Source organism: Plodia interpunctella, chromosome 6 (assembly GCF_027563975.2).
Source record: "Plodia interpunctella isolate USDA-ARS_2022_Savannah chromosome 6, ilPloInte3.2, whole genome shotgun sequence".
Classification (NCBI taxonomy): domain Eukaryota; kingdom Metazoa; phylum Arthropoda; class Insecta; order Lepidoptera; family Pyralidae; genus Plodia; species Plodia interpunctella.
The window spans coordinates 421810-482757 of NC_071299.1; the positions used below are offsets into that span (position 1 = coordinate 421810).

General features: G+C 33.7%; 1 protein-coding gene across 1 annotated transcript; it reads right to left on the reverse strand.

The window, feature by feature from the left end:
- Positions 1–12801: 12801 nt before the first annotated feature.
- On the reverse strand, positions 12802–59794 carry LOC128670933 (neuropeptide FF receptor 2-like). Its single transcript, XM_053746961.1, has 9 exons — positions 59209–59794; positions 38472–38614; positions 36792–37018; positions 32722–32824; positions 24002–24099; positions 19330–19498; positions 17837–17952; positions 15912–15992; positions 12802–14627 (listed from the first exon to the last, which is right to left on the reverse strand). Exons 1-9 carry the CDS (start codon positions 59466–59468, stop codon positions 14454–14456), a joined length of 1371 nt encoding a protein of 456 aa, XP_053602936.1. The 5' UTR covers positions 59469–59794; the 3' UTR covers positions 12802–14453.
- Between the last annotated feature and the right edge of the window lie 1154 nt (positions 59795–60948).

The window sequence follows — 60948 nt, forward strand, 5'->3', positions numbered from 1 at the left end:
CGTTTTTTGAGTAGCTCTCCCTGAGCTCAGGGAATTTCGGCTGTGTAACTTATTTTCTTTGCCGAGGTAGGTATTATTTTACGGCGGGAGATGCGGTTCTATTTTTATAGCGTTACATAAAATTTCCTACAATATTCTATTGGGTTTCATATTTATATGAAAACCGTCGATAGTTTCAGTAATTGGTGAATCCTTCTCAGCGTTTTCATCAAATAGTTGAATGATTCATTATTATTTGAAAATTTTATGTGAATGAAAATTATATCCTTATTTGAAGACAATCAACGCCCCATACTAAGCTTGTATCGTGGCTTCGATGGACACAAACACAGAAATAAGCATAAGATACCTAGAACATTGATAAGTTCTACACTGATGTGTAAACTAGTAAAAATATCTGCTTATGCTGGAAATCGACTGAACACTGAACAGGCGTGGTGTTATATTGACGTTGCAGGTTGCGCATATTAGCCGGCTCCTTCAAATCATATCACTGTTCCAAAAGCATAAACACATATAAAAACAGACAATAATATGATAAACTGGTTATATATTTTTTTAATTTTCAAGATATAGTACCAAAAGTTAATACTTTTGTAGTATGTTGTAAGATTGCAATTAGATTTTAAATGTAATTTTCAAGATACAGTGTTAGTTTTGTAGAAGATTCTAGAATAGTTTTGGAAATACTTCGCCAGTTGAATAGCTCGATTATATGTAAATTAGGTACTTATTTACAAGAATAGTTGATCATTAATAGTGAACAACTGAACAACAACAAACAAGTCCTGCGGTGACGGCCTACGTATGCATATTTTAAGAGTTTGATCAAAGTTAGCGCCTGCGAGCCTCGCGGCCTGGACTTTGACCCCACGATTTACATTGTAAACGTATGGGGTGTTAGTTTTACTATGCAACTGCATAAAAACTGTATGTTAGGGACCGTGTAAGTACGTATAAAACTTTACAATAACTAGCGGTTCACCGCGAACTAAAACCTCGCGATTAGTTTGTCGACATAATTTACATACGAAATACCCCAGTCTTAAGTCGTATTAAATGGGGTGTTGTTACTAATGTGGTGTTTAAAATTCAGAAATGTTTATAGTATATGATTGTTTAAAATTCTTCTTGTCAACTCGGCGAATTATCAATTATTGGGGACCAATACCAGACATTACAATTTTTATACTACTGATCAGGAAATAAGCATGCGGCCCACATGATGGCAAGTGGTTACCGCGATCTATGAACGACTACAATACCAGGTCTGTCACACGAGCGTTGTCGAAACCTTTTTACGCCTTTTGAAGAACTTCATGTCTCTAGAGAAGACCACGTCAGACAGCTTAATTTTAATAAAATTAAAATCAAAATTTTATTGACAAAACATATTTCCACGTCAAATTTCCAACTGCATAAGTAAAAGTCATGATAAAAAGTACAAATGACCATAGATTAAAAGACTTGAATGTGTAAACATTGTACGTAAAACTTTGGAGTTAGCAAGTGACGTTTCGGTGTCTATAGACACAATAGCACGATGTCCCGTGTCGTAATGAGAGCCGGGGGATTCTATATGCAGCCTCTACTCACAGATATACAAGGATTCGGACATGGTAATTTATCATTTTCTTTAATTTTTTTTTGTATGCAAAGCTGATGTGGATCACAATTTATATAAATAAATATAAATATATAAATAAATATATTAGGACAAATTACACAGGTTGAGCTAGGCCCAAAGTAAGTTCGAAACTTGTGTTATGGAAAACTAACTCAACGATAATATATTTTATAACAAATACATATATAGATAAACATTCAAGACCCGGGCCAATAAGAAAAATATAATTTTCCATCATGACTCGACCGGGGATCGAACCCGGGACCTCTCGGTCAGGGGCAAGCACTTTACCACTGCGCCACCAAGGTCGTCAATTTACATAGTCGTATTTACTTATATTTACTGATAATGATACTGGGACAATGGATCGAAAAGCCTGGAACCAAGTAAATATTCATTCCAACCGTTGCGTTTTGAACACCATGCAAGAAATTCGTGAGAAGGTCTGAGATGTCAAATTACACGAGACAACAAGATTTTTACAAAAATGACATTATTGCCTGACAAAAACGCCTAACGCCTGACAAAAAACTTATGTCCGTGCTGTGAATCGTTGAGTTCTCTTGTTTGGAGCCGACCCTTTGGCTTCACCTGTGGCTGCCATCAGGTCAGCCTGAGGTACCTAAATAAAATTAAAATGCCGCATCCAAACGTGAAAAGTTATATCTTCAGGGTAAAATTGCCGGCACTTCGTTACAATGTTTACACGGCCCCTCGACTCGCTCACTTCTTAATTTGTAACTGCCACTTAATTGGGTAAATGGGTGATGTTTGGGGAAAAAATCTAGCGAGCATTCGGAGTACAGTAAAAGGCATTGGTTTTATTTTTTTAGAGACTGCAGTAGTTTGCGAGGGGTAATTGAAGGTTTTGGCTTCGGTTATTTGTTTTTATTTAATTATACCAGCAGAGTTTAATAAATTATATTTATAAATGACTTTGCATTAGTCAGTTGATGTTTAGAACAACCTGTAAATTAAAAAGAAATATATTGTGTATTTACATTTATTCGTTATTGTATTGTTTTGGGATTCGTTCAGTTCTTTTATTTTTAATACTAAATTCAAATAAAAATATGTTTCGAACGCCATACAATTAGTTCGATAAGTAAAATAATACTGGCCATTTAAAAAACAAGCAGTAGACATAATTTTTCCAAGCACATCGATACAATCGTGTATCGGTAACATATCGACAAAAAACACACCCGTATTTTATATTTCTGATCACGACTTAATCGTAAATATGAAGGGTTGGCCCGCACCTTCTGGCGTCTATTGCAAAAAGAGAGCGCACTCTCCATAAAATATATCGGGGGTTCAAAACGGCCTCTCGGACCCATACCACCATACAAAAACCATTTACAAACTTCAGGCCATCCTTATCACTATTCTTACAAAAGAATAAGACGACGAACGATACGCTTTTGATTCGAAATGTATAATACGCATCGTGGTACAGGGAAGTCGGTACCATATTACATATTTATATATGTGAAAGCCAGTTACCCGCATATGTTTCTAGCTGTTTTATTCGCGTGAATAAAGTGCGTCTCCATGCCTGCTTTTTTCTTAAGGCTTCCCAGGATTAATAATTACGAATGCTTTTTTGTATGCGAGTACGGCGGCAGTGTGGAATGAGCCTTAATATTTCAACGTCAAATTCGCATTTGGATGTAAAAATTTCCTGCGATATTCAAAATTTGATATCTCGTGGGCGTGTTTTGTTAAATCAACAAGGAAATATTTGGAATCGTCCCTTGTTAGTTATGTGGAATTATACAATCTGGATCTGGAATAATGAATAAGTTGAAAATATTTTACCATATTTTCTAGAAATTACAGAAAAAGAAAATCATAGCGACACCTAATTATTTTATTTTCATTACGTTGTAAATTATGTAAATTTTTGTCATTACATATTATATGCTAAAAAGCTATCAAAATAGCTACAATATACCCAGAGAGGGTTAGCGTAAAGTGGTGGCCATTCATAAAATCATAGAGATCCAAATTTCAAAAATTTAAGTTTATTTTTTAATGCTTAAGTTTATTTTTTAATACAGTAGATAAAGCAACCACAGTGGACACGTAAGTATTAAAGAGAGAATCGAAACGGGAAATTGTATGGAAATATAAAATACAAAAACAACAGTCACCTCAATTACTCAGTTGTTGTTGTAATCACAATGCTCACGATAAATTCCCCGCAGCTACAATGGCGACTTTCCTAACTTTTTGCCAGCGAATAACGAGTTTTTAACTTTGTGGCAAAGCGAAAAATGTCTCTATCTCCTTCACGTGCTAGTGCAAGGGATGAGCGGAGGCGTTACTTTAAAAAGTAACCAGTAGCCTGCGGCCTTTTGAGAATTTACTATAAAATATAGTATAAAATTCGATGTGAAAATGTGCCTGTGAAAAAAGTGAAAGTTCAATTTTTAAATAAATGCTTTAACTTTATAGCGTAAATTATTCCCATACTTAAGTTTACATGTGGTAACAAATCCGAAATTTAAATTCGGAATTCTCTCATTTTGGCTTGGGAAAGATATACCAACATTTTAAAACAAAAACAATATAAGTTTTTGGACATCTTCTCTTTTTAACTTTGTATCGCATGATCAAAACACAAATAACAATGGAGTACTTTACTCTGTACAAACTAATTTTCTATATCAATTTTTGATTAATACGGTCAAGTTTTCATGACGTTTATTTTTGTAATAAAATATCAAAAAATGCGATTAGTATATACGTAGTATATACTAATACATAGTAGTATATACGTAGCTTAATTAAGGAATGTTATTGTTCATGGACATACGTCTGTGAATTACACCACACAATAAGGGTATCCCGAGGAAATTACAGAAGGGAAACGGCCCTACTTTCAATAAAACTGTCGTCTTTATTTAACAGGGCAAAAGTTATCTCGCGGAGCGTTGTTCACTGGCTCCTGAAAGCCGAAAAAAGCGGTCAAGAGCGAGTTGCAAATTACCTGTTAAAGGTTCCAAACTTGAAGTAAGAAAATTGCGTGTGGTTCATAATTTTGGCAACTGACAGGTAACAACAGCGTTCTCCTTGAATAATTTTATTATATATATATATATATGTACTTCAATATTTTTAAAACCTGGTTTATATATACATATATAAACCAGGTATAAGTACATGCAAATCATCCAAAACCGGCGAGCATATAGTATACTATAGTAAAAAATATATAGGAAGCAAGTGAGAATTAACTTCAGCCGATGGGCGTCGTAGCCAAAGATTGCTTTTACCAATCAACAAATGGCTCAAAATAGAGACCTTTGGAAGACAAAAGGAGAGGCCTCTTCCCAGAAGTGAGACACATATTACAGGCTAAAATTCAAATTCAAATTAAAATCATTTATTCAGAAATTAGACCTTCACAGGCCCTTTTTTCGTCAATCTTTATATTTATAGTTATTTCTCACAAGCTACAAACTACTGGCATTTCGGAACGACCACTGCTGAGAAGAAATGCCGAAAGAAACTCATTTGAACAGTGTTGGTCCCTATCATAATATATATAAAAGTACATAATGTACATAGTCAAAAGGTATATCAAAACAGGTTATGATTGTGATCAGAGTGCGGATTATATATATATATCGATGTGAAACACAATTAACTTACATGAAAATATATGAGAAACGAGATGACCAGTTCCCTCTGGCAGCACCCGTTCACAAGTTGACGCATGGGACAGCACCATCACAGATATATGTCTATATATCTGATATAAAGAAATCCATGCCCAACTTTCGACCACAGTACCCTAAAAGCTGTCTTTGGTATCATTATCCTCTCCAGTTGTGAGCTAAACTTAGTTAAAAAGCAAGTAATATTGTGTATTTAGACCTTACTGAATGCCCGCTCGGCTTTTGTAGATGCCTCGCATTTTTTAAATATATTTTTAATGACTTGTTCGCAATTTTGATTCTTGATAATTGTATGCAATTAGTAAAAATATTTTCAATATTTGTAAAAAGATATTTAACAAAATATTCTCAAAAATAATTAATGCAACACGCATGCATCAGACAAAACGTATGGTCGTTTGCTACTATGCTTTTTTTCATAGCCTATTTGTCCCACCGCTGGACAAAGGCCTCCCCTTTTGTCTTCCATAGTTTTCTGTCTTGGGCCGTTTATTTAAAAAAATAAGAACACACAAATTGATTTCCTATTTAATTATGAATGAAAGTTTGAGTACAAAAATCTTAATTAGTAATAAAAAAATGTTATTATTTTTAAATTTTCATGAGTTTCAGTAAATCGTTCTATCGATATACAAAAACTATTATTTTCAAGTTTAAAACCCACTCTACAATGAGATTATTTCATTAAAATTTTGTATTAGAAACAGCTCAAACAAAAGTTAAAATTAATAATAAAAAACTAATCAAATATATTAGTCACATAAAGATCTTGGTTGCAAACAGATAACTGAGAAAATGAGTCCCGTTTTGGTTTAAAACAACGTTACCGTTGACCGCTGTATATTTTATAGAGGGACATACCGGGACATCCCGAGACTTGTTGAATATATCAGGACCCTTACGATGTTTATTGTTCTGTTACCACATTACACGCACTTTCGAGGCTGGTTTTATTTGTCATCTATTTTTGTCTCCCTCTTTCCTTATTTTTTCCTATTTCCAGTATTATTCGGTGACTTCGTGAATCCCTGTTTTAGCATTGAAAAGAAACCTTAAAATTTTGAAGATTCAGCTGTGACTTTATAACCCTTTACAGCCCGCCAGCCTAATGTCAACCCTTCTTAGGAACGCTATTGTTACCTATCATCTGTTAAAGCTATGTGTCTATCATTTTTCTTATTGTTTTTGTGATACATATGAATGAAATTTTAATTGAAAACACGTCGATTTGTATGTAACTTAGATAACCTCTGCTTAATAAATATGAGAAAAAATAATTATTTTTGATAACTATTTAATAAACAGTAATATTTCCTTTTTTGTCGTCAGGAGAAACGTAGGTAATGAAAATGGACTAGAGGTCGTTTTCGCGTGAAACCACCCGATCTTGAAATTTCAGTCTTCAATTCAAATGGTAACTTTCGAAATTAATTATTAAACATTACAGCACCGTAATTTCCAATGTTTTCGTAAACAAAAATAAAGATAAAGTAATGAAAAGTTAAATTTTAACCATCTGCCCGACACGGCGGGGATAAATTCGTAAATTCTTGGCCAGTAACAATAAAAACTTTCGGTCCTCTCTCACCTCCTTAATTCGGCCGAGTTATCTCGGGAAATTATTATCCTGCTGCTTTAAATTGTCTCTTGTTTAAGTATTCATGTAAACATTATTGTTTTAAGTTTGTAGCACTGTATATTTTTTAATTTTTTGGTCTAGGCATGGTTTATATCCGACTCTGGCGTTCGCGGCGTCTCAGCCTCGAATGGAACCAAGAATACGAGAAGAGAGAGAGAGGGGGGAAAATGACATTGAAATTCTGTTCAGTATTATTGTTTTTAGTGTTTAATGAACAGTAGCGGGAAAAAGTATGTATGTATGTATAAATATATGTATGTAGGTTTAACTTACATAAAAACAAGTGTGTGTAGTGTGTGTGTGTGTGTGTAAAGGATAACAAAAGTACAAACAATACACAGTTATTTACTATGAATTGCAGTTAAGTTGCGGCAGAGTATGTAACCGTAAATCTTTGTGAACAAGCTCGCACATGCAACTCGTGTTTTAACAACGAGCCGAATAAATTCGTCTGTTTGTACGTATTGTGTGCTTGTCTGGTGCTCGCTATTATTTTAGACTAGAACAAATTCGATTAAAAGTTCGTTTGAAATAACTTTTATTAGTGCACAAAATATCTTTTACAGACTTAGTACGGAAAGGGGAAAATTTAAGTTCTTTCGTTCTTTTTCACAATATTATATATTTTTGGAAGTTGTTGTACTGAATGTCGTGAATGTCAAGATAGAAGGATTTGGCATTGAGCAAGTCAGCTTAAAATCTGAAGAAATGCTATATTATATTTACAACTGAAAATCCATACTATTATAAAGAGATTATAAAGAGATATAGATTGTAAGATTTGTATTATTGTTTGGAATTAATAAACTCAAAAATTACTAGACCGATTTTGATGAAGTTTAACAGAGAGATAGACGAAACATAGAGGAGCAATATGGGCTACTTTATTATTATGATTTTAACCGAGCAAAAAAGGGGGCGGACCGCTAGTCATCTAATAAATTTAAAATAAAATTAAAACGCTCTTAAGTACTTGGTTAGTGATCAAAATGTAGTGTAACATTTTTGACCATATATAATTCCTTCTTAAACCTAGACAATACAATGTGAAAATTTAGTTTCATGTATAAATAACCCAGTAAAATGCATACCAACTGCAACTTGGTGCATATTTCCATACATTAGTTTACATTTCCGACGCATTAATACTAAATTAGTGTTGAGTCAACTTGCTAAATTAGTTGTTTGTCGTACTTATATGAATGTTAGTTATTGTTCTATTATGTAAATGTTTATTTATATTTGAAACTAACTATGTATATACATACATACCAATTTTAAACTACAGAATTTAATAAAAATAATCATACCTTCAATACCTACTAATATTACAAATAGAAAATACGGCGCCGAGACATGGACTCTTGCAAAAGAAACTATGTACAAGATTGCGGTTGCGCAAAGGGCCCTGGAACGAGCCATGCTCGGCATCAAATTACAAGATCGAGTCCGCAACCTGGAGATACGTCGCCGAACGAAAGTTCAAGACGTGGTCTCCAGAGTCGCGACATTAAAATGGAACTGGGCTGGGCACCTGGCTAGAAGGAATTATGGAAGGTTCATGTAATTTTACGGATCGTAGGACATCCGGCAGATAGATGTGTTGACGATGTAAAGGAAATGGAACATGGACAGAAACTGAATGGGGATGTCCTATGCCCAGCAGTGGATCACGGAGGGCTGCAGATGATGATGTTGATGATGAAATAGAAAATATGTAGTGAGACACATGACATTTTTAATTGTAATTTGCAATGCCATTCAACGTGACAATGCTGTCAGTCTTTTGGGCACGTTACCTCAAGGTAACGAGTTGCAGGGCCTGGCATTTTTTAAATATATAATATAAATATATATATTTTTTTTATAATTTGTTTTTATTACTTCTAATTTATTTTAATGCATTATTGTTTTTTACTGACTACAAATATTTGTATATTTAATGAAATATGGCTTAGAGACAGGCGAAACATTCAGAAGTAACAACAACAACAACGATCGCAAGTATAAAACAGCACAAAAAATATTACCTAAATAAAATGAAACCCCTATTTCATATGAACAACACGAGAGACGCGAGCTCTTGAGCCGCGCGCTCCGGGTCACGGGGTTTGTCGCTACCACTTCGCTTTTGCTAATTTTTAATTAAAAAAAGGAATATTCCATTTTTGAAATTTTTACTTTGGTTACGGTTAAATATTACTTTCCAACCCTATTAACAATCGAAGTGGTGACAGTGCGTCAGACTTTACATCAAAGAGTCAAAATTGATAGTTTGTAATAGCGACCATTAAATGTAATTTTACTTTTGAATATTTACTCGTCTCAATCTATCAAAATGCTTTTATCTTTTAGGACATTAATTTGGATGACTATTTCAGTTTACGTGAGTGGTTTATTTAGTACGATGTCGAGACTGAGCCTTTAATTAAAGTTTAAAGTACTTTTAGCAGTATTAAAACTAATCATTTACAATTTATAGTAATAATTTTGAATTGTTCAATGACGTCTGTTACAATAGACTATTATCTTAGCCGAAAGTTGGTGATACATAGTGCCCCGTATTATTTATATTTGAAACTTTATTCACCGAAGAAAACATAGTACAAATTAAAAGCATTTCTACTATAAATATAGTATTGTTCTTCGTTCTACGTTCGTGTAACTCAGTAACAAATTTCACCAATATCCATCCAGTAGGTTTGGCGTGATTGACACCCACGCGACATACATCTTCAATATTTCACATCCAAGCTTTAAGCCTTGCCCCATTGCTCGGCAAGCAACGTAGCACAACGCAGAAATTAACCTATAAAAAAAATGGAGCAAAGTTTGGATGACACAACGAACTAATTTGAATTTCGAATTCGACGTTCATGAAATTTTACTGATCAAATTTTTTTCATCATCTGTCGATTTCTCTCCGGCCAGCGTCTCATTCAGGTCACGTGCCCAATATTGGGATTGGCTCGGGATGGTCATCAATTTTTCTCGAGAACAGACTTAGATTTAATTATTCAAAAGACGTGAGTGTGTGGTGGGCCTCGGCTTCCTTACTCCGACCAATACTGATAAGTGTTCGCGGACCACTCTATATTTCAATGGTTTGTAACTAGGTCACTATAATACTACTAACTTAATTTGATTTTGCCTATTATAAACTTTTATTTCAAGCTTTAATCTACTCGTAACTTGTGTGAAATTTCATTGAATAATAAATCGTTACACACTTATTATAAAAAGAAGTCCTCCTGCCGCGTCTGTCAACTCAAAAGCTACCATAAGGATTTTTATACTGCCTTCACCAATAGATAGTATGATTCCTGAGGTAGAGGAATAGTGTATATTTTATTATGGTTTTACCTGAGTGAAGCTGGAACCGTCCTCTAGTATTGTATGTGTCGTTAAATAACACTTTACTAAATAGTATGAGCTGATAAGCTCGTATATACTAGGCTTTGCATATAGTATAAATCCTCTTTCTTCAGGTGAGAAGAAGATACCACACGAATGTATTATTATAAATAATATTAATTATTTACTTTAAATATTAGTGAAATAATAATTTCAAACAAAAACTTATCATCATTTTGTAATTAAAAGCAAATAAACAATAAAATGTCGGGAACGAAAATAATTGTGGCTTTCAACACGCCACCGCGAGCGTGACTCGAGCGTCCGAGACGTGAAATTTTAATTCGACCCACAAACACGCGGCCGCGCGTGACTGTACCACGGTGTACGTGTTTCAGGATGCTGACTGTACTTGGGATATTTTCAAACTTCCATTTTTGAACAAAATCTTTTTGAAAACAGTCATTTCAAAAAGCTGAAATTTAAATAGGTTTCGCTTGGCTGTTAATGCTCTTTTTTGGGATATTTAATATGAAGTTATTTGGAATTAGGATTAAGTTTTATTTACATATGCAATCGTGATATTGTTATAAAATATTTTATATTTGTAACACATCAATGCAGAGATGTTGATGTAAAAATAACCAAAGAAAAAGATACATTTCTTTGGTTCACAAAAGTAGGATATCTACTTACCTCAGAACTAGTATAAGACGTACAAATAGAGAGCTGTGACGTACACACCTGAGATGTTATCTGAATAGTGGCTGTCTGGGTTACCGAGCCACTCTCTATGAACTTCAGGTACTAGAAGTACTTGTATATTAGCCTTATAGAAGCTTCTATTTAGTTTTACTTACCCCTATGTTCTATAGAGATGGTAATGTAATGGTTAAGATGTGGATCTAAAGGTCCCAGGTTCAAGTACTAGGTTTCATTGACCACCACTTGCTTTCGGTGGATGAAAACATTGTGAGCAAATCTGCACACTGGTTGATTATTAATTTGTGTGTGAAATGGAGATGGCAATGGCAAACCAAAATAAAGTAGTTGTGTGTGTTTCATTCCACGGTTCTGATGGTTCAGAAATGAGGAATACGACTATGAAGAAGATCCCTATGTTTGTTTGTAATCAAATCTTGCAAGTTAAATTCTTCCTACATACTCACTGTACTAACAAGTCATGCTTATAAAAATAAAGCGAAAGGCTTTATTTTTATAAGCATGACTTGTTAGTGCACCCAGTATCGGCTCCTAACGATTGCAATAAGATCGCTCTGATGACAATAAAAGATACAGATACATTTTAATTTTCCCAGGAAATATAGGTATATGAGACGCGAATATTTGTATGTAAAAGAGAGGCAACAGCTGTACAATAACTAAGGTCAATCACAAATCGTATTACTATAAATCGTTTGTATTAAGTAAATGTGTTTTTTTTTATTAAAATTATGAGAATATACTTAATATTTTGTTTTTATTGTATGTAAACTATAAATTATGACATTCTATTTTCATTAACTGCTGCCGTATCATCTAGTAAACTAACATCCATGACACTGCAGCAACTGCGCTGATAAGACTAGAATTTACGGAGAACAGTATGTATGCAACGCTTTGTAGGTTTACGGAGATGTAATCTAACGCGAGGGTATGATAATTTGGAATTAATCAACAAATAGGAGCCATGCTTAATCGTGCTCCGTTGTTTTCTCTATAGGTTTTGACACTGACGTGCGTTGACGTACGTCGAATTTTCATACAATTTCTACGTTGTTGTGCATGTCAGCGGATGTCAAAATGACGAAGTGCGACGGAGCCAATGAAATAAAAGAGAAAGCTCTTGAAAATTTTTGACAATAAGAGAAAAATATAATAACTATTGTACTAAATTCATTTCAATATATATTCACAATCAGCGCCATCTGATATTTGTGTATTGAACTATTCTGCTCTATTCGCAGATTTTTCGTCTGTACTCATTATATCGCCATCTAACGTGTGTTAGTGAAACTAAAATTTTCCTTTTTGAGCTTTTCCTTATTATCGGTGTTGGGACAAACTGTTGAACCGGTTGTTGTGGAAATACGAAAGATGGCGCTACACGAATCCTCACGTTGAGATTCGTCGACGGACAACACAGAAAGGCTCGTGTCCAATTGCTCAGTGTCGTGCGCGTTTCGTTGTAGCTAGCTATTTTGTGCTTCGTTGGTTTTGACACTGATATGCTCCGTTGTTTTCTATAGGTATTATTGATTTGAGTCGACGTACGTCTAAACTTCATACAATATTTGCATTGTTCAGCATTATCTATCGATAAACGTCAAAACGACGAAGAGCGACTGAGCAATGGATCTTACGTAACATCTGTTAAAAGCCAAGAACTGTTAAAAGACAAAATCATTAATATATACATAAGCATACAGAATTATAAATAATAAATTAAAACAAAAAACTTAAAAAAAAAGGTTTTATTTAAATGCTCCAAAAACAAGACATTACAATTTTCCTTTAAAATTTTTACTGTCAAATTATAACGTCATTATAAACAATTTATATGACCATAAAAGCTTGTCGCGAAGTACATGATTTTCGAAAATTTTGGAATTAACCCTCTCTCGTTCTCATGTTCGTATATTTTATATTTGACAGGACGACTATAATGACGTTAACCCTCCGTGTGAATATAGTTACCTATTGGTTATCAAGGCTTTTTATACCATACTAGCTGCGCCCTGTGGCTTTGCTCCCATGAAGGATTCGACATACATTGTACTCCTATACATGTTATAATTTACCCGTGTACCAAATTTAGTATATTAATTTAATCATCTTGCAATCTAAAAATGTACCTAGTTAATTAAAATATTTGGAGGTTTCACCTATACTTTCACGGCCGGCCATTTGCCTGATGTCAACCCAATTTGGAAATGCTGTTGTTGCCTTAATAAGTAACAACAGCATTCCCAAATTGCTATTAGGCTTTACTTCCTTTCGGCATGAATATGAAGATATGAATTGTCTAGAGCAGGGACAAGACTATATCCATATTTTTTAAATTCAATGGACAAAATTAAACAAGAGACAATACATGTATCACATTTTAATCAAGATTTTCGAAGAATTCAGATTAAGAATATTATTAGTACACCAATATAAAAACATACATATTTACATTTATTTTACAGAAACAAGTATACACGTTTTGGTCCAAAGAGTTTTTTAAACATTAAACTTCTGTCGTAAAATTTCATTTTTGATATGATAAAATGCAGTAAGTAGTAGGTAATTTAGATTACCCACTAACAAAAGTGTTCTACAGAGCTAAAAATAAAAAGCTTAGCTCAAAGAGAAATTACTTCTGCTAGCGATTGTACCAAACTTTATTACATCAGACTTAATCTTGGACCATTTTACATTTTGAATTACAGACCTTTTTAGAATTTTCTTGACTTCATTTCAAAAAAAGAAGTAAATACCTAAAATAAGTATACGCCTCTTCAAAATCATTTTCTATTTATGCGTTAATGAAATATCCCAGTAATGCCGGCTACACACTATCGTCGAACTTAGATGCCGACGCGAATGCACGAACATTGCGTAATTCACAGCAGTACTTTTATTTACCGCAATGAAAAACCAGCAATGTATAAAGTCCCCCAAAAGTTAGGCGAACTATTTCGCGATAATATAAATATAACTTTTCATTGGTGGAATTGTTCCTCTATCTCACTTTAATACCATTCAGAGCGTTAAACTACATACATAATCCCCATATCCAGGCATCTGCGTAGCCGCATCAAAAATACGGGACTCCCGGTGTATATAGAATATCATCCACAATGTCACTTAATCTCGTGCTTCCCGGGAAAATAATATAATAAAAAAACTACATCGCTGTCTACAGATTTTTCATTTCAGAAATAACAAAAGATAAATCAATATCTTTTTCCCGGGTTCAGCGTCTCTTGTGAGAAATCTTTACCCTTAATTAGGGCTTCCAACTAATGTTGGTACAGGGCATCAAAGGCGCCGCTGTATCCAAGTCTTAAGCATGACTCATCTTCAAACCAATCCAATACCTACACATTTTCAGTCTATAACACTTCACAGATACCTAATCGTATCTATGCGCGAGGTAGCATCAGCGTTTGAAGTCTATATGACCGTGCCTCTGCAGCATTTCTGCTGATAGAGCATGCGCAGGCGCAGTTCTCCTGGAAGACCTGGTCACGTGGCTGAGCTGTGTGGTCTGTCGAGTCTCATGTCGAGGCATGGTTGCGCCGTGGGTGTGGCCGTTGTGGCGTAGATTGTTCATCTAGTAATATAATAGAATATAAATATAATATAAGTAAATTATACTACGAGCCCGGCCCCAATACTCATTTGTGCTCCGTTGTTTTGAAATCCGTCGATAGACAACGTAGAAAATGAATAAAGATTCGACATACGCACGTACATCACGTATCGTACCTACGTCAATGTCAAAATCTAAGTGTAACGGATTACAACGGAGCAGCAAGACAAAACGTATCAATGAGGCCTGGCCAAAGAACAGTTTATTTGTCTATTTATAGATACTTCATTATTCATATCAAGGTTTTCTCAATACCGAGACTTAATAAACTACATTAAGTATGATTGGTTTCGCGGTACCTTTATTTGAAGAGACTCTCAATTGAAAAGTCTTCTAATGGGCGAATTTTAGAGTCACTATTACATAAGTTTTCCATTTATCTCTCTCATCTGAGCGTTTTCCTAGTCTTCCTTACCTGTTGAGCGTCGGAGCCCAGGGTCTGCTTTCCTACACTTTCTCCACTTCGCACTGTCGTCGGCATTTGTTTTCCAACCCATAATTACGAAATTTAGCCAAACGTAGCTGAGTTTTTCTACCTTTGGTTGGAATAAAGACATGACAATATATCTGTATATCGGACCCTGGGCTCCGACGCTCAACCGCTGAAGAAGAAACCGGGAATACGCTCATATGAAAGAGAGAGAGAGCGTTTGCCTATGTATAATTAGCGCCCATTTCTAAAAAAAAACTATGATTCCCTGTCAGTGACAGACTTAACACGAAAATGTTAATCTCCAAGAAATAGGTAAAGCAATAAGATGAAAAAAATAAAAGTAAAACAAAGATAACCAGGCAAACAGAAGTCTTAAAAAATCATCGCTTTTGATATGAAGGTCACGGCTCACGGCCGCTTCGAGGATTTACGACAATATTCTTTTGTATTTGTTAGGATTTCCCTTTAAATAGCTACCGTGAAAATAATAAGTGGCCCTTTGCGAAAATGATCGCTTCTTTTATGTAACTTCTGTTTGTTTTTACGGGGGAAATCGGGGGGGATCTTGTCAAAGTTTGTATATTATTATTATCATCTTTAGCCCTCCGTGACCCACAGCCTGAGTCTCAGTTGACAAATTGAAATACAAATTATTTAAAATTTTGCCTTAGTTTGTAAATTAGTTATATATAGAAACAATTAAGGACTCTTTATAAACACTGCAATGAAAATTAGCTACGTATTTTATTAACTTTTGTCTTCTATTATATTCATATGACAGAACTATTCATTGGAATTAAAACTTTATTCACCTGCAAATAGCACCTTTTGTGTGGTTCGTGGTAGAGGTCGTAATCACTAGAGGACCCGTCTGGCTTTTGTGTGCAGCGCCACTGAAAACATAGTCATTAATTAATAAGGGTTTGATCGTGACAGACTTAAATGGGCTAAAATTAATTATTGCGCGCGAAAACTTCAGTAAACAACGATAGTTATAACAAGTTTCTCTTTAAACTTCTGGCGCTGGTTCAATTAATTTACTACTTTTTATTTTTGATGAAAGAGTTCTAAAGCGTAGTTTGAACGCTCGAAGTCATGAGTACGAAAATGGGGTACAGACTTTCTGTCACAGAGAAGATTTTCTATTTTATTGTATTATTTATTATATTGTTTCACATTTGTATGTATGTAAACGCTGAGATGGAAATGGGACCATGTCTGTAATCGTTGTGCAATAACAGAGACTTATGGATCTCGTGCCAAAATGTGCAAAAGAAAGATAATCTTATATTAATATATTTTTCATAAAATCCAAAACACAATGGAACAAATCTTCTTTATATGATGGCTTAGAATCGTATGAATATTGTAACCATGCAAAAAGTGAAAACTTTTAATAAATATATTTTCCTTATAAAAACTCGATTCTCCATATTCATTCTTCGAGATGTATCTCTCATGATAAATTATTCAGTAGCTTTTACTTTTTCGCCTGGTTTCTATGCAATATGATAGGTATATTCATACTAATATAAAGAGAAAAGATATGTATTTCGTTTTTTTTTTATGTTTGTAATGAATAATTTCAAAATCTATTAGAGGGTTTTGTTGGAATCTGGCGTAAGATAGCCGATACTTATTGTTTTATGCTTTTAGCGATGCTAGGACGGGCGGATCGCTAGTTTTTATCAGTCATTAAAAATACATTTCTGTTGTCACTTTTACGGTTTCGAACCTCAAAGAAAAATTCGTTGTGTACATTTTTTTCAAGAATCCAAAGAGGTATCAAGTTAAAAGAATGAAAGTCCCCGAGTATTCGATATTTTCAACTTGAACTTGACTATGGTTTTTTAGCTTGAAAAAAGAAACTTGTAAATCGATGCGATCAAAATATATTACCAACATTTATTTAGCTTAATAATGTATAAATACTATACACATACCATTTATTTAGCTTAATAATGTATAAATACTATACACATACCATTTATTTAGCTTAATAATGTATAAATACTATAAATAAATATTTCCCGTTCATCTAGAATGATGAAATTTGGCAAAAATTGCTTACATTACGGATAAGGAAAACAAATCGGAAAACCGTAAATGTGTAGGCAATAAAAAGGAGCAAATTTTACGAAACCACTTGACCGGCGGCTTTTAGAGCATGTACTTATGTGCATAAAATATGATTTACCTCGCTAAATGTACAGTTAACTTCTGTTCGCTAAGTGAGTCAAGTTCGTTAAGTAACAACAATTTGGAGGACAAAAAGCGAATATAAATGAACTTTAACTCGGTGACGTAAATTTTATTACAGAGTCTCTATGAACGGTCATCTCACGCCTGCAGTATTCTTTTTCTTTGCATATGAATTTTTCCTAAAAATATAAATTTATAGTTACTTTCCAATGTTCCATTGTTATAGTTTATTTAGAAATACAAAATGTTTTTAATAGTCTACCTTATAAAAAATAATTTTGTATTTAAAACCCCTTCCACACGATACAATGTTATTGCCCAATTTGATTACCGATTGAATTGGATACAATCTGATCGTGCGTCCACATGTATACAAATAAATTGCCAATTTCAGTATTTGATTGAGCAATCCCAAATCGGGCAATACCGACCACCCAATGATCTTGAATTTCATATTCTTTGATTGTCAATCTAATCAAATTGGCCGTAAAATTGGGTCGTGTGGAAGGTGTTTTACATATAAGAAACTACTTACAGTAAATTTATTTTGTTGACACACTCCTCTCCCGCACAGGAGCTTGCGAGCTGACCTCTGGAAGTTCCTGGTCATCAGACAGTACACTATTGGATTGATTGCTGAATTGGCGTGACCTAGGAACAGACATCGTTCAGACTTCATCAAACATCATTCAGGGTCGGTAACGACAAAATGTGGTGTGTATGCACTCCGCCTCTAGAATAGGAACAATCCATATCATGTCGTGAATGTCGCGACAAAGGGACGCATAGGCAGCTTATAACAACCACAGCATAGGAGAGTTGACGGCATGGGGCCGATAGTAAATTCATAACGGATTCTTCAAAATTTTAACGTTGTTATTCACAATGAGCGGGGTTTCACGTCATCATAGCCATGAACGCCACCGGGACCATGTGGAGAGCGAGAATGTAGGGTTGATTATACACGTAAAACGTGACTTCTATACAAGTCAGATTGGTATTAAAACTCCTATGACATGTATAGTATTCGAAAATTTAACCTTTCTATCACAGCTGGACGCCACCTCCGCTATACAAACTCGAGTGCAATAAGTTAAAAAGAGCCATGCCCCATTACTCCATTACGCTCCGTAATGTCCGTCGACTGATCAACACATTATTTGTAGGTTCGACGTACGCTAATGTGTTCGCATGTCAGCGTCAGAGCGGAGTACAACGTGCTGCAAAGCACGACTGACCAATAGAAACTGGCTCATAAAGCTAGTTTTGTTAATAAAATAACACATTAAATCCCAATATTTTATATTACTCCCTTGTTTTATAGTAAATAAATGCATGATGGTATCAGTTAAGAGCCAATACTGAGCAGAAAAGTACTCTCTGTTCCATAAAACACTTTTATTACGGGTTTAAAACAGATTTTATGAACTCCTCTCATTTCCAATATAGTGCACTGAACATAATATGAAGTGGATATATAAGTGATGCATGGCAAGTGTTATTAGTTCCATCCAACTCGGTCGTCACTCATACCTATACAGACACCTTTTCACATTAGATTTTAAATTACATAGTTTTTCTCAAAAAAACAAAAACTACTGGCATTGTTGGAACGACCACTGCTGAGAAGAAATTCTGAAAGAAACTCATTTAAACAATTTTTTCACTTGCTATGTATTGCTGCGATCACCTTACATATTAGGTGATCGCAGACTTTGACGTCACGTCCGGTCTTGTCAAGCGCCATAATTGCATTCGTTTCGAAAAGTTATTGTATTGTTTTAGGATTATAGTTTTTGTACGTTTATATATTTAAAAAATAGTCATTTTAAAAAATCATCCTCCGTTGACGGCGCGCAATGTAGAACATAACAATGCAGAATCAACGTTACATAAACAACGAAACAGCAACGAGCTACGTCGTCGTAACGGAGGATGACGGAGCGGAACGGTGGGGCCGGGCTCGTCCGCAAACGAGAAAAAATTTAAGCTCCACCTTATGATAAGATGATTTTGACGAATTCTTACCAATAAATAAGGCGTAAGGCAGATAGATGCTAAGGTCCTTGGCGTTGACAGCGTTGATGTCTAACAATAACTGCATGATATTGTATGGCATCCAGCAGAGGGCGAATAGCACTGCGAGAAGTAGCAGGATCCATGCCACTCGCTTCCTCTCTTTCATCAGTCTTAGACCCTGCAACCAAACCAATCACATCAAATCTAATCAAATGTTTAAAGACTTGTATAGGAGGGAGGGAGACGGAGGCCGGGCATGCGAAGGGCGGTCCAGCGGATCAAGCGCCGGGCTTGAAACCAAAAAGTCCCAGAGTCGAATCCTACTCGTGTCACATACGAATTCGACTCATGAATACTCAGAATAATGAGTTCTCATAAGCTCATCGTTATCAGGCTATTCATTAATTTATTAATTATTATCATCAAATGTGGGGGTAGTATGTTGCGGCCTTTCAGCTTGACAATCCATCATGACCATCTACTCGTAAAAGTATTTTCTAAAAGTATTTAAATATATTTTTTATTATATATATTTCATTTGTCTCGTAGCCTCGTAGAGGGTCTACGACATCGTATACGACAAGAAATATTTATATATTCAAATTGTATATATATACAATTTGAATATAAATTTTGAATTTGTATACGATGTCGTAGACCCTCTACGAGGCTACGAGACAAATGAAATATTACTTGGTCCCGCTGCGCCGGTAAATTGTATCATATGTTATATAGCTTTTTTTTAAAATGCCTACCGCATTAAATATAATCTTTCGAAAAATACCAATATTCTATACTAGCTGTAGCCCGGGGCTCTACCCGCAGGGAAAAGTAGCCTACGTCATTCTGCAGCTCTCCAACAAATTTAATAAATAATTCACTCCATTTAGACGTGAAAAAAGGATAAACAAACACACTTTCACATTAAAATTTGTAATAGGGAAAGTATATTCGCAAATATGGAATTTTGTAAAGATATTATTTCCTTATTAATTTAATGGAAATGCAAAATTGTACACACACAAAATGTATTTGGAAACAGATGATAAGCTACTTACTATGGAATCTGATGGAACAATGGATGGATACGATGCAATATGCAAATTCCCGGAAAATCAACGGGAACAAATCTTTGTGCAGCAAAAAGTAGCTTGACAATTAAATAAATAAATAAAAATATGTTTATTTACTGCACAAAAATGGCTTCGACATATTATAATCTAATGAAAATATCAGTGGACAGAAATCGTTGTGGAGATCAGAGGGCGAAGTGCGGGTTGCATTTTCACTTCTCACCATCGAATCGATTCGTGTGACGCAGCGAACCAATGACATTGCAGTGTGGTTGTCGTTGCGTCACAATGGCGCAATGTGATTGGTTCGCTGTGTCTCATTTCGAACCGATTCGATGGTGAGAAATGACATGCTAACCCGTACTTCGCCCAAGTGTTAATATATTACGAGTATATTATATTTGTACAAGAGTCAGGTTTGGTTACCTGTAACACAGGTTCTCTGACACCTAGTTCTTGGACAAATATAATATTCCTTACATATAAAATTGACTCGGTATGAAACAATAAATGGTATAAATTGTATTTATATGTATTGATCATGTATCAAACTCTGTCAAAATGCCATATTTTTTTGGGTTTCGTACCTCATATAGACAAAACGGAATCTTATCAAATATGTCCGTTTATATATACCTCGGTGGCGCAGTGGTAAAGTTCTTGCCACTGAACCGAGAGGTCCTGGGTTCGAGCCCCGGTCGGGTCATGATGGAAAATGATCTTTTTCTAATTGATCCGGGTCTTGGATGTTTATCTATATATGTATTTGATATAAAATATAGCATCGTTGAGTCAGTATTCCATAACACAAGTCTCGAACTTAATTTGGGGCTAGCTCAATCTGTGTGATTTGTCATAATATATTTATATTTATTTATTTATTATTTATTTATATTATTATGCTAGGTAAATCTTCAATTATTTTTATTCAAAATACAAAACCATTATAGGTTGTTACCAGTATATAGGAAACGTTTTCTTTTTGTGGTTTCTAAATGACGCTATCATAATGCTGGTACCGGAGGTCCCGTGCGATCCCAATCTAGATAGTTTAGGTAAATTGTCTTTCTTAGATTAAAATCTTTTTTTTTCGAGTGTGTTATTCCTAGTGTCAAATTTTATTCAAGTCGCCTAAAGGAATCTGACATGACTTTTACGTCACCCACCGACCGGTAAAGGTCTTCCGCTTTTACCCAGCAGTAATAGATTTCATGGCTCTAAATAAAAACCAAATTTAAACCATTTAAACCCAAATTTTAATTTCTTGAATAAGACAAAACAATTATCTGATTCAAGAAATTAAAACTTGGGTACGAAACCTATTCAAAGAAAAGTACAAACACAAATATTTCTCTCGCTTCTGAATAATTTTATAATGATATCTTCAAAGCCCAAGGACTTTTAAATTGAGAATTAAAATGGAACAGGTGCCTACGCCCACGTTGGTTTTGGGTTAGACGTCATTAAAATCATAGCAGTCTAGAACTGTGCACAACACAAGCAATGAACACAATGTATCATCATTCATTTATTTATTTATTCTTCATTTGTATCAAGTATCGGCAATGAAACTGCCAACCATACAGATGATAATGAGAACAAGAAGATTTCTCATGCCACGATCCACACACTATCGGCTGACACAGACAGATGCCGACGGGAATCAACGTACATTGCGTTGTACAATGTACATTGAATATCACGAATTTCAGTAACTGTTTGCCCGACAATGTATAAGTAGCACAGAAATATTCGCAGCCATGTTTATTCTCCATTTGTGTGTGGGTGAAATAACAATCGTAATGAATTACAATATCAAGCTCTTGTTTGTTCTTTGTCCTAGAGCATCGGTGTTTAGTAAAAGTATATAGAAATTAAAGTTTTTGGTTTCTAATTTATTTGTATACTAGCTCTTGTCCGCGGCTTCGTTAAGGTAACAGTTATTTTTCCGGGATGAAAAGTATCTATGTCCTTCTCCCCCTCCCTATGACCTCCTTCACACTTCAAACTATGCAACTATGTATGCGAAATTTCAAGAAGATTAGTTGGGTGGACAGAGCGTGAAGAAGTAAACAATTAACAAAATTACTTTCGCATTTATGATATTAGGATTAAACGTAATCCACATAATCCACATAATGTAAAATAGTGGATGTTGAGACGTGTGGTTTTGGTTATAAAATAAGCCATAAAATGTATGTTATGGGCCAAAGAAAAAGCTAATCATACCTATTTGGAACCACATTACCACGAATGTTTTCATGTGGTTATCGGGCAAAGTTGTTACACCAACCGTAAACATCACAAGTCGAGAGCATGCGCACATTACTACAAGTCCGTTCGCATTTAAAATGACCCTTGTGAATTGTAGCATTCTGTACTCTGTTTAGTGTTTTAAGCTAAGAAATAAATAGATAACGTAGTATATTAATCCATGTGTACTTAATTATACTTTAGATAGGTAGTGAATAATATTATTAGCTCTTGGTTTTGTTCCTTACGCTCTACAAGCCCACCACGACGTCTTTCTTCGGAAGTGGTGATCAAATAAAACTACCAATCAATAATATACATGAGTCAGATTAACATACAAAGTCATGTTTCAAGTAGGATTTGTACTTGAGACTTTTCGATCGTAGGCGTCTTCACCACTGAACCGCTCCAAATGATAATATACCTATCACATCTTGTTGTTGCGACAAGCCACTTACAATCAAAAGTCAAAGATCTGTGAGGCAGTTGAACCTTAACGGATATAATGCTTGTAAATAACAACCTCTATTAATCTCACATTCAGTAGAAGCGGGGTTTAATAATAGGGGGTGCCGCTAATTACATATTTCGTATTTAGTCCTTATCCCGGGTAATTATTTTACACGGGTAATTTTCGTACCCGTGTAACAACGCGCGTTGAAAGTTATTGCAAAGGTCGAGCTTGTTTGGAATGTTGAATTGTTTTATTTACAAGTTTCAAGTTGCTAATTATGTAATTAATTAATTTCTATACCGTATACAAACGCATGTAAAATATACCTGCGCTCCGTTATATAATCCATGGAAATGTGTAGATTTTGCGAGATTGAGTAATAATCACAATCAAATTACTTAAAAGTTGTGTGTTTATATAAGCTTTATTGCATAACAATACAATTTGTAAAAGGACAAAAAGCAATATAAATAGTAACATTTATATTGCAACTCATTAAACGATTTTTCCTCTGACCAATAAAATACATATAAAATATAAATATATTAGGACAAATCACACAGATTGAGCTAGCCCCAAAGTAAGTTCGAGACTTGTGTTACGGGATACTAACTCAACGATAGTATGTTTTATAACAAATACATATATAGATAAACATTTAAGACCCGGGCCAATCAGAAAAAGATCATTTTCCATCATGACCCGACCGGGGTTCGAACCCGGGACCTTTCGATCCAGTGGAAAGAACTTTACCACTGCGCCACCGAGGTCGTCAATTATTAAAATATTAGACATACACATTTAAAATAATACAATATTATTATAATTAAAACTTTGAGTTCAAAAGTTTAAGAAATTACTTTGTTTTTTGCTCATTTTGTATGCTATAAAATATTGTTACCTGCTGCATACTGACGTTGCCCTCGTCAATATCGAAGGGTGGCCTGACAGAGCACAGCGTACGGCCCATGCATGCATATGATAGTATAGTTATTGACCCTGGAACAAGTTGAACGTTTTTACATTTACTGTTAACGAGCATAATAAGATTCCCAAACAGGGTTGACATACGGCAGGTGACTGGATGCCGATCACAGCCGAATCATTAAATTTTGAAGTGTGTCTTGGCCGTTTTGCTGCCGTCACGTAGATTTCATAGGCATTCGTTATTTCTAGAGTAACGAAACGGCCAAGCTACACGTTTTGACTAGAATCTAGAGTATGTGAAGTTAGGTCTGGTAAAGTTAGGGCGCATACATCAAGAATCTTGGATCTACATGAGATCTGGTCAGATCTCATGTAGAGCCAAGATTCTTGATTTCTCGTTAGTCAAAATGTATCAAAATGATACATTTAGTGTAGAGTTAGTGTAGCAAACTAAACTCGTCTTGGCAACATTTTTACATGAAAATGTTTTTGTTGGGATTATATATTCTGTTTTACATTAACGCGGTATTCACAGCAATATATCCTTTAATACGTCCAGGAACACACGAAAGTGAAAGTGTAAGGAAAGTAGTACAATATTTTAATTTCTGTAACGCCACAGTTTAGCGAATAAATAGGTATGTGGCCACAATTCAGCTTATCGGAGAAAAGTATGAGTCGCCCAGACAACACCCTGATACATCTGGAGTGATACAGTGCGCGTTTATCTACGTTGAGAGCTGTCAACTGTCAACTACTTAGAATAGAAAACTGGTGCTCGCCCGTGCGGTGGCCAATTCAATCACTTAAGAGTCAGCCCCATTAGCCACTTACGTTGCGTCGTCGTCACTTTGACATACGTAGCCGGACGACGCAGAAATCCATCGATATGTGTCAACGCATGTCAGTGTCAAAACCCATGGAAAACAACAGATCACAATATAGCCACAATTTTACCGACGTCAAAATTGAATTGAAAAAAGAACGACAAAAAACACCAAAGAGGTCTATCAGCTTTTATATATTTAAAAGGTATATTCCAGCCCTTCACGCGATACCTGGTCGAGGTATCGCGTGAAGGGCTGGAAGATTTTTTGGTCAGAGGCTCAACATTGCAGTACAAATCGGCAGTGCTGCTAGCCTTTTGGGCACTTTGTCGCAGGACAACGCGCTTGATGGGCTATATTGATTTATTTCAATTAAATTATATGAAAATAAAATAAAATAAAAACATTGGTTACATATTCTTAACTTTGTAAATTTTTAAGTTGAGAATTATTTACTTTTATTTTGATTAATGGCAATACTTTGTATTTACAGAACAGTTAATAAACAAAGTTACGTATAAAACTTTATACGTAACTTTGTTTATTAACTGTTGGACATACATGTGCAACTGTACATGTATGTCCAAACAGTCAGAGTATCAGAATAATTTTGTGATACTGTTTCAGAAACAGACCACAGACCGCTGTTATGTGAGCCACATGCAGTAAACTACGCTAGAATGTACTGTTTTATTACTGAAGCCTCATCAGGTATTTGCACTTTGATTTTAACCAAACTAAAGGTTCCTTTTCAATAATCGTCAGTTTGCCACCGACAAAATGTATGAATGTTTTAGAAAATTCTCTTTCAATGTGTGGAAATTACAAATCGCGGTGTACATTTTATTTTCTTTAAGTTAACAAATACTGAAATATTATTAAAATAATTTTGTGTAATAAAAATGAATTGTTTATTTCAAACTAAAAATAATATTTGTATACTAAATGAATTTAACAATATTTTAATTTAAAATACAAATATCGATGAATTCTAACTGAAAATATTAATGTTGCTGTGAAACGTAATGAAGAAAAGAATATTCTTGATTCGAATAAAGAACTTAGGAGCTTCCAAGACCTATGTAGCGTAAGCTAATGATAGTCGAAAGTCTCCAAAACTTGATATAAACTAAACTTTTATGAAACTGTTTTCAAATGGCGGGTGACTTCACTTTTTACAAACAAAAAATAAACTGTAGTAACAAAAAATCCCGTAAAATTAACCCTTTAAAAACATGTAAAGCGAATTTTTATCCTAATTTTCATTCAAAAGGTAGAAAATTAGTGCAAAATGCGTGAATAATAAATGGTATCTGTTTTGTGCTATGCCGGCGACGGTAGTGTTGGGAGACTCGATAATATTGGAGACAAAGAGACTAAATATTTTTATGGCAGCATTTATTTTGGCCTGTTTTCTGAATTGTTTTTTTTTTAAATAAGTGCAAGATGTGTAAGTGCCACACCGAGAGCCTAATGGTAGGATCTGGTTTAATCATAATTATATTTCTTTGATTAATTGTTCTTTTTTTATTAATAAATAGCGTAAGCGTAGTTTTTGGTAATCATTTATAATTATGAATGCAAATGAACCAAAAAATTTAATTAAACGTAGAAATTGTTATGTCTGGGCCCAGAGCGGCATAGGTCAAATGTTGAAAACTAGTAAATAAAAAAAAATACATTTTCATATTTTCATAAATGCCTCATATTATTATTTTTTGTTTCAAATAAATCAACAGCAATGAGTATTTATTAATAGTAACTACTAATTCTTGACGTATAAAATCTTTGCACTTAGTTTTCCATTTGAAACGTTAAAGTTGACAGGTGCAACTCACCTTAATATTTACTCTATTATGTTGTCTGCATAAACCAATAAATAAATAAAAAATAAATCAATAGTTCTGAGACTCTGAGAGCTCTGGATTGGAGAGACTGTACCCAACACTAGGTGTGATGCCGTCTTGCGTATTCTCAGCCAGTTAAATTATGCTACAGCGAACAAGCTTACGATTTCGACAGGATTTTTCCGATAAATTTATTATTGTGAAATTCCAGTAGGAATTCTTATTTTGAATTTATATCATTGTAATTTTGACTACCTATTCTTATATCTCACTCAAATCACGGGGCCGCTTGAAATATTTTACGACGCATCGCCTGCGTGACGGCTTCTTTTAGGCATGCTATTGTTGCTTACAAGCTTTCAAGAATTTCTATCTTTTAGTCGCTTCGTATGACATCTAGGATGGGAAATATTCAACGCTTTACGACATGGTTTAGTGTTGTAGGTTACACACTAGGTAGCGGTGATGGCGTAATGGTTAAGACGCCCGCCTGTGGACCAAAAGGTCCCAGGTTCGAATCCTACTCGTGTCACATGAGTTTGTATACCAATCTGACTCATGTATAGTAGTTTTCATCGGCCACCACTTGCTTCCGGTGAAGGAAAATATCGTGCGGAAACCTGCACACTGGTTGATTATTAACTTGTGTGTGAAATTGAGAAGGCAATGACAAACCACTCCATTACTAATGCCAAGAAAGTTGTTATCTGTGTTTCATTCCACGTAATGACCACGACCCTCAGCCATGAGGAATATGACTATGAAGATGAAGACAAGGTATAATAAACTTATATGATCTATAAGAGTGACTATACTTGGGTCCCGACTGATGGGAAAAGATCGTAAGGCAAGCGGAAGATGCGATGGTCCGACGAACTGTCGGCCTTCGATAAGGAATGGCAGTAACTGGCGAGGAATAGAATTGGTTGGAAACATATATGTTTTATGACCTGAGAACTACATAAAAATATATATGTTTTATGAATTGGATGGGATGATTCGACCAAATCATTTAATATATTATTTTTGTTTAGTCTATTCATACTCTTATGCTATAACTACTGCAAAAAAATAGTTTTTTTAAGACTTAGGAAAATTGACTAAAGAGCCCAAAATTCATCAAAATGAAAAAGTCGTTGCGACTGAAAGTTTCGAAGTGCTAATTGAAAAGCGGTTTCAACTGTCCATTCTTTGAAATCACAAATCGCTACTTCAATTCTCCTGAAATAAATCAAACACTAATTAATTCCTTGTCGCCCCTGTGTAGACCCTGTGTAACTCGCTTCATAACTTCTACAAAGGAGCTGACTCATCGCCACCTTTTCCCCGGATGATTTATTGACTTATTAGAGACCGTCAATTCTTTTATGAAGTCATAAGTCATCTACTGACGTGTTATCAGCTTGTTTTATGTAAGCGATGGAAACTACATCCATTGTTATTCGATTCATATTCTGTGTTCGTCGGAATGTTGTGCCGGTCTCGATAACTATATTATCCTCATTAATAAGTGATATTTCATAAGATACCTGGACGGTTTATATACAGACGGATGGACCCAAAAGCTGGCTGGAGATTGTTTAGCAATAAGCTAGATATTGCTCATTCCCATTTAACAATAATACATTGTGTCGGAATTAACGCACATAATTGCACATACTTAATTAAGGCTAGCACAGAGCCACAGAGCTAGATTAAATAATAAATTACAATTTAACATTTAGTGATACCATGTTTAAATTCACTTACATAATACAATTGGAATTAAAAATTTGTCATTTATCTATAAGTTATATTTAACCTTTAAGTCTAAATTGGTATTTATGAAATTTTTTGCTCTATATATTTACGTTATTATAATTTTTGTTACTGTGATTTTTTTTTCTTCATTTATTTGTAGAGAGTTTTGTCATAAACATATTTTGTATTGGATTGGTGTTTTTATGTGAGTTGATTATTGATCTGAATATTGTTTGTGTAGCAATTAATAGAATTATACGTATCTAAACATCGATTATAAATCATACATACCCGTGGAATATCATATGTAATATTATTTGTTGACAAGACAGGTTGGCTTGTTCTAAATTAAAGCTAATTTTCAAAAAATTATGTTCAAACTCTATGGTTGAAGGCGTCACAGCCGAGATTAGAAATAGAAATAAAAACGTACACAAAGTATAGTATACGCAGTATTTATTGTATCAAGATGAGAAATACCGGCCGTGTCGACCCGCCATCAATCAAAACCAGTTTGATAGAAGGGCAATTTACACCCAATTATAAGGGCAGCACCGCCGATGCCTGTAATGCCTTTATTTAGGTATTATGTTGATATACAATCTTCACATGAATAGAAATATACGCTTTAAAAATCAATACATTAGCACAATACAAACGAATTGTTTAATTTCTTTGTTGACATTTAAACAAGTGTATTTATTAAAATAAATAAATAAAGTTAAAACGAACTAAATTGAACTTATACTAAAAAACTTATAAATCAAATATTTACAAAAATGACTGTCCCTATTTAAAATACGTTTCATTTCGAGATTTTAATAAAAGCGCATGCTCGGGGCGACATACAGTGTTGTTTAGTTAGGCTTTGTGTGTTTTGTTTTCAGTGTATGCTGAAATTAATTTGTTTCATAAAGTATAGTTGTACGCGGCAATTAGTTAAAATAACGTGTCTTAACCAGCCCTATCGCGGGCCGAGCGCGATAACCACTGCACCATTGAGCTCCACCAAAAATAAATTAAACAAACTTAAACTCCAATCTATTCTATTCTTAATTATAGCGAACAAAGTAAATAAGCCCTGTCGAACCGACATCACCAAAGGCGAGTTTGATAGAAGGGTAATTTACACATAATTACTAGGAGAGATCGCTTGCAGAACCGAACAGGGCTGTCAAACTATCTCGGTTAATAACTTGTATTATTGTAATGTAGTAAATAGTTGTAAAGTAGTAAATGGTAGTTAACTTTTTACATTACATTTTCGACATGAAATTTCTTTTAGTGTTGTCCGAGAGATCTTATTAGATAATGCGCGACAAAAAACTATGTCCGTGCAATAAACAGTTCAGGAGTTCCATCGTTGGGAGCCATTCCTGGATGTTTCATATGTTCCATTGCCATCTAAACAAAACGTGTGTACAAAATTTCAGCTTAATTGGTGGAAGATATACGTTTCTAAATTGAGTTACAAAATTCCTAATAAAGGTTAATTATACTGTATTGAAATAATTTTAATAATTTTGTTAATAAACAACGAAAATTCGCAACACGTGTTGTCATTAATCTACAGAAATAAACCCTTTATATCATTAGTCAAAATCTTGTTAACAACGTCATCAATTAATATCTCTGACTAACAAGGTGAAAACACAAACCTTAGATAAGACGCTTTACAAAAATCTGTTAAAATCAAAACCAATATCCATTAAAACTCGGTTTTTTTGCACCATTTTAAAAGCAAAAGCAATTTCCGACTCTGTCAAAAAAATGCCGTACCGATTTACGTTTTACATGCGACTTTCCTTTTTGAAAAAATATGGAAATATATAAAAAATCCCATTCGTGTATCAAAGTCACCGTTCACTTGCGTCATCAATAGTCATTTAAATTTCTCCACTACTGGGGCACAGACATTCCTTACGGATGGATAAGGAGTATGAGGCCTGACCGACCACGTGGGCCTATTTTATTGTATAACGACTGCAAATATAACCGGGACCAACTGCTTATAACGCGTGCCTTTCGGAGCACTCAAAATAATACAATTTAGGTCACCTATTCAATGACCGACTGATATTGTTAGAGTGATTTAACCGTCACTATCACAGGTCAAGAATCCTAGCCATTGAATTATTAAGCTCCTTTCTCACTTTTTCACTAAATGTAATATCGTCTTGTTTTTTTTTGTGATTGAGTTAAAAACAATCATACTCGCTCCCACACTATTGCCCTCATATAATGATGTTGGTTGAATTAGCAAAAATATCGGTCAGGTAACCATTCGACCCTTAAGATTTGACGCAAAACAACAAAAGAATTATCTGTGATCTAATAAAGTAATGTTACTGTTAATGGGATTGGTCATTGCGTGTTAGGAAATTAAACCAATGTATGACGTCAAGGTTTCGAAGGTGATGTTAAACGATACGTTAGATGTGTGGTGTAAGCTTGGCCTTAACTGTCCAACAGTCAATACTTAATACAAATAGAGATAGGAATTTAATTGAACGGCCAACTCTTATTTGCCATGATGCCAAAACAATAAAGATTTTAGTTCATTGAAATTGTTGCTGACATCATCTCATGTATTAGAAAAGAACTGACGATCACAGATATAGATAACGGCTGAACGCACATTTTTCAAACATAGCTAAGATAACACTTAAATTCACTTTCAAATAAAAAGCGTAGATCAAAATCGGTTCAGCCGTTTGGCTACCACGATGCCACGGATAAACTTATGAATCCACTCCTGTCGTCGGGGCTTAAGAAATTTTATATATTATTAATGGTCTGTGTAATAAGTTTGACCGCTAAAAATAATTATTTAAAAGCTACTTAGAGTCAGATGTTTATAACGTAAATATTTTTAATTCCGCTAAGAAGAATTACGTTTCACCAGTCCATTAATAAAGCTTTACTTGGAATAAAAGCGAAAAGTAACTAGATATTTAAGTATTTATTTTCATAGTAATGTTAGATTAAAAGCTACAGAGAAATTAACATTTTTTGAAGTCCCATTAATGCCTGTATTTAGTAGGATTTAGTGTTAGGTTTTATTAGCAGTTAATTCAAATTCGTTTTTTTGTGCCCCATTAATAAATAAGTATGTATATGCAATATTTGATAATTTATATACTTCGTAAGGAAAAGGCAAGATAAATATTTATTTGATCACATCAGATTTACCTAATATTGTGTACACGGATGCGAATAAAATCAACACAATATTCTTGATGTCACTCGCATGGATTTTTTATCAACTCGGATCATAAATGAGAGTTTATTTTATATATAAAAAAAGATTTAATCTCCTTACTCTGTTGTCAATCTGTCGAAAGTGATACAGATTTGAATGTTTAATCTCGTATTCGAAATATTATTTTCGAGTGTATTATTTCTATCACTAGTGTCACATTTTATGTAAGTCGCCTAAAGGCATCTTTACTAGAGAGACATCTTTACTTTAAATACTTCAAGGCAATTAAAATCTAACAACGGTGTTAGCATAAACGTACTCGAATGCATAGTATATAGATGGACATGAATATTTTTAAATTATCTTTCAGTAAATAGTTCAGAAGACGAGAGATATATAAGACCTATATTTGTTAATTGACGTCCTTGGAGAAAAGGCTGCGGTGAAGTTTGTTGCGCCGCTTCTTCTTCACTTGCGCTTTGGAAGCCGGCAGTAGACTTAGTTTAAGTAATTTTTTTGGCGTCAATAAGTGATGTATATCATCCTAAATTGAATAAAGAATTTTGAATTAGAATTTGAGAGTATATCCTTCCGTGTTGGGTACTAATACCGCCTTGACATTATTTGCTGAATTCTTACTTTCTTTTTATGTGACATTAGTTTCGCCTCTAATCCGAATCTAAATCCGAAGTTTAGGTCTGTATTCAGAAATTCTACGTAAAAAGCTAGGTATCGTAAAAAAGTTGAAGAAAATGAAGAAAATGTAATACTGGCTGCATCAGTGACATTTTTAAATGGGTTTAAACTGTGCAATGCCGAATTCAGTTCTATTTTGAAATTTCATTTCCCGAACCGCGCGTTAGTGTGAGTTTTTCCCGAACAAGGCTGGGACACCCCCTACCTTCTTTATTCTGATCAAATAAATATAAGATCAAAATTACTCGGAAAATGTTCCGTATATGAGATATGAATGCTCGAACGTTTCGCCGAATATTATGAACGCCGCAAATTTGAAGTTGTTGTATTAGTTACGTATTGTTTCTGTAACAACATCAACAACAACACACAAAATACTTACCTGGAATTGCGTAAACTATAGTGAAGCTGAATGTGCCAAACTGTTTCCTTCTCTCTGGACTGGGCCATTCTTCTGTACAAAAGTGAACGTCTCTTGTTTGTATCTGAAATAATAAATTACAAATGACATCTTACTAATATTACAAATGCGTAAGTTTGTGAGGATGTATGTGTGTAGGTAGGTATGTATGTTTGTGACTCTTTCACGCATTTACTGGATGGATTGTTATGAAATTTGGTACACGGGTAGAATAACTCATAGGGTAAGGTACTCTATTTTTTGTCCCGAAATTCCCACGGAAGCGAAGCCCCAGGGCGCAGCTATTTTTTTTTTGGAAAGCTTTGCTACCTGATTCTTGGGGTATAAGCGCGGCTTCACTGTTTCGTCACCCTGTGGTTCAACAAACCTGTAGATACTGTATGTCATAACTGCAGTGTTTCTGCGTACGTCAATGTCAAACGACTGAACTGAAACGCAGAGTCGTAACGGAATAAAGAGGTCGTGCTCCAAGACAGGTCACATTTTCATACGTTTTAATGTTGAATGTTTTCACTTCCTCACTGAAAAGTGGTGATCTGAGAAATATTTGTGTAAAAGGTTGCTATGAACTTCGAGTAGGTTTCGAACCAATATGTTAATAACGCGTCATTATATTAAATATTGTGTTCATGCCTGAACCCGTTTCATAGGTGTACATAGTAATATTATATATGTTACCGGCCAAAGCCGATTCTAGGATAAACTAGTTTTGCCTAGGCCAAACTAATTCTTCCTGCATGCGATAGGTTTAGCCTAGGCTATACTAGTTCGTCCTATCGCATATAGGAAAAATTAGTTTATCCTCGGCCATACTAGTTTATCCTGATAGAAATAAACACACTCAGGTTAAACAGGAATGGCCTAGTCTAAATTTATTTAGCCTAGTCCAACAAACTAAGTCTCCGAAATAGTATTATAAATACAGTCCGGACATATGCATGTCCGGAAAAATTTAAACTTATTTTAAAAAGTTGGTGATTACACTGATAGAGCCTTACGTAATAAAGATAAATTGTCTGTCCCCGGGCATCGGTTGGCCAAAGTTAGAACGTCTTTTGTTGGGAACTGTATCCGTTTTTATCATTTATCAAATTGCCTAAATGTATTCTTGATTTGCCGGACAAAAAATTTAGAAATTATATAAAAGAAGTACTTTGTAAAAAGGCATATTACAAGTCTGATGATTATGTGAACGACAATAATGTCTGGCCCAAGCATGGTGCAGTATCCTCATAACATATGTAATTGATTTATGGCATTATTACGTACGTTTTGTACATTTAGCTTTTTATTAATATATATATTTTGTGTGACAATTTTCAATAATTTTATTGGAAATACATATTTTATTTTATTTATTTATTCAAATTTTGCCATTTTTAATAATGATGTAAATTAGTCCTCCTAATTTTTAATATATATATATAAGACCTATATTTGTTAATTGACGTCCTTGGAGAAAAGGCTGCGGTGAAGTTTGTTGCGCCGTTTCTTCTTCACTTGCGCTTTGGAAGCCGGCAGTAGACTTAGTTTAAGTAATTTTTTTGACGTCAATAAGTGATGTATATCATCCTAAATTGAATAAAGAATTTTGAATTTTTTTGAACAGTATTTTTAATATTAAATATACTTTATTAATTGTTAGAATGTGATTGTTTGTTTTACCGTCATCGTTTTAATGAAATTATTAATTTTAATTAAATAGTATTTTATTTAATTTACCTATTTATTTTGTCTTTTTAGATATTCTATAATGTTTAGAATAGGCCATGCCGGTTTATCCTGAGAGTGTGTATTTCTATTAGGATAACTTAGTTATGACTAGGCTAAACTGGTTTATCCTATCGGGCTTAGGACGAACTAGTTTAGCCCAGGCTATACCAGTTTATCCTATGGCATTTAAGAAGAATTAGTTTAGCTTATGTAAAACTAGTTTATCCTGGAATCGGATTTGGCCGGTAACATGTATATATATATATACATATATAGACACGCCGCATGTGTTTGTTACAGTTCTAGCGAATAATGTCTTTGTAAGATTAGGTAAATTATATGATTAATTAGTATTCCCTTCTCTTTCATTTGGGACTGCTGCATGCATCATTTCACAGCAGAAAATTATTAAACAGCGTTGCTATGTGCATGATCAACACAGTTTAAATGAGTTTCTTTCGGCAAATGCCAGTTAGTAGCTTTTGAGAATTTTTATATAATCTAAAATTTGACCTAAATTAGTACCTGTGAAGGTCTAATGTCACTAAAATTATAAAAGCGAAAGTATGTATGTTTAGTACTTCTTCATACTCACACAGACAATTTTTATTGAAATTTGATACCTTAGATTAACACATAGGGTGCTTTTTCCCGTAACGTACGCGATTTCCGTAGGATTAGGTTAAAAATTCTGACAGTCAATGGCACTTTATAAAGTAGATGGCCCTACTATGCATAAAAAGGTATATTTTTTTAAATAATTACGCGTGCAACACCGCGTAGAGCAGCTAGTTTCAGCATACTCGTAAACGCTTTGACTTCAAAGGCCAGAGTTTCGTCTGTGTGTGAACAAGTCACGCTTGTACTAACGACAGAACTTCAGTAGTATGGAAGTTCCTCTCCTTACTCAGACCTCCTGTGTTGATAGTTATAATACTCCGTAATTAAATTTTATTTTACGCAATTATTTTCTACAATTACATCGTAAACATACATGTTTATTTGTAAAAAAATGACGTCTTTACAATTAATTCAAATAATAAATATCATTCGAATTATTAATTATCAATTACATTATGAAATATAAAATAATGATAATATTTATTACAGTTACAGTGAGTTGCGCCAGTCAAATTTGACCTGGGCATCGCTGACGTGTAGACAAAATGGCATACTTTACGTTTTTCTGCACACGTTAAAGATGGGGTGCCCTTTGATTCGTTTAAAATTATTGTTTCTAATTTCACTTCGTCAAACCTTATTGGCCTAAACTTACAACGCACAATTATTATATAGTGTAATAGATTTTTCTGCACTTTTATAATTTAGCCATATAATTGTTAGCTATCAGTCATTTAGAATATCTATTGTAAAACATCCTAAAATCGTAACAGTTACCTAGTTTAATAATATTTGAGACAATATTCTCATATCAAATGTATGTATGTATGTATGTAATAATAATTTCGAAATGTACTGCAACAGGTTAAAAACTCAAGTCGGGGGTGCAGGGGGGGCGCAACAGGTAATCAAATATTTTTATTATTCATAATTAATAAATTCAGAATAATAAAAATGTACGAAAAAATTTTAGGCACAAAGTTTGTGTACCAACCTAAATAGTAATACAAAAAATTAGGGGAACCAATAGAGACCCTTAAAGAGTCCGTAGGTATAGTTCGGCAATTTGTTTGTTTTTACCAATTTGTGAACTACCAGAATGATTCTACTATCTTAGCTTTTGACCGTGGTATCTTATATCGAATTTCTAAACGGATCTATTTTCAAAATTACAGTTGAGTAGATAACGCCTGAAGAGATTACAAATAAATGAAAAAACAAATTAATATTACCTTGATGTTGCCCGCGCGCGCTTTGTCAACCCTGAACGAAACTTTGACAATGTGTTCAATAAATTGAAAATATTGCGCAAAGGGCCCTGGAACGAGCCATGCTCGGCATCAAATTCGTAACCTGGAGATCGAGTTCGTAACCTGGAGATACGTCGTCGAACGAAAGTTCAAGACGTGATTCGTTCGCGACATTAAAATGGAATTGGGCTGGGCACCTGGCTAGAAGGAATGATGAAAGGTGGAGTATAGCTATAACTGAGTGGTACCCCAGTGGAAATCGGAGCGTAGGACATCCGGCAGCTAGATGAGTTGATGATGTAAAGGAAATTGCTGGCAACTGGATGGGGGTGGCCCACGACAGAGATGGTTGGCGGAGACGAAAGGAGGCCTATGCCCAGCAGTGGGTCACGGAGGGCTGCAGATGATGATGAAATTGAAAATGGAAAAGATATATCAAATAATTACCGAGACATTCTTATAAGCCTTCGCTATAATCGGCACGGTCTCCTTCCTGACCATGGCCACAATGAGCAGCGGTATGAAAATGATGGCCGCAGCACACCACAGCAACGCAAGCAGAAGCAGTGCTTGCTTCCTGCCGGGGGGGCGCATGCGGGGCGCGGGGGAGATCGACAGCCAGCGGTCCACTGACATCGCCGTCAGCGTGAACACGCTGGCCGCTACTGCCACGCCTGGTAAAGAAAAAAAAGAGAAATTCTTGGTTATAACTTGTCACATTTGTTATTTGTTAATTAATTTCATGACATGAAATTCCCTCGTCGGTAGCCGATCCTGAGTGCACTACCAGGTTCTACATAATATCATAATCATGCATTGTCATTGAAACAAAATGGAGTTGCGAGATTCTACCCAAACAAATTGAACTGAACTGAACAAACAAGTTACATACATACATTGCAAATGAAATAAAAATTTGTAATACTGACTGCAATACTGCATTTTTTTTCAGCAATGGTTGCATTTTATATGAACAAAAAAAAGTTACTTCCACAATATTTTTCTTTTCTAGGCCTGGTATATTAGCAGCCAGTGCTTTTACAATGGCTGCGTTACAATCATGCTTTTTTATTTATCTCCAAGCGGCGGCGGCGTAGCAAAATCAGCCAGTTTTTCAATAATGGCTATAATGATGAATTCATCCTACTAATTATTATAAATACGAATATCTCTGAGGATATATTTCTATATTATATGTATGTTTGTTACTCTTTCACGCAAAATCTATTGTTATGAAATTTTGTACACGAGAAGAAAATAACTAAAAATAATACTTTATTTACCGAAATTCCCACGGGAGCGAAGCTCCGGAGTACAGCTAATTATTATTATTATAAACTTGAAAGTTCTTACTTTTACGTGCTACATTGCAATTTTTTGTAAATTTTATAGTCATCATTGTAAAATAAAAGCGGTTCCCGCTGTTTCTTTGTATAGTTAGATCTTTAAAATTGTTTTACATTAGAGTTATTGCAGGTTTATTTAATAGATGGAGTGATACAAGAGGAAAGTTGAAGTGTAATTTATTATGGTATTGCTCGAGCGAAACCGGGACGGGCTGCGTGAGTACGTTATAAAAAATATTTAAGTATGGAAAATGACGTCGTTTTATGTGTAGGAAACATGATACCTACTATATCGTTCGAGGTTCTAAAAACAATAAAATATATTTGTTAAGCAACACGTATTCGTTTGATGTCACCGTTAAGATAGTGATACGATTTTCGTTTTAAGAGTAACAACTTTTTCACCTTCATTCGTTTTAGATTTTACACCGACCTAAACAACTAAACTAAACACTTAGGTTAAGTGACTTTGATGCATTTACCATTTCAGTACCTAGTTCTTTAAAAGTAGTTCCAAAAAATATTTACCGCTCCATAATTACCCTCCTGCGCTATTTTATGTGATAAAAATTGACGAATTTTAAATTGCTTTTAGTGGAATAAAGTGAAAATATTTATTTACATACGTAGTCAAAAAAGTGTAAATAGCTAGATTCGGATAAATGTTTATTTTATATAAATAAAATTTGCCAACCCTAATAAAATAGGTAACAATTTTGGATGCTCCTTAGTGAGCTTTGCCTCTGTTCCGATTCCCTACTCATGTGATATGAAACTCTACCTTGGATATAGTTGACAATCTTGCAGGCAGTTTCCCCATAAAACCACAGCACAGTGATGGCTTTGCTGAGCTGTGTGGGCATGCATACGCCCGTAACCAGAAGGTCTGCAGCCGATAAGTTGACCAGAAATATGTTCGTCACACTGTAACAAGAGAAAAATTATGTAATACATTTGTTTTCTGGATTTCGTTTCAGTATTTCAATAGGTTTCAGTATTGCAATATGCATTGCAATTACTTTTTTCGATGTGTATTCCTTTTTGCAACTTTATTATAACAAAAAAATACTTTTCCTTGTTTTCGAATAGGAATTTATGAAATTTTATAGTTGTTTGTTCCTTTTTCGAATAGAAATAATTTATAATTAAAATATTTTCCGAAATATATAAAACAATACAATGGTTAAGAAAAAACTATTGAATCGTCATCTGGTGATTCATTATTAATACGGAAATTTTCGGCGCAAATTATTCGATGAACATTGTTAAAAATTCGGAGTTTTTAATACCTATTATTGCAAATAAGAATGTATAATAACTTTCACAGAATTTTCGTGAAAATATCACACATTCACGGAGTGTCGCAACCGAAATTATTTGGAAATTCCGTTTTCCTGGAATTCGACATTATGTATAAATAAAAGTATCATAATTGCGGACAAGCATATAAGTATATGTTACTGTAAAAGCACGAACTACGGTAAATACTAAGATATTCCAGTAAAACCTAAGATTTACCAACTGTTAATGGTAAAAGTCCGAACAATTTTGCGATTCGAACTTTTACCACCATTCACTTGGTAAATCTTAAGATTTAGGTCAAAGGCACGGTAAATGTTGAGAAAATAATTTTATTTTTATTATTTTTTACTATTTAAGAAGTATTTTAAAGGTTATACCTTACCTTTAAATATATTACCTTTAAAAGTTAAAAAGATTCATAAAAAACAAATACTTACCAAATGAAAATAATTTAAAATAGGTAAGGATTTGACTAATTACTTAGTTAATTAATTACTCTCATAATTATGATACCTACATAAAAATATGTAAGGTTTTGACAGAAAATAAATGATTAATAAGAATTACTCATTGTTTTATTCCCAAAACCAACATTTACCAGCCGTCAGTAGCAAAACCTAGCATATACTAAATTCCAATGGCAAAAACCCGAAAATATCGTCAATTATTTATAAATCCTTACATTTACCAACCCATGCCGGTAAATCCTAAGATTTTCTGAAAAAACCTAAGATTTACCTATATACGGGCTTTTACAGAAACATATACACTTCTAGTTATCTTAGAGTTACGGTCAAATTTGACGTTAACTTTAATCTGCGCACCGTTGTTTAGATAAAATGGCGAACTTTTCGTTTTTCTGTGCAGGTTAAAGTTGACGTCGTTCAGTCAATTGACCGGTGCAATGTACCGTTAATTATTCAAATGAATGTATCAATCGTTAAATGTTAGATGCTTAAGTCCACCAATTATAATATTACGACCCATATTTTATTCAATGAAGTTTTAATTAATTAATCATCATCAGCCTACCCTTATCCCACTCTATGTGGGATCGGTACAGCATGTCAGTCTCCTCCACTTCTCCCTGTCTGATGTTAACCGATCTGTTACTTCCTTTGTAGCCATATCCTGCCTAACGCACTCAATCCACCTCTTCTTCGGCCTGCCCCTACTTTTCCCTTTCAATTTCTAATCCATAACCTTTCTTACAATATTATTTTCCTCCCTGCTCATAACGTATGACCATATCATCGAAGCCAAATTAATTAATATGGTAATTAAAGTTTAAATTAATTAATATGGTAATGAATGAATTACTAAAATTTAACATTATATAATTAACAAATTATTCTTTATTTCGGATAGAATCCATAGTAAATGTTAAATTTGTAAATAACCATGTTAAATTTGTATTTTAAAACTATATTAATAACTAATTTTTACCTATTTAAATGAATAGGGTTCCAGATTTAAGGTTGCTTGGGCTATCCCTTCTCGTCTCGTGCAAAAGGGCAATCTTTCAGAATCACAAAAAAAATATCAATGCATTATGCTAAAAGAATATTAGCCCTTTATTTGCACTTCATATTCATAAGTAAGAGTTCAAAATATCTATATTTAAATAAATTAAACACCTTTGATTGCGACCAATCATTATAATTTATCAAAGTTATGAATTCTTCGCCTCGGCCGAATTCCTCCTCGAATAAACTCAAATCAGAATTAATTTGATATTCTGTCTTTTGATGTGGAAAAATGTTTGTCTAAACATCTAAGCAGCGACTTTTGAACACAAAATGAAATGTTAAAAACGAATATACCTAATGAAAAGGTTTTTGTTAATATTGGAATAATCCTTGATACAAATTAATCTTTGAATAAAATTATTAATAATTAAATATTTAAAATTACTAGTAGTAAGTTTTACTTAATTAACTACTGTTAGAAAAATGGAGATCGTCATCGTCATATTTTTAGCTGAGCGTAAGCCTCTCTTCGTGTACGCCACCCTCTTCTGTCCTCTGCGTCTCTCATCTATCTACAATCTACGACTTTCATTATTTCGTCCGCCCATCTCATTGGTGGTCGTCCATAAAAGAAAAATGGACAATAAAATTATTTTTGCTAAACCGATTATGAGTAACGATAAGGAACGGATAAGGAATGGGAAGTCGGAAAGCAACACCAAACACAGAAAATTTTGATAGCAATAAGCTTCGATGATACGGGCACGTTATAAGCAGAATAACGTTGTATAAATAGTACAGGACAAGAGATTGAGTGGGAAAAGAAGTATAGGAAGAGCGAAGAAGGATATGGCAAAGAGAAATGTAACAGATCGGTTAAAATCAGAAAGGGAGAAGTGGAGTTGATATAAAATATTATAGGTATATTTTGACTAAATAACCTAAACCTAACTAATATTTTAAATGCGAAAGCAAGTTTGATTATTACCTCTTCACACTCTATCTACTCAACCAATGTTCTAGAAAATTTGCGTACACGTAGTTTAAAGTGTGGAGAAGAACATATTGTAATCTTTTGAACCTTTATCTGGGAAAAACAACTGTTCCCGTAGGAAACTAACGCAGGCGAAGCCGGGGAAAAAGCTAGTAATTTCATAAATATGAATTAATAACTGGTCGTAGGAGACAGATTCCCATAAGAACCAATGGTAGCAACAAAATTGGCTATAGAATTCTGCGTCTAATACGAATGTCTCGTCATAAGCATTTTCGGTGAAAGTACGACAGATACAAATAAAATATTATACAAACATAGTATTGTATAGCTGCTACCCCACCCACTTTGCTTGACAAAATATATTTTTGTTAGTTCGTAATGTCATTGAAAGTTTAGATAGACGATACCCACGAATTGTGTATTCGTGGTATAACATGAATCCTTATAGTTTTGAGATAAATTACTAAAATTGCAAAGGTATCATTCTCATAGGTATACAGCTTCTCGATACTGAATATTTACTAACTTTTGCTTACAATTTGATACGCGCCATATAATAACGATTTTTCCTGTTTCGGTAAATTTTCTGTTATCGAATTCCAGCAAAATATTTGAACTGTAATTATTTTAGATATAATTTTAGTCTTTGAATACGATCGGACAGAAACATCTGTATAGATAAAAGCACTTAAGAATTAAAAAATAAAATAAAAAAATAGTTGCCTGTAAAGACGGTTTTACGGGCGAAGATTTTACGTGACAACGTCTTTTTACGCGCGCGGCAGACCGATCATAGTTGAGTGGGAGAGAGACGCAAGGCATTCGGCGGGCCTCTCTCGTTCGGTGACTCATCGTAACGTTACCGGGCGTTACACTTTTTCATAAGTGACTCCCAGCCGCAACCTAATTTAAGACGTTGTCACGTCAAAATTAATTAAATAAATATTCTGACGATTTCCACAATCCTATTACAAGAAACAGCGTAAACACATTTTATTATGATGATGTCTGTGTATTTAGTCGACATTAAGATATGAATAAATAATGACATTAAGCACGTTACGTCGACGACACGACGCCGGAGTCATCACAGCCATTACTCCGTCACGTGTGAAGTAATCCAATTATGCTGGCTCTCACTCGAGGTAATCAAATCTTCAAATTTAAGTGCCACTTCTCGATTTTCAACTGACTTGATTAATAATACTCAAGGTGCCTACGACATAAAGTAAAAAATAGTCACTCATCTCCGCTTGTTCCTGGTTGGGTTCGGGGCTGTTATGCCGTAAATGCCCGGAGTCAGTGTAACAAATAACTTTGTCATTTTGAAAACCTACGTTAATATGGCCTTAACCCAAATGATAGGATGTTATGCATATACTTTGCGTATTATTTCGGAATAAGTTTTGTACATGAAAAATCTATGCTCAACCGGCTTTAAGGTCTAAGCTCGACTAGCGCTCTGCTCTCTTCATAGTCTTATTTCTCATGGGTAAGGGTCGTGGCCATTACGTGGAATGAATTACACACAACAACTTTCTTGGCATTATTAATTAAGTGGTTTGCCATTGCCTTCTCCATTTCACACACAAGTTAATAAGAATGAACCAGTGTGCAGGTTTCCTCACAATCTTTTCCTTCACCGAAAGCAAGTGGTGGTCGATGAAAACTACTACTATACATGAGTCAGATTGTTATACAAACTCATGTGGCCTTTCGATCCATAGGCGGGCGTCTTAACCATTACACCACCACCGCTTCTCTCTGTGGACTGCTATGCTGTGCTAAATGAAACTATGTTTTGAAAAACCAATGGAATTTTATTTGTCAAAAATTACGAAGTACCCAGTAAAATTTCATAACTATAACAAACGAAATTCTTCTCTGTTAAATAAATTTAGCTTTAGTTTGCCCTGCATAGTATATTTTATGCAACATGATGCCTTTAGGCAACATGAATAAAATTTGTCACCAGTGTTAGCAAAAGGACATTTGAAAAGAAAGAAAGAAAATCATTGCATAGCCTGTCTAATCCAGCCCTAAGTCCCAGACAAACTTTGAAGTTGGGAATAACGCGACTGACTGAGGCGCGGATCAAATGTGTTGGGAACTTTAGTTCACACAACTATTTGTCTAGGTTCTGAGAAGTTAACGTACCCTGTACAGAAGCTCTGAAGTATTTATTGACCGAGCGAGCGATGCAAGTGAGGATTTCTTTTCAGTTTAACCACAATTGCTTTGGTTCATTCATTCATATCGAGTGCGTTATTGTGCTTACACTGGTGTATTTTTTTTATTCAAGTCGCCTAAACGCATCTGACATGACTACGACTACCGACTGACATCTAGTGGCAAGTAGTCGCAGGCACACTACACTAGTGAACTGAATTGTCGAATGTGCAATGTGTGAACAATGTGCAGGTTTCCGATGCTTGCTTTATGCTTTAGAAGATCTGTCGCAATCCTCAACCGATTCCTGGAGCAGATATTCGATCTTTCAGTAAAGTAGATGTTCTTTCATTAAAGCAGGGGAAAACCTCAAAAGAAATAGTAAAAAAATGTTGAAATCTGTACAGCTATCACAGTTTCTACAAAAATTGCCTGTAACAAGAATTGTCTGTTTTCTGTTAAATAAAAGCATATAAAAACTATCCATAAGATACCTTAATCCGTGGAACAGTATAATCTATTATGCAATATTATGAGTAGATGTTAATGCTGTACCAACATGTCAACATAAATTATGTGTATCGCCCCAATATACTTGCTTCAATATCAGTATGTTTGTAGAGTTAATTAATATCGTGATCCAGTAACTATGATCGAATCGACTATGAATCTAGGCAGTGTGTAATATAATGATTTTTATTTAGTTCCCGGTTGCGTTTGTCGCAATTTTCTAACAAAAGATGTTTTTGTGACGTTTGGTGGTTTGTAATTTGTTACAAAGCATGTATTTACAAAATTATTGTATATATATATATATATATATATATATATATATATATATATATATATATATATATATATATATATATATATATATATATATATATATATATATATATATATATATTAACATCTTTCAGATAATTCGATACACGTGTTGTACATTAATATATCTAATTTTATTATTCATATCCGTGTCCGATAAATCTATTCTTAAAGGTCTCGTTTTCAGAATTTATATGTCTAGATTTTGAGTGACTTTGTTTAGAGTTTTTTGGAAATCGTTCATTGAGTAAAAATATCAACATATAGTTAAATGCATTTGTTTTCTATGAAAATTCCACTATTGTAATATTTAAATGTACTGCATAAATGTGTACATGTCATAAATGTACACTTAGTCCACGTACACGTTCTAATTTATAGTATAACTCGATTGTAATTTGGTTATGAAACAACGCACAGATCGTGGAACAACGATTTAAATTAAATATGAACTCGTGAATGGGTATCGCTGGGGGATGCTGGTCACCGCCATATACATATAATTTATCAGCACTCGATCACGATCAGAACACGTTTACTTTTTGACCATGTACTTCATACACCTTGTTGTACTATTAGAAAAAAATATGTGAGTATATGTAAAAACATATATGAGTTTATTTCGGCATTTCTTTCTATGTTTCTTTCATATAAAAAACTGTATTATGGGAGGTCTTTATGGGTCCAACAGAAGCAAAAACCATTTTTATAGACTTTTTGTCTGTCTGTCATTTTGTCTGTTTGTTTATTCACGCATCATTCAAAAACTATTTGATGCGGTTTTCACAGATATATAGTGGATGGTCAACTATTAAAATTGCAATACATTGCTTAGAACCCGAGATACCTATATATAATAATCATATAATAAATTTTCGCGATCGAAGCCGCGGGCAAATGCTTTGACAATCATCAGAATCTCAATTTATTTAGAATTAGGTCGCTTTTGTAATTATATCGGCATTTTTTCATTTTTATTTAATTTGTTTTAGGTAAGGTGATCAGGGCCAGACATATTCGAGAACGAACTTCATTAAAACCAGAGTCTAATCAATTAATTCTGTTAATTGACGGCCCTTCCTCTACGGAGGAATGATATAGTGGAACAGACATGATTTGTTTACCTACAGTAATTAGATTAATATTTTATTGACATGTGTTCTCCGTTGAATGTGTGTTCGAATTCGCAAGGAGTATAATACCTGCGCTGGTTCGGCGACGTGCGGCAGAAGATCGTTAAGGATGATACGCGCGCCATTGGTCTGACAACTAGGGATGCCGACGACAGTGCGAAGTGAAAACGCAAGAATATGAAAGCGGATCCTGGACTCCGACTCTCAATGGCTGAGTAAATAACCGAGAAAACACTCAGATAAGAGAGATATAATATTTATTAACATAGGAATGAAATAGGCAGAGATTGCCCAGGATAAGCTAGATTAGTGAAATCGCCCTGACGGACTGTCATACGTCGAGTGTACTCTCTACAAATTGGTAGGATTATAACTACCAATTTGTAAAGAGTACACGTAATACAGAGTTAGTAGTAATTTAATGGCACAGTCACGTGCATATACACAAGTATATACACACATTCTTAGCATACTGCAGCCCGGGATCCACTTAAAAAAAGAAAAAGAACGCGCGCGTTCCTTTTTGATTTTAAAAAGCTAGCTTGGTTTTCCTCTTTGGAAATGCTGCTGCCTTTCAATTATCCAAGCTATTTATCCCTTAATCGCCTTGTACGACTAAAGACTGTGACAGTGGCAAGAGAATATGGAGTGGTTCTATTCCAGTTAGGTGAATTTCACGAGCGTTTTGAACGCCGCTGTGGTCTATCATTAGTGTTTAATAAATTGTACCATAAACAGTAATCGATTTAAATACCCTATCTTATACTAAATAAGCAAAGTACTGGTACAATCTTGATTTTATAAATGTTTAATTTTAAAAAAAATCTTTATTAAAAAAAAATGTGCGACTCTAATGAAACGCTACACGCCGCGTTCAAACGGTCCTGAAATTCACCCAGTTCGGGAATGAGACATCTAATCTTTTTATATTTGCTATATTGATCCCATCTCCCGGTAACAATACTGTTATATACATACGTATGTAATGGAAGTATTCTAAATTGATCTCAATCAGTCTGATCAGCCAATAAATTAATTTAAATGGTTCTGACAAAAACAATTAACAATGGCAGTCCGGATGATTGATGACCGAAGGGTTTAGGGGAGTTTACAATAACCTTAACAACATCCAATTTCCGCAAACTAAATCTGATTGGAAATTCGAAAAAGTGGGGTAAAAGTTTGTATGATAATCGTGTCCGTACCATTAAAAAAATATTGATTTTGTGTAAAAGAAAAATCTAATGAAGTACCTATCATAAATTGTACGTAAAACATTGTTGTTTATGATGTTATAAGTCTCACAATTATTTTCAAAATTATTCAGTTTCATAAAAAATCCGATGGAATTTCAATCACTTCAAATATTCAGCATTATTTCAAAATAACGTCACGTGACATCAATTTCACGCTTGTTACCTACATTTTTCACATCAAAGGCTTGTTCGTGTCGAGTGCAGAATGTGGACGACCAACCTACGTAATCCTATGTTGTACGTGTGAATGAGAATTTTCATTCGTAGCTGTGACGCCTCAAACCCCAGGGTTAGCGTAAAAAATTGGCATTATTATTTAATTATATTCAATTAATTGCCATCGCCTGACCTCATTCCTCTTTAGGAATGATATCGTCGCCTATCAGCTGTTAAGGCAGTCCACGGCAGGTCTTAGGGCGGAACCACATGCCATCACTCAGCTAAAACTGCACTATCCCTATCGATAAAACGCATAAAAAGAGATAAGGCAATATAAAATTGAACAACTTTAATCAAATCTAGGTTACTTCTAAAATTAGAATGAAATATGCGACAAAAGTCAAAATTTATTTAGTCACCCATCTATTACCATCCAGCCAGAGGAAAATCTTGAACGTCTTGTCAGGAACGTCTTGGTTCCTTAATTTGTTTTGAAAGTATAATGTATTTGGAACTCAAAGGAAGCAATGATTTCCCTGGGCTTAGTATAAAAAAAAACACAATAATATCTGTTGAACTTTTACCAAATGTCATTGGGATAGGTCATTTAAATTTAGCTTACGTACAAGTATCTCATTATTAATATATAAGTAAATTAAATTTAAAAATCTTAATTTGCCGAGACATCGTTTAAGGTTTATACTACGCGATTTATCTATTGTATTGCAAAAAGAAAATATTCAAGGTCGAGATTAACACAAGAAATAAAATGTTTTGATGACTAATCTAAAATTTGCACCATCGGACCTCCATCTCCCAGATGCTCGCCGAAAACGGATATCCAATCATTGTTTTACCAATAAAACAAGTTCCATATAGTAAGGAACGTGTCCACTTAGATATATTTAGGAATTTAACTAATTGTTATTCTCATTGGAGTGTTACCGAAATTGCGATGAACTTCGTATATATACTTACTGGCTTATATTGCTAATATTAGCTAGAAAGCTGAATCAGTAGCTCAGTCTTGTGGTTAAATATATTTTTTTATGTAATTCTATTTGCATAATTCGGTGTTGCTGCCTGATTTATGTAGAAAAAAAAAACGACTAAATGGCTTCTTAGTATTTTTGGCGATACAGCTGGGAATGCAACGAGACAAGCAAGAATGAGAGGAAGAGGACTGATCTTGAAAATCTATATTTATTATTATTATAAAGAGGTAAGTAAGCGGTTGTGAGTTTGTATGTTTGAGGCGGATAATCTCCGAAACTACCCAACCGATTTCAAAAATTCTTTCACCATTAAAAAGATACATTATCCAAGATTGCTATGCGCTATATTTTATCTCAAAATTCCCACGGGAGCAAAGCCACGGGTAACATCTAGTCTTAAAATAAATCGGACAAGAGCTCTCTCTCAAACATAAGTAATACTATGGTCAAGCCTACCTCGAGTTAGCTAACTAGTTAAAATAATATTTTTCAGTCTGATCTGGGCCTTGGATGTTTATCTATTTATGTATTTGTTATCTAACACAAGTCTCTAACTTACTTTTCGGCTAACTCAATCTGTGTGGCTTGTCCTATATATTTATTTATTTATATTAAAAAAAAATCTTATTGTTCTAAGAGCTATTAATATCTACACTGTAGGTACTAAACTTTTGGCAGATTTTCAACCTCCAATTCATTCACATCTGCTCTCTTTGTTTACAGTAATGTCCGAGTTTTTATGATTGTAAATAGTAGTTTAAAGCGTTTTAATGTGAGTTTCATACAGTTATAATTTGGAATGTGTACAAAAGTATTTTGTCTTTGTATATGAGTCTTGTTCTTAATAAAGAACTAAAAGTGAATAGCATATTACAGAAAACATTTTCGTAGCTAAACAGTAAGCAAAGTAACTTTTTTGTTAACTTGTGTTAAAGGATAATAATACAATTTTTCTTCCATCAATCTATTTATGAATTCATACACGGAATTCCAAAAAATGCTGTTTATTACACTCAAAATATTACACTAAAATATTTTACTACTTTTATATACGGAGTACAACTCCTTAGAATATGAATTTGAGATGATTATTCAAATTCGTACAATTTAATTTACCTGAAATAGTATGTATACGGATACGTCAAATGTAATACAATTTTGGAACATATACGAGACGAGGGTGAGTATCATATAATAATAATAAAATACGTAATAAATTTATTTATTCATTTCTAGCGCGAATATGGGCAAATGTTATTATTGTTATGGGGTAATGCAGTTGATATAGGAAAATTTTTTGTTTTACAGAAACGAGCAATTCGTTTGTGCAATGGGCTTAAGCCACGGGATTCCTTGCGAGAATTATTCAAATCGATAAATATTATGACTGTTGCATCTCAGTACATCTTCGACGTACTTATTTTTCTTAAATCTGACTTACACCTGTATAAAACATTGAGCGATGTTAACAGTGTAGTCACTCGTAATAGGCATAAATTTTGTATGAACAGATTCCGACTTAAAAAGGCGGTCTTTCGTGGGTCAAAGTGTAAAATTGTTCAATAAACTCCCTGTAGAGGCTATTAACTTGCCAATGCCAAAATTTAAATCATATATTAAAAATGCTTTAATGGCTAATGCTTATTACACAATTAGCGACTATTTAAATGATAAAAAACCTTGGACCCTTCCTAAAACTTCCACCTCTCACACTTGATCTTACTATTTTATTACTATTTATATATTTTCTTGACATGTTTATTATATGTTAAAATGTAAATGTCAAAATATATGTATTTTGACATTTACTTGTAAAACATATACGTGATTTGTGATCTTCAAGTGTCTGAAAGTAACATAGGTATTTATTATGTTAGATTATGGAGATCGAGTATGTCATGCACACTCAAATGGTCAAACCGGTAGCGGCGTCGTGGATCGGGTCGGGAGGTTCCCTCTATTGTGGTTGAGCTTCGCGATGGCTGACTCACGCGTCAACTCGTGAACGGGTGCTGCCGGGGGAACTGGTCAGCTCGATCTTTTATTAAAAGTTTTTTTTTGTTTGGTTAATTATATATGGGTATATATATTTTCCTTTCATCAACACTTGATCACAATCATAATATGTTTCAGTATACCTTTTGACCATGTACTTTATTGTGTACTTACATTGTTATATTACTGATAAAAAATTATACATAAATTTATATTTAAAAAATGGTAAGCCCTTCTGGCATAATAGGGACCAACACTGTTTGAATGAGTTTCTTTCGGCATTTCTTCTCAGCAGTGGTCGTTCCGAAATGCTAGTAGTTTGTAGCTTTGGTAAACATCATTTAATTTAGAATATGACGTGAAAAAGTGCCTGTGAAGGCCTAATTTCTGAATAAATGATTTGATTTTGTTTTGATTTTGATTTATTAGATTTATACTATACACTTATGCAGTGAAAGTCCTCTTTGTGAGAGAAATGCCTAGACTATGGCCAGAGTTTTAATGAAATTTGGTAAACGTTGCACATAGCCAGAAGGCCTGAAAATAGCAGAACCCGACGAGATTACTTCGTGTCACGTTTGTTGAAGCTGTGAGGTAAACACAGGATGAAACAATTTAAATGTTTACTCAAAATACTAAATCCATACTTTCATACTAGTGTTATAAATGCAAAAGTCTATCTCGCTTCCACGGCTATACCGCTGGGCCGATTACACTTAATGACCTTTGGTTGGTACAAATACACTTAATGACCCATTGTAAAACATAGGCTACCTTAGGCAGAGCTGCAGGCAATATCAGCCTATTGACATGGTATAAAACTATGGCGTGTTCACTTGCCCTAGAATACGACCGATCTATGGGGTTGGGAAGCGGTGGTGGTGTAATGGTTAAGACGCATGCCTGCATGTGGATCGAAAGGTCTCAGGTTCGTATCCTACTCGTGCCATATAAGTTTGTATACCAATCGGACTCATATATAGGTAGTAGTTTTCATAGAACACTACTTGCTTTCGGTGAAGGAGGACATCATGAGGAAACTTGCACACACTGGTGGGCAGTTTAGTTCACTAGTGTATATGCGACTTCCTGTGACTAGATGGCGGTAAGTAGTCATAAAAGTCATGTCAGATGCCTTTAGGTGGCCTGAATAAAATCTGACACAAGTGTTAGCTATAACACACTCGATATGATGATGATGGGGTTGTTCACCACTCTAAAGATGTTGTAATGTTAAAATGTTACCTGTCAGCTGCCAAGGTAATGTCTTTTAGTTGCATCGTATGATATCCATGGGATACGTCCTTCCGGGAAAGAAGAACGAAAGAAACCTCGTCATATCTCCCGATCTGGTTCCACATTCCTACTGCGAACTGCTGAGGTCTGGAGTTCTCTCCCCGCATTCATATCCGAATTCTATAATTCAGGTATCTTCAAGGTAAATAGTTTAGTTTATAATATTCGTGTTCTTCTGTAGAGTTGTTCTCTGTTCTTTCGCCAATAAAAAGGAATTTCTGCTTTCCATTAGGCTATTGAACGCACTCAAACTTCTAATAAAGAAAATAAAAAAAGTAAGGCTGGTAGCCGGCTGTATATTCACAGGAAAATCTTCAAAATTTTAAGGTTTTTTATGCGAATGTAAGAGGAAACATGCGAGGGAGAGTTAATACTTAGATACTCGTACAACTGTACGAACAGTACAATAGATCACTATTGTTTTGTGGGCAAACCCGCGGGAAATAGGTAGGGTAAAGTAAAATGGATAGCAGAGAATTCCTCAAACTGTGCCCTCACCTAACGCGAACTGGCGTGTATAAATAGACATAATTTGGACGTTCCGTCAGAGGCTGTTAATGAATTCATTTGTCTGGATTTTAAAACGTCACTGAACGACGACAAGACAAATATTATTTTGGATCTTTCTTCTTTCTTTTCAAGTGTGTTACTGCTAACACTGATTGTCAGATTTAATTCACGTCGCCTAAAGGCCTGACTGAAAAAATGACAGAATATTTTTTCGGGAAAAGTTAGTTTAACTCGTGGTATACAGAATCCAAATTAGCTGCCTACATTTGGCCGGCCTTTAAAAACCTCTCTCTCATCTCTCTCATTTGAGAGTTGTCTTTAAATTCTGCATTTATTGCTCAACAATTCAGTAAAATAAATTATCAATCGCCACTGCATTTTCATGAATGAATATAAATTTACTAACGATAACATTTTAATTGAGTTTAATGTAATGTCTGCATACAAGTCTCAATTAAAATAATTATGCATGTATGAACCAACTGCAGTTTTAATTTGTATACAGGAATTGATTGTTTTCTATTAGCTGCGCTTCGTGGAAATTTCAAAGTAAAAGTATCTTACTGATCTTTAGATATTTTAGCGTTAATGTGTTGAGAAAATGTAGGTATCCCATGGGAAAGACAGTCATGAATTGCGAATTCTGAATTTCACGGGTAGCTATATGGCTTATTGTGTTTTTATTTATCTATGCTTATTGGTGATGTTGAGAATTTCAGATTGCCTATGAAAAGAATCAGTCAGCACTCTCTTGATTGAGCTAACCACATTATATACAACATATATAACATATAAATAAATCACCTTTCAATAACTACAGTCCGACTATTTCAATTAGTTTCTTTCGGCATTTCTTCTCAGCAGTGGTCGTTCCGAAATATCAGTGATAAGTAAATCCGAAATATAAGCTTTTGAGAAATTACTTTATAACATAACGTAAAAATAGCGTACATAGACACTTTTTACATCCAATTTAAAAATACATAATTTGAAATTTTCAGTATGAAAACAGTTTTTTTTTACATTGATCTCATAAAATAATTATAGAGTATTTTTAACTTTTATAAAAATAACGAAAACGATTTTTTCAAAACTTATCAGCAGAATTTTTTTTATAAGTCATAAAGAATATTTGTTTTAGGTAATCTCAAGTTAGATCACATGTTTACGTAACTTGTTAAACTTATTATATCATTATTCGGTGGTATTTGTATTATACACTCCACAAAGAATTACAACGAAAGTTAGGAATTTTTTCGTAGAAAACAAAACAATTATATCTCCCGTAACATGATACAGATAATATTATTAAGTGAAGAAAATCTGATTTTATAAGCATGGCAACCAATTTATATACGCTTTTATAGAAAGGGCAGATAAATGTTTATATAACTACAGGTTCTATAAGAGGTGAATTTGTTTTAAATAAAACTTACTGTGATGGTTTCCGACAAAATTGTAACTTTTATGCAATATAGATGTCTTGCAACAAATAATATGGCAATGCTTCGATGTTAAACATTTTCCAATGGACATAAAAATAAACACTAACGAATAAAAAATATTTTTGTATAGTTTCTATCTTTCCATGTAACTCATATCATGTTATTTTATGACATTTACAGATAAATAAAGAAATTAGGACAAATCACACAGATTGAGCTAGCCCCAAAGTAAGTTCGAGACTTGTGTTATGGGATACTAACTCAACGATACTATATTTTATAACAAATACATATATATATAAACATCCAAGACCCGGGGGCCAATCAGAAAAAGAACAGTTTGTTTCCATCATGAGTCTCGGTTCAGAGGCAAGCACTTTACCACTGCGCCACCGAGGTCGTCACAAATGATAAAAGATTTAAATTATATCGTTGAGTTAGCCCACAACACAAATCTAGAACTTACTTTGGGGCTAACTCAATCTGTGTGATTTGTCTATATACTTATATGTCTACTTATTTAAATCTACATATATTTATTAAATGTAGTAATAGTATAACATGTTGATAATACATTTGTTGATAACTTATATCAAATTATAAGCTCTATTTGATAACTGTTTTCCTAAAAACATTAAAAAAAATTATTGTTTGTAAAGTGCGTTATCCCTATATCTCTGGTTGGAAGCAACGTATGGCGATGATACATATACCAAATTTTAAATTAGACCTTAAGCTATACAACTGTCAAAACCGCATCAAATTCCATTCAGTTGTTTTTGTGTGATGTTTTAGTAATACTATAAAACTTTTTAATAATATGTATGTATATGTTATGCTTTTATGGCTAAACTACTATATTTGAAATCTTGTACCTGAATACATACAAGATTTTATTAAAATCTAGCAGTTTTAGACACGAGGTTAATAAACAACGGTTTCTCCATCAAACCCTAGAGGCCTGCAATAAATTTCGGCGCAGCAGAACTATATTTTAAAATATTTTAGATTACTTTAAAATATAGCTATCAATTATTAATTTTTGTACGCTACAAGAAACTTTGACTAATTTTCAATAATTTGAACTAGTACCTGTAAAGTGTACTGGAATTAGAGAATTACGCTCATTTTAATTATACAGTTTTAAGTTAAAGTCTTGTTTTCAAAAAAATTTTATTTATATCATCACTGATAAGTCTACAATTAACAATGTTTTTTTTTTCTTTATTTATAACCCGTCAAATGTCAATCGTTGAACTCTCTAATGTTGTTGAAACTCTGGAGTGCAAATATTGAAACAAGTAGAAATTAAACGAAAAATCGACATTTCGATTTTACTTTAATGTTTTCCTTTAAAGATTTTTTAGTTTATTATCCCTTGAATCTATTTAACTTTGCGTATTTTGGAAAATACATTCGTCCTAGAAATAAATCTTATTCACACTAAGGATTTGATTTTCTAGGATATTTAGAAATCAGTTTTAGTTTTATCCTCTTCATATTAATGAAGAGGCTAAAACTGATTTCTCAAAAATAATAATTTACGCATATCGTCACACAACTTTTGTTAGATAATTGACAATAAGAGAAGGCTGCGCCAGTCAAGTTTGACGTTAACTTTAATCTGCATAGAAAAACACAAAATACGCAATAGTCAATTTCTGGGAAAGTAACTTCAAAAGAATTTTTCATATTTCTTTTATCTTCAATTTCCATACCTCCAACGTAACGAGAGAAAACTATTTTCATTGTCCAGATTTTGTCAATAAATATTTTTGAATCTTGTCGATAAGAAATTTCTTGTTATAGACACACAATAAGGTTTTTTGAATGAAATAAATTTAATCAGTATCTAATCATATGTAGATTTCAGATAATATTATAAAAAAAACTTGTATGTATTCTATGATTACGAATTAACTCCATTAAAATATCTTATATTAATATACCGTCGGTTTCCACATATATTAGATTTTTATATATACTTTAAATATATTTTTATCACAGTTCACAAAGTGAACAGTACTTTTGCGCCATGTGTTAAAGGATACTTTAAGGTCTTAACCTTTGTCCTTCAATAAGAACATGTAATCGAAATAAATCACAAAAGGCATATCCACGAGTAAGAAATAAAGTTACATCTACTCATCCTATTACAAGAAATGTCAGATAAAATTGGGGTCAAAAAGGTCAAACGTCACGTTGTTATAAGTTTGCTAACAAAATATGTAAGTTTAATGCTAAAACTAGTTACATTACAGTATAGTTACAGTGTTAATAATTATTTATTATTGTTGCTAAAAAATAAAATAAATTGATAGAAATGCGATTGTGGCGCTAGTGTGCGGCGATCAGCGTCTTAAAGCTTCATCGGAAATAACTAAAATTGCAGGATTCGAATCTAGGAATTTTCGATTGGATTATTCTATTCCTGTACATTACATTACACACTATAACTAATATTAATGTACAACACTCAATGACCCACACTAACTACTAAGCTTGTATCGTGGGTTTCATACACAATTACAGGGCACATACACCCAGAACCCCAGACAAACATTTTTAATCTCAGCTGTAAATATTTGCCTGCGCTGATTATCTAACCAAGGACCTTCAGTAATGGGTGACTGTGGAGGTCGTTTTAATGTACTTTTTGTTTTCATTTAATATAATATACAAAACTTTCGCACATATTATAAACGAAAGGAAACGTTTTTCTAATGTGCAAACACCCACACAAGAAGATATTACAAAAGTTTGTTCCCTACGGAGAAATCAATAGTATAACAACGGAATATAAGTTCCTCTAACGATTACTGAGAAAGTAATGATTATAATTTGATTGTTTAGTTAGTTTTCTTGAGAGACGACGGGACGGAATAATCCGAATGTCGGTCAGTACCTTGTAGGTACATTATAATGTATAATATTATATACTGTATCAGTTTTATACAGTACATTATTTAGTCGATTTTAAGTCACGAAGAGAAATTCTATTTAATAACAGACACAAATGTAATAATAATTTTCCGCATATCTTTTTAAAAAATTAATTTAAAATTTACAAGTTCTTAAAGATATATTTTGAAACGTAACAAACTTGTAGGTACCATAACACAACATCTTTATCTCTGAGTCGACAGAGTCGATGTGTCTATGTAATATATTATTCCAGGTTCAACGATCCGTTCAATAGATTTTAAATAAATAAATATATTTGAACAAATCACACAGATTGAGCTAGCCCCAAAGTAAGTTCGAGACTTGTGTCATGGGATACTAACTCAACGATACTATATTTTATAACAAATACACATATATAGAAAAACATCCAAGACCATCCGGGCCAATCAGGAAAAGATCATTTTCCATCATGACCCTACCGGGGATTGAACACGGGACCTCTCGGTTCAGTGGCAAGAACTTTACCACTGTGCCACCGAGCTCGTCGAAAAGATAACAAACATACATACATCTTTATAAACTTTAAATATTAATAGGAAGTAGGATAGTGATAGGTTCTCCTATTGAACATGAGAAGAACCTCCAGTTTTATAGCCTTTCTTTCTCTTAATTACCTTTTACAATACGCCCGATTAGCATAAACACTTTAGACTTTAACAACTGCTTCAACATCGTTATAAAACTTAAGTCAACTAAATTAAAATTATAATCAAATATAAACACTGTAATATTAATATAACTTTCATAAAATATTATACAGACTAAGTCTACAAAAAATCCCCTTTTATTTCGTAGTTCCGAAAATCTGTGGTTTTAAATTACGACAATGCGTCTATCAACAAACGTGGCAAAACAAGCCATATGTTTTCTAACAATAGGAATGGTCCTAACATCTGGTCCGGGCAGAGAGGGACTAAGGGCGCGACCAATCATTGATTTTATTCTCAGTGCACGTGATTATTTGATTAAATGTCATGAGAAATCAAAATATGTTTTAAAGTTTTAAATGACTTACATATGATAAAACAAAATCCTCTGCCACGTCTGTCTGTTCGCGATAAACTCAAATACTTCTTCACGGATTTTCAAGCTGGTTTCACCAATAGATTGTATGATTCATATAGAAAATTTTGGGTTTACAATTTATTGTTTTTTCCTGAGTGAAGCCGGAACGGGCCGATAGTTTAATGACATAAACAATTGGTTATTTATTGACAAATTAATTTAGATTGTCAAAAACAATAATTTATATACCTAGAAATTGTGTTAGCGACGTCAAAGCTCAAAAAATCCTAATGTAAAATAAAATGGGAAATGGAAAGTAATATATTAATATAAAGATTTATATTTGTACTAACACACATATATACACACAAATCTAAATTCAAAGATACGTTTGTACAAGAGACATAAATTACGTAGTAATATTTCACGTGGTAATATATTAAATATTTATATTAAACAGTACATAAATTTTTACTTGTAATATTTTGCTCTATTTTATTAAATGCACTACATACCTATATCTAAGTATAATATATTTTATTTCTTATGGTGTGAAATACTTTGTAGAATGAAAATATATGTGACGATCCTAAATTGAATACAGAATTTTGAATTTGAATTTCGAATGTTGAACTATATCTATATTTTACCCCTCTAAGCACTAAATGGACTGAACACCTTCCAGGAAACGTTATTAGATATGTAGCGGGAAATGGGACGAGACGCGTACCGGAACACGAGACGGGACACGTTGCGGAAAACTTGAAAATATTAACATTGACACAAAGATTGAGATTTTACGTCGATCCTTTTCTTGGAAAGGATATTCACGTGGGCGAAACCGCTATTATTGAATCCACCAGTCATTCAACCCAAATGTCTGGATTAGAAAGGGTGGCAATATAAACGTTGCCACAAAACGATAGTTTAACAATATTATTTGAATAATTACAGAACTTATTGAAATTAAATAATCAGAATGATGAAGTGATGTTGTAGCATTCAATATATTTAATTAGCCTTTTGAATTAGTCAAAGTGTAAAATTTAAATATTTTTGATTCTGACCTAAAAGTTTCAAGTATTTATTGATGAAATAACTGTGGAATTTTCCATTTACCATTATGTAAACTTCCAACGACAGACATTAATTTATGTGTTGCCCGCAAGCTTCCTGTGAGCAACTATAATTAAATATTTTCTCTTTTTACCCAACTGCGACCAAGATCAAAGATATATATCGTGTCAAAGTATGTAAATTATTGTTGCATTGTTAAATCTGGTAAAGAAATTATTTTAAATATAAGTACTTTAAGTAAAAGTTATATATTTAAGTATATATGGACATGTCAAGGTTGATTTGTCCACGTGACCACTGGACTCATGGATAAAAATGAAGCTGTCACTTTGAAAAAAATGTCTGCTGTCAATTTACTATATATAGGCTGCATCATGCCTTGTTTCGACGACCTTGGTGGCGCAGGGGGTAAAGTGCTTGCCTCTGAATCGAGAGGTCCCGGGTTCGAACCCCGATCGGGTCATGATGGAAAATGATCTTTTTCTGATTGGCCCTGGTCTTGGATGTTTATCGTATATAACGTATTTGTTATAAAATATAGTATCGTTGGATTAGTATCCCATAACACAAATCTCGAACTTACTTTGGGGCTAGCTCAATCTGTGTGATTTTGTCCTAATATATTTATCTATTTATTTGTAGTTTGAAAAAAAAAACATATTTCCAATTATTTTTACAGACAAGGAGTACATTTTCTCATAAATGACAAATACGAAATAGAAATATTTTCAAAAACACAATTGTAAAAACAATTTCAAAATACAAAAACACAAATATTATATCCATATATTCATATTTATATTATAAAGCGAAAAGATTTGTAATTTTTGTAATTGTAATGAATAAATTCAAAAACTATTGACCAATTTCGATGAAACCCGAGCGAAACATATAAAAATAATAAAAGAAATAATATACCTTTTCGTGTAATTGCATTTCACAGCAACAATTATGAGCAGAATGTTCGCCACAAACGACAGCAATATGATCGGCACATACAAAGTTATTAACACTTTTTCCGGTTGAAAAAATATGTCCAGTTCTTCACCAAAATGATAGGTACCATTCAAGCCTGTCCCGTTCACTTTCAACCCTTCCAGGGCCAAAAAATCCTTTAAAGTGGCATTAGAAAACATCATAGATAAACTTGAACTAGATCTACAATTATTTTGACACATCCATTACACTATTGCTTTATTATTTTCACATAAAATAATTTCACATTCATGTGTTTAATAGGTTAAGTAGTTACTGTAATATTTTATTACAACGCTCTGAATAACGAATTGGTAATAAACACCTACAATACACGAACAGTTCAATTTATTTTCGTACAGCTTAGGTTTAAACAGCACATAAATTTTCATCTAGGTTTAAAAGTTAATGCATGAAAAATTTAATCCATGTTTCACTGCATCATAGAGGATTTATAAAAAATACTTTAACATTTTGTCAAACTTTTGTCCGCGAAAAGTCAAGACTCCCAGCGAGCGACTGTCTCAAAGAAAATCGCAAATCGGACTGAATGGAGGAAACTCCTGTAGGACAGAGCGGGATGCACAGACCGTGTGAAAGAGACAACAGCATACCAAAGTTTTATGACCGATAGTTCTCGTAAATCATGGACATTATAACTTTCTGATTGTATAAATAATTCATCTTTATTCCGCTGAAATGAATTATGGATGTCCATTGTCCTATTGGGAATTTCGAGTTTGCATTTATTTTAAGTACTTAGTCATAATTTTTTAGTCATAAGTTTTCATGAGCTAATTTTTGTTTGAATTTATCAATATGAAATTTTAAACTCTAGATAAAATGTGTGATTCAATTGATTGTTGTATTTTAAATTATATTACCAATGTTTTTCCACGTCTAACCTTTAGGTCAGCTATAGGCAAAAGGCGTTGTTAACGATTTACGAGTCGAATAAAACCACACATCCGCATAATGAATTGGATCTGAATTTTGTTTTCATAAAACACTACTTTTTATTAATAACTAAGTACAATGAAGATAAAATCTTCTTATGAAATAGAATTTCGGATAATTTTTTTCAATGTCAGTTCACGCATTTTCCTGATTGAAGTGATTTAATTTCTAGTTGTTTAACAACATTTAGTTAATGTAATATAATAATAGTACAATATATTAACCTGTTCTAACACAGATGTTGCTAACACAGATATAACATGTCTGTGTTAGCAACGAATCCCATATCTTTCTTATTTTCGCTGTGAAATAAATTTTCCTTTAATAGAAATAGACTATATTCTATAAATGACATAGGATAAAAACCTTCACAAAAGACAAACACAACAGCATTCTCAAAGATAGTTTTTGTCGTTCAGGCGGCCAGTAGTAAAACCATAACCGAATTTTTAAAGAGTATAAATTTTTAAAGAGGTTTCGTTTTCGACAAATATATATAATTCCATTGTTTCGGTCAGAACGTTAATAATTATTTTTAAGCAGAACTCACGGTTTAGGGCGTCACAGCCAATAATAAAACCGGAAACAGGCTTAGATGAGACACAAAATTCTTGGCGATAATAATCTCCGTTTAACTATGTTCGTAACTTAATAATAGATGAACGCAATGTTTGCCAAAATTGAATTGAGAATTCTCAATCGATTTAAACTTGAGTACAGTCTGCA

Coding starts and splice junctions, on each gene's coding strand:
- LOC128670933 (XM_053746961.1), bottom strand. CDS start 59,468: ATGTGTCAAAATAATTGTAGATCTAGTTCAAGTTTATCTATGATGTTT. Junction 32,825..36,791: donor AGGCTTATAAGAATGTCTCG/GTAATTATTTGA, acceptor TTATTATTTCAG/ATACAAACAAGAGACGTTCA. Junction 15,993..17,836: donor GTCAACAAAATAAATTTACT/GTAAGTAGTTTC, acceptor CTATGTTTTCAG/TGGCGCTGCACACAAAAGCC.